The sequence below is a fragment of the Lactuca sativa genome, chromosome 6, assembly GCF_002870075.4.
Source record: "Lactuca sativa cultivar Salinas chromosome 6, Lsat_Salinas_v11, whole genome shotgun sequence".
In the NCBI taxonomy this organism is placed as follows: domain Eukaryota; kingdom Viridiplantae; phylum Streptophyta; class Magnoliopsida; order Asterales; family Asteraceae; genus Lactuca; species Lactuca sativa.
The window spans coordinates 158,442,993-158,515,081 of NC_056628.2; the positions used below are offsets into that span (position 1 = coordinate 158,442,993).

The following is a 72,089-nucleotide window of genomic DNA, read 5'->3' on the forward strand; positions in this document are numbered from 1 at the left end:
TGATAAAAATGAATTTATTGTTGAAGGTAGCAGAGCAATTGCTTACTCCTTGCCCTAAATCCATCTATTTACTGTTGAAGGTAGCTGATTGACTCCGGTTACACCTTATATATTTTTTAATTCCGATAATACCCTCGGGTAAATAGATGGATTGGCAAGGACAGAAGGTACCAGAGCAATTGATGCAGATATTACTGGTGGTATTTGCAGTTGCAACATTTATAACAGGGTATGTTGTGGGTTCATTTCAACTGATGTTGATAATGTATGCTGGGGGGTGATTTTGACAACTTTGATTAAAATTCCTAATTGGCCGTTTTTTAACAAACATCCTCTCAAGTGGTTGGATCCAAGTGAAGCTGAAAAGCATCCAAAACCACAGGTGGATGTGACTTCGATTTCAAAGAAGAACCCCAGCAAGAAATAGGCTATGGCTATTATATCATAATTGAGTCATATTGAAATGAGAATTGTGTTTTTTCGGAATTTATTTTGTTTTTAATGTTTATCTTGATAAATGATATAAGGCAAGAAGATTGAAGAAAAATATTTTAAATGAGTAGAGCATTTGAATTTGATTATCTTTAGTACATCTTTATAATTTTTCAACAACTTCATCCATTGTTGTATAGAGTATAAGGGTAAAATGGTCATTTTTCATCAGTCAGAACATTAAGTCAGATGTACAATCAAGCAGCATGGTTTCTTACTCATTCAGGATTTCTTACCCATACAGATATTTCCCAGTCAACTCTCTCAGTCAGGAACTATCAAACGGGACCTTAGACAACTAATCCAACAGTCTCCCACTTAGATAAGTCTAACAACTATTATTGCAAGTACATCTCTACAACCCGACTAGCAATCGTAACTCTTAAAAAGCCGTTGTCGAACTCTGATCTAGTCAATGACTCATGCATTAGATAAGGGATCATATATTCCTCCATTCTAGATATCATATGGACTGAAAAATGGATTATAATCATTCTCTCTGTCCATCTGTTGTTTCCCGTTTTCCGATTTATAACGACCGACTAATTGAACAAATCAAATCATTCCAGGCTTGGCCAATCACTTAGGTGTGTCATCACTAATTCATCGAGGTGCCCACATATATGGCTTTTATCCACATGGGGTAAAAGGAACGGATAAACTTTGACCTAAATGCTCACTTGTACTTACTCATCAAATTACAAACAACAATATGTTTTATAACACCAAGTTACTGCTGTGTTTACATATGTCAATGTGCAACCGACTCGCAACTACCACTCACATGTCTCCGTTTCAAGAATATAAGATATTATCGTCTCACAATCACTCATGATAAAATCCATGAAGTAATTCAGATGAGCGTGGGTTGAATCCAATACTCGAATCTTATTCCAGGAGCACTCATGAACATTGTAGCAAACTTGTGCTATGACTAAAACACCTCTACAGACTCATTCATGACAGTCTTGCCTCAATGCCTACTTCCAAAGTATGTATGATCGATTGTGGATGGTCTTGAATAACCTAGTTATTCGGGAAGTCAAAACATGCAAAGTGAAACAAAAGAATAACCAAACCCAATATGGTCTCAGAACTTATGAATATAAATAAAACACCTTTTATTTAATCACCACATTGAGTACACATTGTATAATGTTTCTAATAATCAACTTAATACTTGAATTAAAACAATAGTTGTCCCATGCTCCAAGCATGCACACTATGTTTGTCTATGGTCCTTACTTTGTGAAATAGACCAATTAACAACATTTCAATGATGCTCATTTCATAATTCCAAATCTTTATTGAAAGTGTAAGAATTCCAAATTCTTGCCACTATTAGAAAGTGTTAGTATCTAAACTATCATGCAATGATTCTTCTGTAATGTCTAGGTACCAAAGTCACAGAGACTTGACCAATGATATTACAAAATATTCCTTTGGAGATTGTTGCAAGACAATTCCATGGAAATGAAGTCTCAAATTCAAAGTACATTCCTTTGAACATCCTTCTTGCATAAAAGTTTCTAACTTTCTCATCTATTCTTCAACTTCCAATATGGAAATATTCCATATTTGCTATACGACAACTCATTATTAATAGACTCTTATCTATTCATAATAATGTCAATATGGTCCATCCATTACTATACTTCCCACTGTCCTTAAGCGACCAATCTTTGGCGAACCTTAGATTGTCCTTAACAATTGTTTAACCACTTTAGTCATATCCAATTCTATTCATTTTTCCCTCTTAATGCCCTAGGCTTTTGGAAAATTAGAACACGATAATATTATAGCATATGGAATCGATCCTATACCCGAAGCATATGGGACACGATTCATAATGTCTAACATAAAGACATGATACATGATAAGTCTTTTGCTATAATATTTCTATTTGCCATGTTCTCATAATTTGAATTATGAAGAGGGATGTCGTAATCATAATCAAATTTTGAGAACGCAATTATCATTTCCATATATAGAATTTCCTTATGTTGAACCATTCCAACATAACATTCATATATATTTGACAAAATTTGATTAAAAACTCAATCTAGGCTTTTAGATTTTGAAATGAAGTATGAATTCCTCTCCCTTAATTATAAAAAAAACAACATTTTCAAACCCTGCAACTTTGCGATTTGAAACTTTTGTTTTCTATAATTAACATTGCTAACTTGCAACATTTACCATAATAATTATGTTCCAACTAGCATTATAATTATCATCTTACTAGCATAACACTAATGCTCCCACTAGCTTTGACATATACCCAGAAATCAGCTGGACTTCAAGAAATCAATACTTATTGACTTCCTTACCAAAGTTCAGATTTCTGATACGAGATGCTTCGATAAGACTTTATCTAGGATTCTCAAATTCGTACACCTTTTCTATGATAGCTCACATGTGTGTCAAAACAATTTAAGAACTTACAGCAATAAGTCTCAAATGGTTAGACCTTTGACATTTCTCACAATTCGAACTATGAAGAGGGATGCCGTAATCATAATCAAATTTGAGAATGCAAATATCACAAATGCTATCTCCTTAAAATCTACATAGTGAAAGTGTTTCCTCACAATCATTTTCATGAATTGGAGATAAACCTTATGACACTTAGATTTTATGGTGCATGTGTTCCTATACATGTGAATTTTTCATAACCATAATCACAAGACAAGGAAAGTGACAAATCCAAACTTATATGGACTGAACTTGTTCAATCTTAATTTCTTGCCACCTGGCAGCACAAGGGCCTGTCATTTCTTCCAAGTTTTTATGCAAACAATTGAGAACTCATAGAACTCACATGCATAGTCAGCCAACTGGATTGGGCACAAAAACAAGAATATGTCAACACGATAGGTTACAAACCTCAAGTCGTATGCTAGTGTTTAACAATAGGTTTACTCTTGATTAGATCTTGAAACTTTCAAGATCCTTAAGACTCCCACTAACCTCTTTACATATAAGATTATGTTTTCATGAACCATTCCTTGACAAGAAAATATTCAAGAGTTAGTGCGGGATCTTATCAAGATAAACACTTCACACAATTGGTCTTAGTTGGTCTTTGTCCTTACCAAGACATCACAACTTACCTATTTCAAATGTACAAGAGTAAGAAAAAATTTGCTGTACATTTGATGAGTGTTCTAAACCTTTCTTAAGATTATGTCACTCAAGTTACAATCTTGGAGTACAAATCTAAGACTTGTTTTTGGAACTAAGTATGACTCATCTTCTCAATTTAAGCATTTCTACAATTCATGATTCCTCTTCTTAGCCATACAAACGCACTAAGATATCCTTAGAGGATCAATTGTGATATGGTTTTCCATAATCATTAAGATGATCATAAAACACGATACTAAAGTACTCTCCCATCTCTTCAGATTGGAGAACCTTTTATCTTTCTGCCTAATTTGATTCTTCTTATTCGTCCTACCATACATTGAAACTTTTCCAACGTTCAGAATTATAATTAAACTTATAAGCATAAATATATTTACTAAACTTTAGTAAATCATGGCGAATGGTCTTATCGTTCTTTGTGGTGGACCTGACCAACGCACACCCAGTGTACCCGATCCCCTAGTCCTTCACTTGACTCACATATACATATGAACAAGGAATTAGTCTCAATTTCTCAAAGATGAAGGTTCTCAATCGTCACACAATACAAGTCGCATGATTCCAAGTTTCTATCCAGCTGAAACTTGGGTTATGAGAATCTTTCCTTCTTTGGTAAAATTTGATACTACCACAAACGAAAGAATCAGATTCATATTGCTAACATAGAAACATACAAACATCAATTTTCACAAATGTCGATGCTAGGAGATATAATAAAATAAAATAAAAATATTTATTTATAAAATGCATAAAAACGTTTCCCTACAACGCAATTACAAACGAAAACTATGTTACTACATATTTCTAAGCAATCTATCATAACTCTTAAGCAACAGCTCAAAAATCCGATCATCGCACCATGCTATTGAAATCCATCTTCGCGACTAGATTCAGTATACTCGTCCTTTAAGCATCCTTCCTTTTGCATGATCCTACAAAACATCAAAATGCAACTCTGTCACATCATGTATTAAGAATCAACAATTAGGAACTTAATAGAGTTAGATAGTGGACCTACCTGAAGCAGAACCATACAATCTGACTAAACTTCTTAGGTAGTCAAGGAAGCTTCGATTCCAATGTCCCTTTCCTTGGCAATAGAAACAAACAGGCTCATTGGGAATGGCATATGGAACAATCTCAGATTTGCCCTTTCCCTTATGATCAAAACTTTTGATCATGGCCAATTCCTTTCCTTTAGGAGAAGGAATCATTTTTGGGATATCCACGTCATTGCCCAAGTCATCTTGATAGGTAGATCTTCCAGTCAAATTTGCTTGACCATTGCGCCAAATCATTGTTGATTCAGCAACAATCATCAAATAAGTAAGATCAATAAGGGTCATGTCATGATCTGTCACACAATAGTCTTTACCAAACTCACTATTTGACTCGGGAAGTGACTGAAGAACCCAGTTAATAGCCAACTTCCTTGGGAACATGACACCCAACATTCTCAGCCTGTCAATGTGTGACTTCATATCCAATACATGTACACACACAAACTTTCCATCCTTGTGTTTGCTATCCAATAGGGCTTGATTGATCTTGAAATTTTTAAGTCTTCGAACTTGTGGGTTAGGGACAATAATTGGAGGAGGTGGAGGAAGTGAAGTATGATTTCCATTTCCACTAATGCACGAAAAAGGGATCAATCTTTCACCTTGATTGCCACGTGGGATATCATCTTCAAGAGGAAAGCTTATTCCAAAAGATTTGGCAAGACCATAGATGTCTGAACTAGACATCTACAATGGGAGAAAAGTTAGTTGATTTAAGTCCTTAATATATCACCCAAATGAAATATTATGGCTCGGACCCATCACAATATTTTACAATTCGGAAGAGGGATGTTGTAATCCAATTGTAAAATATTTGAAGGCAGTTAAATGACGATTTACCAATTTCCACCATGAAAAAGGAAATTAGAGATTTAGGTTTTAAATGAATTCAAATTCCTAGATTCTTTTGAGATTTATTGAACTTTTCAATGGCATGTTTGAATCTCGATTATGCCCTTCAAGTTTGTGACTGGGATACCGAGGATCACAAACAAGGTGTGAATAACCATGAAAATTATCTTGGTACTCTCGATGTTACAAATCACCCAATCAATGTGTCGGTTAACCACAAACGCTCCATTGATCCATGATTAACATCACGCCACCCTTTTCCACACATTGTCGGTCCCAAATTAGTGTGTCGGTTAACCCACACGTTCCACTAACGAATTAACAAGGTGCAAAGTGCAATTTCATGGGATAACACCATATTCACATTTTTACTAAAGTAACTAAGCTTGGGAATTTAATAAAAGTTTAGTTACTTTATAATTATTATTATTATACTTATAATGAGAATTAATGTCTATCATACCCGTTTGGCTAACGACCCTCCACCAGTCAAGGAAGCAGTGGGTGAGAGTGGACACCTATTAAACTGTCATTTTACAGGCAGTAACCTTATACCCCCTTATAAACTGGCTTCGTGAATGACGCCTACTTATAATAATATAATAGTATAAGGGTTGAATATTAACTTTGAAAATTCAAGGGTTTGATTTGGAACTAAAGTATTCATAAGTGAGACTTTACAAATTCCAAAACTTGAGGGCAAGTTTTGAAACTTGTCAAAACTTTTCATTTCTCTAACTTATGAGTTTAATGAGGTTTTTATGAAAACTTTTCAATTTTCCGTAACTTGAGGACAAGTTATGGAATTCATAAAAGGCATCTAGATCAAATATTTCAATTAACACAATAATCAAATAATTTTTTTATGATCTAGATTAAACTCATAAGTCAAGATAATTCACATCAACTATTTACAAGAAATTAGTCTATCATATAAACTAATACAAATCTTGAAACTATGACAATTCTCTTTTAATTAGACAAGCATGATCATTGCCTTATGAAAAAACACATTTCATGGTTCAAAAAACAGTTTCGTGTAATGATTCTAATCCAATTTTTGGCCTAAAGTCGAAAATCTGCCCACTGGAGCACCAACTCGACGAGTACATGAACTGGACTTGTCGAGTTGGTCATTTTCTGAGGGGACTCGGCAAGTTCATTGGGCAAAAAGTAGAAAATTCGATTTTTTTCACTTTGAAAACCAATAAAACATAATTTATAATAGAAAACAATCCTAGGCTATGATACCACTGATGGGTTTTGGTATAATACAACATCCTATGGTGCACATCAACCCTAAATGCTTTGGATATATGTTTTCTCTAATTATACATACAATATTGTTTCCAAAGCGTTAAGCCTACAACTAACATGCAATTGACATACGCAACATAAAATGAGTTATAGAATTACCTCTTTGTTGTAGCTTGCAGTTTTTCTCGAGTTTGGCCTTTAAGAACTTAGTGCCCCAAGTGTTGCACACACAACACCACCAACAATGGAGGACTTGGGAGAGAATACTTGAACTCAAAAATCGGCTATGACGCTTCCAAGAACACTAGGGTGCGAATTTTAGGAGCTAATGGGTTTCTTATATAGTGTGGCAAAACTAGGGTTATCATGTAAACCCTAACGTGCATAACCTTCCATATTCCTTAGGCTCCATGGGTTTAAACCTCCATGGATCATCCATGTGTTGTCACATGGGTTTAGCCCAACCTAAGGAATCATGGATCATTGGCCCATACCATAAGAATAAATGATTTTACCAAATCAACCCCTTATATTTAATTAGTCTCTTTTGATCACAAAATTAATCCCAAATTAATTCTTGATCAAAACTAATAAAATAATATGATTTCATATTAGTCTATTAGAACTTATAATATATTAATAAACCATGAATATCCTCTCATCAAAAGTGTATCCTTACAAATTAAATTATAGTTATGGGCTTAGACACCTAATCCAACAGAGAGTCCATCACGGTCCACTTGCAAAAGATGCAAAGGTTTGTGGACCGCTTGCTAAAATTGAATGTCAATTTCGATGAAGAATTGGCAATTGACATTATCCTACACTCTTTACCTCCTTGTTATGATCAGTTTCGTATGACTTATCATATGAACAAGGAGGAGATGACTCTAAGTAAGCTTCAAGGTATCTTGAGAACTGTTGAAAGCAGTTTGAAAGGATAATCTATTGTACCTACTCCTGCTGCAACTGCCCTTGTCTTGGCAATTGGACATGGAAAGAGAAAGAAGAGGAAGACTCCTTCCAAGAGTCATAAGGGAAAGTCCCATGTTGGATTTCCATGAAAAAGGTCACTGGAGACGAAGATGCATGAAATACTTGCAGGACATAAAGGATGGGAAGATCAAACTCTCTTTTGCAGGTATTTATACTATTCTATCTAATAACTCATCACTTGCTAATTCTTGGGTCCTTGATACAGGATGTGGCTTACACATTTGTTCTGATTTGCATGGACTAAAAAGAAGTAGGGATGTGGAGCACGGGAAGATGAACTTAATCATGGGGAATAGGGGAAAATCACATGTCACCAAGATTGGAGTTTATTCTTTATTTCTTATTAATGGTTTAAAATTTGATTTGAATAATTGTTGCTACTCGTTTGATATGACGAGACATATTATTTCCTTTCACAGTTTGTATGAAAAAGGTTTTATCGTTTCTTTTAATAATGAAATTTTTGAAGCATTACCTTGCAATGTCATATATGAAATTGTGATGGTTGTAGATAACTTTGGAAATAATGCATTGCATATCCATTCATCAAATGATTTGGATAAAGCATGCTTATGGCATTGTCGTCTTGGACATGTTAACAAGAAATGCATAGCCCGACTTCAAAAGGATGGAGTTTGGAGTCATTTGACTTAAATTCAGATGACACTTGTGAATCTTGCTTACTTGGAAAGATGACAAAGTCACCCTTCACTGGCACTTATACAAGGGGTGAGGGTGTGTTGGATCTCATACACACAGATGTGTGTGGAACCTTTAGAACCGCTACAAGGGATGCTAGCCGCTTCTATGTGGCTTTTACCGATGACTACATCAGATATGGATATATCTACTTAATCAAGCATAAGTCAGAAACCTTTGAAAAGTTCAAAGAGTTTAAGCAGGAAATGGAGAATCAATTGGGCAGGAAGATAAAGATGCATTGATCCGATCGAGGATGAGAGTATCTTAGTATCGAGTTCCACGAATATTTTAAGGAATGTGGAATTGTTTCACAATTGACGCCACCTAGGACACCACAACTTAGTGGTGTAGCTAAGAGGCGCAACTGTACCTTGCTAGACATGGTTCGTTCTATGATAAGTCGAGCTTTGTTACCTATCTCATTCTGGGGGTATGCCTTAGAGATTTTCGCCCATATCCTTAATATAGTCCCAACTAAAAAGGTTTCCAAAACACCTCACGAGACGTGGACATGGAAGGTTCCCTTGTTAGACCAAATCAAGGTTTGTAGTTGCGAGGCTTTTGTAAGACGAGAGACTCGCGACAAGCTTGAACCTCGTAGTGAGCGATGTATTTTCATCGGCTACCCATAGAAATCCTTTGGATATCTATTCTATAGACCGAGTGACAATGTTGTATTCATTGCAAGGAGAGGAGTCTTTCGCGAGAAAGAACTCATATGTCAAGGCGACATTGGGAGGCAAATTGACCTTGAAGAGCTTCAAGAGTTAAGTAATGAAGGAACCTCAAACACTAGCAGTCAACTCGAGGAATAAACTCTTGTTGAACCAATTGACGAGTCCTTTCCTCTAAGGCTTTCCGGTAGAGTTAGGCAGGCACCTGAGTTTTATGGTTTCCATATTACTTCTTAAGGTGGTACATTTATCAGTGATAGCACACTGGTAAATTTGGATGAGCCTAACAACTACATGGAATCCATGGTAGGCCCTGAGTCTACTAAATGGAAAGAGGCAACGGATAGTGAGATTCAGTCCATGTATGCTCAAGTTTGGAACTTGGTTGACAATGTACCGGGCTGTAAGACAGTCAGGTGCAAATGGATCTTCAAGAAGAAGACCGACATGGGTGGGAAAGTACACACTTATAAGGCGTGATTGATTGCGAAGGGCTTTACTCAAACTCCTGGAGTTGACTATGATGAGACCTTTTCACCAGTGGCCAAAATTAATTCTATAAGGGTTATGCTAGCCATAGCTGCATTTCATGATTCTGAAATATGGCAAATGGATATCAAAACCACTTTCCTTAATGGGAAGTTGGCTGAGGATGTTTACATAAATCAGCCAGAGGGTTTTGTGAATGCAGAGTACCCTAATAGAGTGTGTAAGCTTGAGAAATCCATTTATGGATTAAAACAAGCATCTCGCAGATGGAATCTTTGTTTTGATGAGAAAGTCAAAGAGTTTGGTTTTTCAAGAAGTGAGGATGAGTCCTGCGTGTATGTCAAAGCTAGTGGGAGTATAGTTAGTTTTCTCGTGTTGTATGTGGATGACATACTGCTTATAGGAAATGAAATCCCAACCTTACATGAAGTTAAGTCCTAACTTGGGAAGTGTTTCGCTATGAAGGACATCGGAGAACCTGCTTATATTCTAGGGATAAGGATATTGAAAAACAGGAGTAAAAGATTGATAGGACTTAGTCAAACTACCTACTTGGACAAGGTGTTGAAACGTTTTAGCATGGAGGAATCCAAGAAGGGAGAATTACCTATCCAGAGCTATACCAAACTGAGTAAGACCCAAAGTTCGAGTACAGAGGTTGAGATAGCATAAATGAGGTAAGTACCATATGCTTCTGTTGTTGGTTCGATCGTGTATGCTATGACTTGTACTCGCCCTGATGTAGCCTTTGCTTTGAGCATGGTTAGCAGATATCAAGGGAATCCTGGTAAAGCACACTGGATTGCGGTAAATAACATTCTTAAGTACTTACGGAGGACTATGGACTGGGTCCTTACCCTCGGTGGGAGTGATGACTTAAGAGTGACAGGGTATAGTGACGCCAGCTTTCAAACCGACAGAGATAATTTCCGCTCTTAGTCAGGCTGGATATTTACCCTAAATGGTGGAGCAGTTACTTGGAAAAGTTCCAAACAGTAGACTGTAGTTGATTCTATGTGCGATTTAGAATATATAGCAGCAAGTGAAGCATCGAAGGAGGCGATATGGATAAAGAACTTCATCGGAGACCTTGGAGTTGTATCAGCTATAAAGAAGCCTATGGAGATTTTCTGTGACAACGAGGGTGTGGTTGCCTTAGCAAAGTATCACTTCATAAGACATCAAGTAGAAGGACTCCTCGTAATGAAAGGGGTATCGTTAGCGGAGAACCCAACAGATCCCCTGACGAAGGGACTGAGTAGGGTCAAGCACTTGCAGCATGCTAAAAGAATCGGGCTGAAGGACGATACTAGTTTTAATGATTAGATAGAATTTTAGAAACTTGTAATAGTTGAAATGTAATTGACATTTGATGATTGAATAAAGGTGTTTGTCATTTATAAGTAATGTTACTATCTTGTGTCAATCATTTACTAATTTTTCATTTTCCATGTTTTTACTTCCAGAATAATAACATTATTCAAACTATCCACAGTCAATCATACTTTGGAAGTAGGTTATGAATGAAGACTGTCATGAATGGGTTTTTGTATGATTTTCTAAGGTGTTATACATAGCAAAAGATTGCTACAAACATTCATGAGTACTCTTGAAATAAGATTTGAATATTGGACTAAACCCACACTCACATATCACTTCATGGAATTTATCACGAGTGATTGTGAGACGATAATATCGTATAATCTTCAAACCAAAATATATGAGTTGGCAATTATTTGTTGGTTGTACATTGACAGTACGAAAACGCATCGGTAACTCGGTGTTATAAAAAGTCTTGTTGTGTATGATTCAACGAATAGTTAGTACAAGCATATAAGTCGAAGTGTACATGTTCCTTTTATCCTAAGGGGATTAAAAGCGATATCTTGGGCCCCTGGATGATTTTGTTTTGAGTTATGTGTCGGGCCCAGTCAGAACTCTATTGATGTGTTCAATTAAGTTCTATGTCAGAAAAATTGGAAATCGGGAAAAAAAATTCCAGGACAATAAGTATGACGATCTTCCATGTGTTTGTGCGCAGATATCTTGTAGAACAGAGGATTAGATGATCACTTATCTAATGGACGCATCAGAGTATGACAGCGGCTTTTTGAGAGCTATGATTGCTAATAGGATTTTAAGTTGCATTGGTAATTATAGTTATTAGACTTATCCAAGTGGGAGACTGTTGGATTAGGTTTCTAAGCCCACAACTATAATTGGCATATACTTGACCGGATAGTAGCAAGGTCCATTTCAGGTTGTCTTCACCAGAACAATTTGATAGATGGATATTTGAATAAGAGGTTATTATGATTTATTAATATGATATAAGTATAATATATTAATTGAGAAACCATATTATTTAATTAGTATTGATCAAGAATTAATTTAGTGATCAAAAGAGACCAATTAAATTGATATATATGAGTTGGGCTAATGATCCATGGTTAGGTTCTGATTGGGCTTATGGATTAATCTATGTAGCATTTATCTAAATCAAATGGATGGATCATGGGCTAATGTGTATGGATTAGCGTTACACATGACCCTTGATATTCTACACACACACAGATATATATATATATATATATATATATATATATATATATATATATATATATATATATATATGTTATGCTAAGCCCTAAAATTGACCACTACTTGCATTCCAAGAGAGAAATTGGTTTTAGAGTCTCCTTAGCCTCTCTGATATCCATCTAATTGTTACTTGGTGTTTGTGACTTGTTTGAGGCATAAAACTTGGTGTGCTAAGTTCTCACAAGTCCAAAGTCTTAGTAGAAACATCAACAACATCAAGAGGTAACTCTACAACCTATTTTATGATTCATATGCAAATTTTTGTATGCTAGTTTAGGCTTCATGCTTTGGAACCAATGTTATATATATAATTAGAGAAAACTTAGTTCCAAAGCATTAGGGTTGTATGTGCACCATAAGAATGTTAGAGTACATTAAATCCAACAAAAGTATAGTGAGGAAAACTCATCTCGCAAATCTGAAAAGACAGTAGAAAAAAATATCGCTCCACGAGTCAACTCTACAGATCACGTATACACTGGGAAAAACCCGACCTTAGGCTTCATAACAAATACCCAAGGTTCAAACTAGATCAAAAATCAACAGAAAGTCAACGGTAAATGAAAAGTCAACCCAGCTGAGTATGCCCAGCATACTCAGCCTCTACACCCCACATACTCCACCATGACCAAAAACGGGCAGTTGACCACCTACGCCCACCGTACTCCATGGTATGCCCAACGTACGCAGTGGCCATGCACAACCTCCATTAAGTGCTTAATTCAACAAGTCCAAACCTCCAAATCCAGATCCAAGTCTAAAAAGGTGCTCCTAACCATAAAGTTTCCAAATTTATGGTCATTCATGACCTAATAAGTCCCAAAACCAAAACCCTAGTTTTTCTTAACTACTTAAGACCTCTATATCTTGAATGCAAGCACTAAATGAGTCAAGATAGCATTTTTACGACTTAATGCACCTCAAATCTTCTGAAAGGACAACGTGAAAGGACAGCTCCTTTGGTCTTAGAGTAGCATTTACTCATTAAGTCCAAAAAAAGGGACTAAAAACTCATAAAAATTCATGTGGCTAGATCTTTAGGAAATATAAGTCAAGATCAAAGCTTTATACGTTATGGAGCTTCCCAAAGACGCAAAGATCTCATATCTACAAGCTTGCTTCTACACCAAGGCTCCTCAATGAATCCTCTTTCTTCCTTCAACACACCAAGAACATACACTTAAGCTTAAAAAACACACTCAAGGGTTAGGGTTTGCAAAATCATCTCAAGGAGAGTGGAGGCTGAAAAGGTGAGGGAAATGAGGCTATAAGGATGATTATATAGAAGCTTAACCCTAAAATTTAGGGTTTCCACACCTGGCGAGTACGCCCCGCATACGTTGATGTACGCCCAGTGAAATGTGGTGCGCCCTATTACGCTAAGCATAACGTACACATGGCGTACTCCCATTTCTCCAAAAATACTATTTTGCCACTAGGGCTTCCAAAGGACACTTCCTTCCATTTAGGGACCAAAACGCGATATAAAAAATTATACGGTTGAATTTAGAAGTACGTAAACACCGGGATGATAGATTCTTTGAGGTTTATAATTTAATTTTGGGGTCTCCTTACCTATGAAGTTTGTATTGAGGTGAAGTTCGAAAGATTTCACACAAGGTGTTCGATAAACATCCTCACTAGCGTTACATTGTCCTTGATGGGTTTTCTTGGATAGATTATGGTTCTTCAATTAGTAATTTGTGTGTTAAAGAGGAAGAATGATCTATGGCGGGCCAACATGTTAAAGTTGAACACAATGAAGAAAAAGAGAAACCTTCAACTTGATTTCAAAAAGTATGATAGAAGTTTATAGATGTAGTTCCCTGTTCTACTTTTTCTTAATTTTCATTCTCATCATAATGTGTTCCTTTTGTTGTTAGAATCCTCACATTCTCACCAGAATTTTAGAATTTATTTTGTAATCTTTGGATTTTCTCTTCCAATTCTTTATTTCTTAAAAGAATCTTAGTTTTGTATTTGTATTTTATACATTTTAATAAGAATTGCATATTTTGAATTATCAATTATTTTCCTTCTTACCAGAATATCTCTTATTTCTTCTAAGAATGTTATATATATATATATATATATATATATATATATATATATATATATATATATATATATATATATATATATATATATATATATATATATATATATATATATATATTCTTACCAAAATGATTCGCAAAGAATAAAATATACTTTCATGTAAAAATAACAAAAAATAAACTTGTTTCCTAAAAATCCAAACTTAGGAAAATGTATTTTACGAAGAAAATTTTGCATTCTTTGAAGAATGAAACGTATTCTATCGAGTAGAGTTTTAGAATTAAATAGATTTTATTTTCTATAATTTTGAAATCAATTAAAGTTATTTAAATAAATCATTTTATAATAGAATTTAATTTAAAAAATAGTAAAAAACTCATCCCATAATTATCACACATTTTATAAATAAATTAACATGAAATGTCCATATTACATCTTTAGATGGTTTTAGTGTTATTACGTGCTACATGTTAGTCCATATTTCTTACCATGTACCCTATAATCATAATCTTTCATTCTTTTTATCTAATGTTCAAAAGTTGGTTTTACAGTAACATACTATTTACTAGAAACAATGGCTCCTAGCCTTATATTATACAGTTTAAGAATTATCTGTGGAATGAAAAAAATGTTTAAATTATAGTTTTGATATCTATGAAATGAATCTTTGTGTATGTTTTGTCTTAGTTTTGAAAATTTGACACCACCGATCCTCATGATTGGCAAATCCATCAAATCTGGTTTATATCATAGTTACAAACTTTGAATTATGTATTAGTCTTGGGGCTGCTTGAATTTAAAGTGATTTTGACAGTCAGTTTTTAACATATGACTTCCTAACATTTATAAAGCTATCATCCTTATCTAGTTATGGATAATGGTTAATTAAACCGGTAACTAACAAAATTTAGTGATTAGAAGATCGCTCTCTCTCTCTCTCTCTCTCTCTCTCTCTCTAATCATTTAGTTTTCGTGATCTTTCTTCATTGCCTACATTTGAAATTGTTCTTCATAGGATTATCTACGTAATTTGAATTTTGTGATAAGCAAGACATAGGAAATAAACATCAAATTCATAAGGTATTTACGTAATCTAATAACAAAATCCAAGATGAATTCGTGATTCTGGAAACCACTCTGATTTCATATACACCAACATACTCTACCCTTCACCTTCATCTCTGACGACCACTCCATTCCCTCTCTTTGTAAATTACATCTCCAGTGGCCACCCCTCTTGTGTCTTTCTAACATGTAACTTGATCCTATTCTTTGATGAGAACCACGTCCTTTTCATTTACAGACCTACCCCACATCACATTCTTCCTCCCACCACCATTTACAATTTATATCAACGTCTGAGACGAAGAGGGTGAACGATGGGGTTTGGTTTGAAAATTGAATTAGGTCTCATCGTCACCATCACCTTTTTCTCCCACCACCGCTTACCTTCTTCTTCGGCCCCTTCCTTCTTTCTTTAATTGTCACCATGATTATCGGCAACTTTGAGATGGACGGATGCATGTACTTCACTAGATGCAAATGAGGTTGAACAACCATGGTTACTAAAATAGGAAAGGTGGGTGGTTGGCAACTTAATCAAATTTTGAGGTGTAGGTGGTATACGGTGGTGGTGAAAAATGATCTTGATGGTGGTGGTATAGTCTAATTTGTTCCAATAAGAGAAATCCAATATCATCCTATTTTTTCATATCATCTTCGTATACATTTCACATTATGGTATTTATTATATTTAATAAAATTAATAAATTTTTATTACATTTATCATCATTTGAAAGTGACATGACTGATGTATACGAAAAATATGAAGGAGGCTCTTCTAATATCAAGAAAAAATAAAATCAAAAAATTGATAAACATGTGCATTTTAGTTATTTAATAGGCATTTAAAAATAATCATTTACAGTCACTGTAATAGGAACCAAAGATTACAGATTTACCAAATATAAGGATCAGTAATCGCAAAACTTCAAAACTATAACAAAAACTACATATTGGTATACAACATAGGGACCAAAATTGTAATTTACTAAAAGAACAAGTTGTAGGAAACTTAGGGTACAAGTAAAATTTGTACACACGTGTGACGAACAGATCCGAAGATACGCTCAGTGTGTCACATGGAACTAAATCATACGCGTTGTTTATATATGTCAACAAGCTTTGCTGATACCTGCCACGTAATTCTTTTAATTCTATTTTTTATTTTTATTTTGTATTTGTAAGAGATTGAGTACAAACTACAACTTACTGACTTACTGTATCAGTCAGTTTTAAAATATGAATGTACTCAAAATATTTAATTAACATACGAATCGAACACTATTTTTTCTGTATTTCTTTTCGATTCCTTTAATTTTATTCTCAAAAATAACTAGAAAACACAGTCGCATATTAACATTTCTTCTTGAGGTGGATGTGTTTCGGATATTAAGAGTCGTTTAGGAAAAACAAATTTTAAAATTGATCAAACACGTTCGGTTTTTTCTTCTACATCTTATTATCTATTCAAGGGCCTTCATTTTTTTTTAGCTTTACCAAATTCATACTTACAAAATACGTAATTAATCTTCATTTCATTTAAATATAAGAAAAAATATACATTCAAAAATCTAATTCATTGTTTCATTTGTTTGTTTGAGATTTGATTTTGTATTCTCCTTTTCATGCTATTATTTCTCTTTGTCGATATCGGTTCCGAGCAAATTTCAATTTAGTATTATTCTTTTTTTAACATCTTGCTAATATTTCAAATAATTTTGATCGTATAAAACCATTGATTCCTGTAGAATTCCAAGTCACTCTTTTACGGTTAATATTCTCTTGGACAGAAAACTAATTTAAGAATCTTATTCATCATCGACAAGGGAAGTTGATCTGATCTCATGATAAAAATCTAGCCGTTGAAATACCGAATCACATACATTAAATCTAAGGTTCAAAGCCCTTGCATGCCAAAACTGCTATCTAAGGTTCAAAGCCCTTACATCCCAAAATTGCTAATCTTTTATGATTGTTCTCTCATATGGATCCTATAACTAGTTAACATGGACGTTCGGATGATACGTTTTATAGTTTATTTTATGAGGAAAGCAAGATGAATACAAATCTGACATAATAACAGAAACTCAAATAAAGAAAGCTTTTTAAAAAGGATAATATCATCAAATAGCCACTGATAATTTTGAATTTTTCATTTAAATCATTTACCTTTTCATTATATTAAATATGTCAATAAAGTTTTTACAATGTTTTATTACACTATTTTGATGGAGGTAGGAACTTGTTGAGATATCGTTTCGTTATTCCATAAGTTTTCTTGTTCCCTAAGTATTTTAGTTTTTCATTATCTAGATTTACATTCTATTTAGGATTCTTGTTCACCCTATAAATATAATTCATTGTTTTCTTAATTAATATAATCAATTTTCATTCTAAAAATATATTATGGTATTAGAGCAAACCTGGGAATAAAATCTAGTTTGTTCTAAACATTGACCGGTGAAAATTTCAGAAAGAGACGTCGATCATAGACATCTCATCTCCATACTTTCTTGCTCCTATCGATCATCCAGGACAAAACTTTGTTGGCAATAATCTACTGTGAGATGGAAACTACAACGATTGGAAAAGCGAGACGACGAACGTGTTATTCGCAAAGAACAAGATAGGGTTCGTAGATGGATCTATGACAATGCCTGCTAATGATTCTCTACATCTGATGCGTCGGAAGCGTTGTAATGCCATGGTACGTGGATGGCTCATCAGTTCCATTGATTAAAAAAAAATCAAAGGTAACGTTAAATACGTCATCACTGCCTTCGACATATGGATCGATCTTCACGAAAGGTTCGATAAAGAAAACACACCAAGGGCTTATGAGCTCAGAGGCACCATTACCACCATTCGCCAGGAAGCGATGATTGTCTCTATGTATTACACCAAATTAAGGAGCGTTTCGGATGAAATCCAGTCGATAACTCAATTACCAATGTGGCAAGGCTGCAAATGTGATATCTCCAAAGATTTCACAAAATTACGTGATAAAGAACGACTTTATGAATTCTTGACGGGCCTCAATGACGATTTCAACACATTTAAGACACAAATTTTGAGCATTGATTTGCTTCCTACTCTTGGAGCAGCCTATCATCTTGTGAGTCAAGATGAACAAGAACGCCTCATCGGGACTGCTCGACACACCACATGAGAAGTTGTGTAACACTTGGAAAATGGTAAGTTTCATATTTAAGCCATAATCGAAAAAGTTTGCAAAATGGTCCTTAAGACTAGTACGCAGGGCGTATAGGGTGGTACGCTTAGCGTACTAGCCCAATGCATGATTGTGCCTTCGGACACGTACACGGAGTGTATGCTTGTGTACATGGGGCGTATGTGTGGATAAGTGAAACCCTAATTTTAGGGTGTTGCACCCTATTTAAACCTTGTGATAGCCTCACTATGTTATGTTTAGACAACCTCCATCCCTTCTTTCCAGAAAATCGAACCCTAAGTGAAATCTTGAGAGTTTGATCCTTAAAGTGTGATTTATGAAGGAGAAGAAGAAACGAACCATTTGGGAGTTGTGCTTGGAGACTGGAGATCTGAGATTAGCTCTTCATTTGCTTTCCTTTTGAGGTAAAAAGCTTTCATCTTTCTAATCCATGTTGTTTGATCTAGTTTGGTGCCATTTTGTGCTATTTGAGTCCATGGTATGATTGTTGAGCCTCTTGCTTCGTTCCGAAAGTGATTGTTGGTACATCTACGATTTTTTTGGTTCCTATGTCCATAAAAATGCAAGCTTTAGGGCATTTGTGGTCTCATGCATGTGTTAAGACATTTGTTAAGATCTTTGGAGTTCTAAGAGCCTCATTAAGGCATGAATGCATGTAAAGTTAGCAACTTTACGTGATACACGACCTTAAGAAAGTCATATCTAAGTTGGGGTTGAAGTCTTAATCGATTAAGAGCTAAAAAGTGAAGCTTGGCCAAAAGGGTGGAGTATGTTGGACGTACAAGAAAGTACGTTGTGCGTACAAGCCCTTAAGCGAGTATGTTGAGCGTACAAGCTGAGTACGCCCTGCGTACTCAGCAGTGGGCTTCGGTTTCATGGGCTCTTTGGTTTTGGGGTATGGAGGACTTTCGTTGTCTTGGGCCTTATTGGGCCATCAAGATTCTATTAATAGGTTATTAATATTTTATTGGACTCTTGGTTGTAGGCCCATGAAAGGGATTTGGGCCCATATTTGGAAATTAGGCCATATTGGGCTTTGAGTGATTATTATGGAAATTGGGCCTTTAGACAATTGGATTGGGCCTTAGCCATGGGATAAGTTAGGGAAAGGGTTTACTCTAGTTTGGACTCTTAGTGTGGGTCGGGATCCGATTATTGATTGGATGATTATTTTGTGATTAATAGCGCGGGGATTTTAGTGGGCCAACTGCCAGAGATTTATTTGTGAGATTCAGCGGTGTGAGGTGAGTTTCCTCACTATACTTAGCGGGTCGAAGGCACCAATGCCGACCCATAATTATTTATGATAGGATGCTAGATGTTTGCATGAAGCTTGCATGTGTTTATATGCTGATATGTATACCGAGCGAGGCTCGATGTCGGGCGAGGCCCGATGACTGTATTGTCTGATATTGGTTGTGGTTATGGCATGTGTTTGCAAGATTATATGATATGTTTACATGGTTATATGTTTGTTATGTTTATTGGGTGGGGCCAGATGATAGGTGGGACCTAATGAGTGACAGATTTGTAATCCGAGTGGTGCTCGATGTGGGTCGGGGCCCGAGGCCGAGTGGGACTCAATGTCGGGCGAGGCCCGATGTGGGGCGGTGGCCTAGTATGTGTTTATTTATGTATGGTGTGTGGTATTTTGGTAACTCACTAATATTTAGGCTTTCAATTTTCGGTTTATGTTTCAGGTACCTTAGGATCGAAAGGGATGAGCCCGGGATGATTGTAGAGCACATACCTCCGCATTTTGAGATTACTCTGATATGTTTTGGATGTACTGACACACTTTGATCTTTTGGGGGTTGTATGACAATGTTTGGATAAATGTTTTTATTAAATCAAAAATGAAATTTTTGGGTCTTATTTTTGGGACGATACAAGTTGGTATCAAATCCTTGGTTTGAGGGATTCAAACGTACTCTCGGGTGTGTTTGAACACAAACTAGGGATTCGGTTAAGTTTTTCAAAAAAAAGAACTGTATTTTTAAGAAAACGGTTTTCTAAGACAAGAAAGGGTGTGGTTCATGCAATCGATGGAGCTTAAGTAAGTTTTCCCAAAACACCCATACATGTTATCTGATTTGATTTGATCTGTGAATTTGTGAATTGTATGCTAGTTGGGGCTAAGGATCTGCTCAATTTTACATGATAAAATGCTAGGAGAGATGCCATTTGTATGCCTATTTTACGAGTTGTAGACTTGCATTCTAGTATTGATCAGTCAGTGATAGGGTGGCCTGATTAGGTGATGCTTGGTTCTGATTACTTGATGCTCGAATGCTACTTGCTTTGTGCTTTTCAGGAGTTCTCACTGGCTTCAGGTAACTAGTAAACGAATATGCTAAGTGATGTGACCTTCGACAGGGGTCCGATGAGCAACAACACCGGCTGTTGGGTTGTTCCTGCAAGTTCAGAACGAAAACAAGGTCGTCAGCTGTTTCCCGGGAGGAGCTCCCAGAAAAACGCTTCGACGGTCAAGTCAGTTGGGTGGACTTAGGGTTTTTAGGAGTGTAACTTGGAGGAGGCTACTTACCTGTTGGGGCTATGTTCGTAGCCTTTTATAGTAGGCGCTCCTGACAGTTCGTACGGGACAGGATCGCCAGAGGCGACAGGATCAGGGGCGATGATTGGAGGATCGTGCTCCTCTATCTGTCAGAGCGCTGCTATTGGATCAGGCAATAGTTCCTTGATCGTATGCTTTGTCGCTTGACCGTACTATTTGTCTTGGAGCAGAAAGCGTCCTTAGCGGGCATGGGTCTTTTTGGAGGAGCGCCTTGCACTTCGAGGCGCTAGCCAACTCGAGCCTTTCCAAAGGAGCGTCTTACGCTTAGAGGTGCTAGCAAGCTCGAGGTTTTGTTGGGTCTGCCCTGCCAGGTGCGATGAGCTTCTGGACATCCCGGCGTAGGCAGCATGGTCCTTTCCGTGCTTGCTAGGGCACGTTATTACTAAGTTACATATTATGGAAACTAAATAATTTTAGAAGGTTAGGTTTTAACTCTATTGCGCAGCTCTTGTCTAAATCCACTGTTGTAGTGTGAGACCTCTCATGCAAAGAATTATCTGGTTTCGGTGATATGTAAATGTATTCATGAGCTAGTTAAGGAGAGTTCCTTCTGCAGCTGATGGCGGAGAGTGGTGTGGAGTTTTCCCAAGGAAAACCTAGGATGAGATCTAGTGTTGGGAGCCTTATCTCGGTGAAGGTTAATTGTATGGATAAGGTGACTATGCAGATTCAAGGCAGTCCTTGAGGAAAGTATAGCTAGATGTGGAAGGTAGTATGGGCCCGTACTACTAGAAGCAAAGGATCCGTACTCGAGTCAAAGAGAGTTGCGATGAAACCAGGAATCTTGTAGAGTTTGTGATCCCTCGATATATTCTGATGCTTATTCTGATGGTTTATATGGTCTATTTTTAGTATGGTGACTCTACGGGCATATCTGTTGACAGTTTTTGAGAGGGATCGGGCTCAGGTTTTGGAGTCGCGCAGTTGAATGATCAGAAGTAGGAGTTCATTTCTTCTAAGAGTTGTAACAACTCAAATTTTTCAAACAAATTTTTCATTTTTAAAACATAATATTTTCCATTAAAACAAGGCATAAATAGTTTAATTATTCGGTCAATACAATTATTCAAACTCCCAAGATCCTAAAACAATCTTCAGTGTGTATCGATCATGCCGGCGCCTTCCCACGGTCCTCGCTAGTACCTGAAACACATACATACACAACAACTGTAAGCATAAATGCTTAGTGAGTTCCCCAATATACACTTACACACATACGCCTTTCCAGGCCCTGACCTTCTGGTCCTCATTACAACGCCTTCCGGCCCATCACATAATCGCCTTCCGGCCCATAACATATTGCCTTCCGGCCCACATATCATACATAGCACATATAACACTTAACTTACCACCTATAGCATACCTATCCATATAACACTTAACTTACCACTTATAGCATACATATCCATATAACACTTAACTTCCCACTTATAGCATATAAACATAACACATACATACTTGACCTTCCGGTCACACAGTTAAACCCTTCCGGGTATAGTATAGTGGGAAGACTCACCTCGTAAGTGCTGAAAGCTAGCAACTCCTGAAATCACTTGCGCACAAACCGACGAGCTACAACCCTCCTATCACATTACATAACTCATTAACACTCATATCAGCTAAATGTGACTATCCCTAAGAAGTCAGACTTAGGTCAACTCTGGTCAACGGTCAACCCGACTGGACTCGGCGAGTCCCATGGCGACTCGGCGAGTCTAGTCGTCCTCACAGATTCCTGAATATTCCCTTTCTACTCGTCGAGTATACCTCTTGACTCGACGAGGTCCTCGTGGAAGAATCGCGGGGCCACCCCGACTCCACTCGCCGAGTCTGATGAACAACTCGGCGAGTCCCAGCACATCTTCAAGCTACTCGCCGAGTCTGAAGAACAACTCGGCGAGTCCATGCCATGCAGACGAGTAACTGCTTCCTGGGGTAGGTCTCGTCCCGAAGTACACATGCATGGGACCTTCTGGACCTCTAAAGGTCCTAATACAAGACTATAATCGTGGGGTAACAAGGCATTTCTTCATCAAAATCACTAAATGGGTTCTATAAACCCTAATTTCATAATTACATCAAAATAACAGAGCAAACACGAATTCTTACCTGGATGATGTGTTCTCTGTATTCCCAACCTCAGAATGTGACCCCCTTGCTGCTCTTTTAGCCAATCCTCCCTCTTCCTTGCACACCCACTCTTCTCTAACCAATAATGGCCTAAGATCCTTGCTCCTGCTGCACTTAATCGATTTAGGGTTCCTCTCAGAAGGCAAAAACGAACAATGACGGCCAATGGACCCCTTTTATACGTCCCAACCTTGAACGGTTAGGGTTTCTGCTGCACAGCGTCGACTCGCCGAGTCCATATCTGGACTCGTCGAGTCCAGTCGCGGACCCGCGACCAAGTCCGCGATCCTACTCGGCGAGTCTAGGCACCAACTCGCCGAGTCCCCTCTTAAATCACCCCAAAAACATAATTTTAATAATACCTGAGGTTCCGGGCTGTTACAATTCTCCCCCACTTGGATTAGACTTCGCCCTCGAAGTCTCATTCTGCAAATAGTTCCGGATGCTGCTCCCGCATTTCACGCTCCGGTTCCCAAGTCATTTCTGATCCCTTACGGTGTTGCCATTGAACCAACACCAGAGGTACTTCCTTATTCCTCAGGACCTTGATCTTCCGATCCCTGATAGCCACTGGTCTTTCCGCGTAATTCAGGCTCGCATCCACCTGAATATCCTCCAATGGAACCACTGCCGACTCATCGGCTATGCACTTCCTCAACTGCGATACATGAAAAGTGTCATGGATCTGACCCAACTCCGCTGGCAACTCCAACCGATAGGCTACCCGGCCTACTCTTGCAATCACACGAAATGGCCCAATATACCGGGGCCCCAATTTGCCCCTCTTCCTGAATCGAATCACTCCTTTCCAAGGAGAGACCTTCAGGAGAACGAAGTCGCCGACTTGAAATTCAAGCTCGGATCGGCGCCTGTCTGCGTAACTCTTCTGTCGGCTCTGGGCAGTCAATAATCTTTGTCTCACTTGTTGAATCTGCTCTGTCGTCTGGAGTATGATCTCCGTGCTGCCCATCACTCTCTGTCCCACCTCTCCCCAGCAAATGGGGGTCCGACACCTCCTACCATACAACAGCTCGAAAGGTGGCATACCAATGCTCGAATGATGGCTGTTGTTGTAGGAGAACTCTGCCAATGATAAGTACGCATCCCAACTACCCCCGAAGTCTAACACACACGCTCGGAGCATGTCTTCCAGCGTCTGAATTGTCCGTTCGCTCTGACCGTCTGTCTGGGGATGGTATGCGGTACTAAAATGCAATTTAGTACCCAGCTCCTCATGGAATTTCTTCCAGAATCTGGAAGTAAAGCGCACATCACGGTCTGACACAATCGAGATCGGCACCCCGTGCCGAGACACCACCTCTCTAACGTATATCTCCGCCAATTTCTCCGCCGAAGAACTCTCACTGATGGCAAGGAAGTGTGCACTCTTTGTCAACCTATCCACGATCACCCAAATTGCGTCAACTCCCCTAGCAGTCCTCAGCAATTTGGTGATAAAATCCATAGTAATCTGCTCCCACTTCCACTCGGGGATCTCCAATGGTTGTAACTTGCCATGCGGTCTCTGGTGCTCAGCCTTAACCCTACGGCAGGTCAAGCACCTCTCAACGAACCATGCCACGTCCCTCTTCATACAGGGCCACCAATATTCCTTCCTTAGATCCAGATACATCTTTGTAGCACCGGGATGGATCGAGAATTTCGATTTATGAGCCTCTTCCATCAACGTAACACGCGTACCGCCCACGAACGGCACCCAAATCCGACCCCGAAACGTCATAAGGCCTCGACCATCCTTGACAAACTCTGAGACTAACCCCACAACCCGCTCCTTCTTCTGCATTTCTGGTCGCACAGCCTCAGCCTGTGCCCTACGAATATCGTCCAATACAGGAGTCATCACGGTCAGTCTCAAGCACACATCTCGCAATGGAGTGCTCTCCGCCCTGCGGCTCAATGCATCGGCTACCACATTAGCCTTGCTTGGGTGGTACAGGATCTCACAATCATAATCCTTGACCACATCCAACCACCTCCTCTGACGCATATTTAGGTTGGGTTGATCCATCAAATACTTCAAACTCTTATGGTCCGTGTATATCGTACATCGAACCCCATACAAGTAGTGGCGCCAAATCTTGAGAGCGAACACTACTGCCCCCAGCTCTAAATCATGCGTGGGATATCTCGCCTCATGAGGCTTCAGCTGCCTCGATGCATAAGCTATCACATGACCCCTCTGCATCAACACTGCACCCAATCCCGAAATCGATGCGTCGCAATATACCACGAAATCTTCCATCCCTTCTGGGAGAGCTAATACCGGGGCTTCGCACAATCTCTGGCAAAGTGTCTCAAAGGAGGTCTGCTGCTCGGGCCCCCATGAGAACGTAACACCCTTACGGGTCAATCTGGTGAGTGGCACTGCAATCTTGGAGAAATCCTTGATAAATCTCCGATAATACCCTGCCAACCCAAGGAAACTTCTGATCTCAGAGGGTGACTTCGGCACCTCCCAACTCATCACCGCCTCAACCTTGGCCGGGTCGACCAATATCCCTTTCTGATTAACCACATGTCCTAGAAACTGGACCTCCCGCAACCAGAATTCACATTTGGAGAACTTTGCATAAAGCTTCTCCGACCTCAATACCTCAAGGACCTCCCTCAAATGTTCCTCATGCTGCTCTCTCGATCTCGAATACACCAGAATGTCGTCGATAAATACGATCACTGACCGATCCAACATCGGCCTGCATACCCTGTTCATGAGATCCATGAACACAGCCGGGGCATTGGTGAGTCCAAAAGGCATCACCACAAACTCATAATGCCCGTATCGCGTCCTAAACGCTGTCTTCTGGACATCTTCATCCCGTACTCTCACCTGATGGTAACCCGACCTCAGATCGATCTTGGAAAACCAAGATGCTCCCTGCAACTGATCGAATAGATCATCGATCCTCGGCAACGGGTAACGGTTCTTGACCGTTAGCTTGTTCAACTCCCGGTAATCAATGCACATCCGGTGTGAACCATCCTTCTTCTTGACGAACAAAATAGGTGCTCCCCATGGCGAGCTGCTCGGCCGAATGAATCCCTTCCCCAGCAACTCTTGGAGTTGCGAGGACAACTCTTGCATCTCTGGAGGTGCAAGACGATAGGGCACTTTAGCAATAGGTGCTGCCCCCGGAACCAGATCAATACTAAACTCTACCTGCCTCACAGGCGGTACTCCCGGCAACTCCTCGGGAAAGACATCTGAAAATTCGCGCACCACCGGAACTTCCTCAACTGACTTCGGTTTCTCGGAAACCTTCCGCGTATCCATCACATACGCCACAAAACCTTTACAGCCCTGCCGTAGACACTGCCTCGCCCTAGCGGCCGAACAAAAAGCTGATCCCGAACGGGTACCCTCGCCGTACACCGAAAGAACTCCCCCTCTAGGGTCTCGTATAGTCACCAACTGACGCTCACAGTCGATAACAGCGCCGAACCGGCTCAGCCAGTCCATGCCCACGATGACACAGACATCCCCCATCGCGATAGGAATCAGGTCAATCGGGAATCCAACCCCGAAAATCTCTAGTACACATCCCCGAAGAACCTCCGCAGCACAAATCACCTTCTCGTCAGCTATAGAGACTCTCAAAGGTCGACTCAACGACTCACGACCAACACCAATATGCTGACTAAAGGCTAAGGACACAAAGGACCTACTCGCACCCGAGTCAAATAACACTAAGGCAGGCACAGAGTTCACAAGAAAAGTACCTACGTATATAATAACATAAGCATAACATCTTGGCATTAAAATAAGTACACGAATTAAAACATACCTGCCACAACGTCGGGCGCAGCGCGGACCTCCTCCGCAGTCAGCTGAAAAGCTCTCCCACGAGCCCTCGGGGCCTCGACCTTCACCGGTCGAGTCTCAGTAGTCCTGGCAACAGGTGCAGATCCCTGACGAAGCTGAGGGCACTCGGCCTTCCGATGGCCGGTCTGGTTGCAATGAAAGCAAACCATAAATCTCTTGGGACACTCCCTAGCAATGTGTCCCTCCTTGCCACACTTGTAGCAAGCACCGGCTCGACACGCCCCATCATGAACCTTACCGCACTTTACGCAAGTGCGGTTCTTCGAACCTCCCGTCCTCGAATCGGCGGACTTGATCCGCTTAGCTGCCGGCTGAGACTGAGCCGGTCGCCGGTCTGCCTGCTGAGACTCGGCCTCCTCCCTGGCCTGAGTCTCTAACTCGATCTCACGCTTCCTGGCATTCGCCTGAAGCTCAGCAAAAGTATGGTAAGTGGAGTTTGACACAAACTCCCGGATCTCCCTCCTCAGAACACCCAAGTACCGGCTCATCCGAGCCTGCTCTGTGGCCACTAGCTCAGGGCAAAACATCGCCCTCTCGTGGAACTTCCGCGTGATCGCCGCCACCGAATCAGTACCCTGCTTGAGGGCTAAGAACTCCTGAACCAATCGTTCCCGCTCCACCGGGGGAACGTACTCGTCCCTGAACATGGTAGTGAACCCCTCCCATGTCACTGCCGCAGTCTCTGCTAAAGTGAAGTTCGCCGTCACGAACTTCCACCAGTCCTTGGCTCCCAGACGGAGCTGGTTCAAATCGAACCGTACCCTCAGGTGCTCCGGGCATGAACAAGTGTAGAAGCACCCCTCTATATCTGCGATCCACCTCATCGCAGCAATCGGATCCTGCGTCCCGTCGAACTCTGGTGGCTTCGTGTTGCTGAACTCTCGGAACAGCAATGAATCACCCCCCTGTGGCCTAGCAGCGGCCACAGCTGCGGTAGCTGCAGCGGTTGCAGCCTCAGTCAATGCGGCGTACCGCTCGTCGAACGTCTCCATAAGGGTGGTCTTGATAGACCCAAACATCTCCGGGATCTCGGCCCGGATCGCCGCCGCCACCTCCTCGTGGATCATCTGACGAATATCCTCGTCACTCACACCGCTCGTACTCGCCCCGTGTCGCGGTCTAACCATGGTATCTCTGAAATACAACATAAAATTATCAGAGATTCTATCAAGTGTAATTGCACTCGATAACGCGACCCTACCCCGTCCCCGACATCCAGGGATTCTTACTTGGGTCTCCCACTGACCCGGTGTCCTCGGTAGTACGGGCCCAATACTACCGACCACACCGCATCAGTGTTCATCCCAAGTCCTCCTCCCCAAACTTCGGATAGTGAGTACTCTACTTCTGATACGCTCAAGCTACCCGCATACTAGCAAAGCATCACATATAGGCAACTTCCCTAGACTAAGGCATCACAAATCAGGCCACTCTAGTCCTATCATGAATACCTAGTCTTCTAGCATGCATGACAATTCATATCATATAATATTGTAAGGTATTTTGGGGATCTTTTACCGTTCGGGCGCTGACTGATCGTACACACTGCTTCTTTCTTGCTTACCACAAAACCATTTACAAAAGTTTATGCCTTTATTTGAAAATTTTCCTCAAATCCTCAGTTTGAGTTCAGTTACCCCCGAAGGTGCACCCGAATCCCTCAAACCAAGGCTCTGATACCAATTGTAACAACTCAAATTTTTCAAACAAATTTTTCATTTTTAAAACATAATATTTTCCATTAAAACAAGGCATAAATAGTTTAATTATTCGGTCAATACAATTATTCAAACTCCCAAGATCCTAAAACAATCTTCAGTGTGTATCGATCATGCCGGCGCCTTCCCACGGTCCTCGCTAGTACCTGAAATACATACATACACAACAACTGTGAGCATAAATGCTTAGTGAGTTCCCCAATATACACTTACACACATACGCCTTTCCAGGCCCTGACCTTCTGGTCCTCATTACAACGCCTTCCGGCCCATCACATAATCGCCTTCCGGCCCATAACATATTGCCTTCCGGCCCACATATCATACATAGCACATATAACACTTAACTTACCACCTATAGCATACCTATCCATATAACACTTAACTTACCACTTATAGCATACATATCCATATAACACTTAACTTCCCACTTATAGCATATAAACATAACACATACATACTTGACCTTCCGGTCACACAGTTAAACCCTTCCGGGTATAGTATAGTGGGAAGACTCACCTCGTAAGTGCTGAAAGCTAGCAACTCCTGAAATCACTTGCGCACAAACCGACGAGCTACAACCCTCCTATCACATTACATAACTCATTAACACTCATATCAGCTAAATGTGACTATCCCTAAGAAGTCAGACTTAGGTCAACTCTGGTCAACGGTCAACCCGACTGGACTCGGCGAGTCCCATGGCGACTCGGCGAGTCTAGTCGTCCTCACAGATTCCTGAATATTCCCTTTCTACTCGTCGAGTATACCTCTTGACTCGACGAGGTCCTCGTGGAAGAATCGCGGGGCCACCCCGACTCCACTCGCCGAGTCTGATGAACAACTCGGCGAGTCCCAGCACATCTTCAAGCTACTCGCCGAGTCTGAAGAACAACTCGGCGAGTCCATGCCATGCAGACGAGTAACTGCTTCCTGGGGTAGGTCTCGTCCCGAAGTACACATGCATGGGACCTTCTGGACCTCTAAAGGTCCTAATACAAGACTATAATCGTGGGGTAACAAGGCATTTCTTCATCAAATCACTAAATGGGTTCTATAAACCCTAATTTCATAATTACATCAAAATAACAGAGCAAACACGAATTCTTACCTGGATGATGTGTTCTCTGTATTCCCAACCTCAGAATGTGACCCCCTTGCTGCTCTTTTAGCCAATCCTCCCTCTTCCTTGCACACCCACTCTTCTCTAACCAATAATGGCCTAAGATCCTTGCTCCTGCTGCACTTAATCGATTTAGGGTTCCTCTCAGAAGGCAAAAACGAACAATGACGACCAATGGACCCCTTTTATACGTCCCAACCTTGAACGGTTAGGGTTTCTGCTGCACAGCGTCGACTCGCCGAGTCCATATCTGGACTCGTCGAGTCCAGTCGCGGACCCGCGACCAAGTCCGCGATCCTACTCGGCGAGTCTAGGCACCAACTCGCCGAGTCCCCTCTTAAATCACCCCAAAAACATAATTTTAATAATACCTGAGGTTCCGGGCTGTTACAAGAGTACATGTTGCATTCTTGAGCAGACTCGTGTGGTCTTTGGTATGGTTAAGGAGGGGATTCTGGAGATTTTGGATGAGCGGTTGAGCTCGCTTTGTTTTGAGATAGTGGCCTTGTTAGGGGCGCGTCTTTGACCTTCAGGGAGTTCTGTGCATGTGGGGCTTTGGACTACTCTGGGGAGAAGGACGCGATATTAAGCAGGCGGAGGTTAGCAGATGTTGTTAACGCTTTCCGCACTAGCAATTGTCCTGAGGGGGAAAAGGTCATAATTGCATCCTGTCTTCTGAAGGACAGGGAACGGGATTGGTGGGAGGAAGGTGGGCGTTGTGTTGGTGATAAGGTTGTTGGTTCCATGTATTGGGATGATTTTGTGGCCAGGTTCAAGGTTGAGTTTGCACCAGTGATCGAGGTGCACCAGTTGGTGTGAGAGTTTTAGGATCTCCGCCAGACTACTGAGACGGTGGCTGAGATCACTGTGATGTTCGGGAGAGGGCACTTTTGGTTCTGTAGTATGTGGCAGATGAGGAGATGAAGAAGGTGTGGTATCACGATATGTTGAGAAGCGATATTTTACAGTTTGTGAGCTGATCCAGTTGCAAGATACTGGAGCATATGATAGCTAGAGCCCGAGAAAGGGACATTGATATAAAAATGGAGGGGAAGAGGAAGCCGAATCAGGCTTAGGTTTCATGGGGATCAGGAAAGAGGCCTAAGGTTCAGGATTTGAGATTAAGAGGCCAGCAGGGCCGAAGCCGTTATGGGAAGAGTGACAAGGTGCATGAGGGAACGTGTAGGATGGGTGGTTTGGGCTGCTTCAAGTGCGGTCGGATGGGTCATTATAGCAGATAATTTATTGCTACCACCACCACCCGAGGATCTGATATTATTTTCTTTCATTGCAATCAAAGGGGCCACAAGAAGGATAAATGTCTAAGTTTGCCTACACCAGGGCCGATATCAGCACCCGTTCCTGCAACACTTCGGGTCACCTTTGGCCTCCAGGACAAGTCGGATGCACCTATGGTGAGGAGTAGGGCTTTCCAGTTGTCGGCCGAGGAGGCTCGCGCAACACCAAATGTGGTGATAGGTATGTATATTCGCCTTATCTCTTTATTTATATTGAATTGTTTCTTATATTTATGTATTTTATTTTAGGATCGTTCCTCGTGAACAATATTTTTGTTGTGGTATTGTGTGATTCGGGGGCTACCCAATCCTTTGTATCGCTTGTGCTTAGCAAGAGGTTTTTTGGAGCTCTAGCGTAGCTGGATTCTCCATTAGATGTCGAGATCGTAGATGATAGATCAGTTCGGGTTGTGAGGGTTCATCGGGGTTGTACTCTTTAGTTGTTTAGTGAGGAGTATTCGATTGATTTGGTTCCCATTCCTTTGTGTGGGAACAAGGTTATTGTGGGTATGGATTGGCTGAGCCCTAATGGGGCGGTGATCAATTATGAACAACAGTTGGTCCGGATTCGAACCCCAAATGGGGGAGAGTTAGTCATTCAGGGGAGAGAGCTCACAGTGGGCCGATGTTGTGTTCAGCAGCGAGGGCCAGGCGCTATATCCAACAGGTTTGTTCAGGATTTGTCTCCTATGTTATGGATACCCGGGTTAAGGGTATGGTGGCCATGGATGATGTGTCAATTATGCGGGATTATCCCGATGTGTTTCTAGAGGATTTTCCTGGAGTGCCTCCAGAGATGCAGGTTGAGTTCAGGATGGTTCCAGGTGTGGCTCCGATAAGTAAAGCACCATATCGATTAGCTCCTCCCGAGATGCAAGAGTTGTCTACACAACTGTAGGAGCTGTTAGACAAGGGATTCATTCGACCGAGCACTTCGCCTTGGGGAGCATCGATCTTGTTTGTGAAGAAGAAGGATGGGTCTCATCGTATGTGCATTAACTAGTGGGAGCTGAATAAGGTAATGGTGAAGAACCGTTATCTACTCCCGAAGATTGATGAACTTTTTCTCCAGCTTCAGGGTGCATCTGTTGGGTTTTGAGCATTCTAACACTCCTAAGTGTCCATGCAACCCTAAATACCTTGGATCTATGTTTTCTCTATTATACATGCAAATATGATCATCCAAGGTATTATCCTAATCTGACATATACAACAATGAATATAACAAGATAGAATACATACCTCTTTGATGTAGAAAGTCTTCATGAAGCTTGAGTGCCTAGTGCCCCAAGTGTGACACCTCAAATGGTTCACACAACACCAAATACACTTGGAATAACTTGAGAGAATTCTACACTTCATGAAAATCGGCTATCCCTCTCTAAAATGATCCTAGTGTCGATTTTGGTCAAGAATAAGATGAATATATAGTTAGGGTTACACCATGTAAACCCTAATTGACATGGCCTTTCATTGCCATGATCCATGGGTACAAATACACCATGGAGCATCATATGGGTTTTAGCCCAACTAGATAATCCATGGAGCATTAGCCCACTATATAAGTATGGATGATTTGCATAATCAACCCATATATTTAATTAGTCTTCTTTTGATCACTTAATTAATCCTAGATTAATTCTTGATCAGTACTAATTAAATAATCTTATTATTCTTATTATTAATATACTAGAACTTATAATGTATTAATAACCATAAGTGTCTTATTTCTCTCATTATAGTCTATCCAAATGCATAATGCCATGCAACCCAAATGGACCATGTCGGGTCGGGTCAAGTCTTACCAATTATAGTTATGGAATTAGACATTAATCCAACAGTCTTCCAATTGGATAAGTCTATAACTATTATTGCGTATGACTTCAAGAACCGACCGGCAATCGTAGCTCTCAAAATCTTCTGTCGAACTCTGACCTTGTAGATAAACTCTGACCTTTGTCAATGACTTGTCCATTAGATAAGGGATCATATATTCTTCAATTCTAAATATCATATAGACTGAGACATGGATTATAATCATTCTCTCAGTCCATTTGTTGTTTCCCGATTTTCGATTTATGACGACTGACTAATTGGAAAAATCAAATCAGTCCTGGCCCGGCCGAGCACTTCCATTTGTCATCATCAAATCATCGAGGGGCCCACAGATATTGCTTTTATCCCGAAGGTAAAAGGAATGGATAAACTTTGACTCATATGGCTAGTTCTACTACTTGTTGAATCATACACAAAGGCACGTTTTATATCACTGAGTTACCGAATGTGTTTTCGTGCAATCAATGTACAATCAACTCATAGTAACAACTCATATCTCTAGGTTTGAAGAATATAAGATATTATCGTCTCATGATCACTCGTGATAAAATCCATGAAGTGATTCCAATGAGCGCGGTGAATCCAATACTCAGAACTTATCTACACTCATGAGCGTTGTAGCCCTTTGTCCAACACCTTAGACCTCTACAAGCCAACCCATGACAGTCTTAATTCATATCTACTTCCAACATATGACCGACTGTGGATGGTTTGAATAACTTAGTCATTCCGGAAGAATAACCTAGTTTATTCTGGAAGTCAAAACATGCAAAATGAAACACAAGAATAATTGAATCCAATATGGTATCAAAACCTATGAACATAAATAAAACACCTTTTATTTATCACCATATGATTACACATTATTCATTGTATACTGTTTCAGCTATCAACTTTATTCTTGAATTTAAAACAATAGTTGTCCCATGCTCCAAGCATGTACACTATGTTTTCTAAACACTAGTCATGCCACACACCAAGTATGCATACTATGTTTGTCTATGATCTTTACTTTGTGAACTAAATCAATTGAACATAACTTCAATGATTCTCTTTTCACACTCCTAAATCTTTACTACAAATGCAAGAATTCCAAACTCATGCCATTTACTGAATTCTAAACTTATATGCATTGATCCTCTTGTAATGATTATGCACAAAGTCAAAAAGACTTGACAACAACCATTACAGAGCATTCCAAAGGAGATCGGCTCCTTGGAAACATCCTTCTTGCATTAAGTCTCCTAATCTCACATAAAGACTAAACCAGTCTTTTGCTATAACATTTCCATTTCTATTTGCCAAGTTCTCATAATTCAGATTATGAAAAGGGATGTCGTAATCATAATCGAATTTTAGAACGCAAATAATGAATTTCCTTATGTTGATCCATTCCACCATGAAATTCATATATATCCTTGACTAAATACGATTAAAACCTCAATCTAAGCTTTTAGATTTGAGATGAAGTATAATTTACTCTCCCTTAATTATAGCAAAACAACTCTTTCCCAATTGAAACTTTTGTTATCTATAATTAACATTGCTAACTTGAAATATTTATCATAATTATCATGCTCCCACTAACATGATGATTATTAGCATAACACTTATGCTCCCACTAGCTTCGACATGTACTCAGAAATCAGCTGACTTTTTTTACCAAAGTTCAGATTTCTGATACTAGATTGTTTTGATAAAACTTTATCAAAATCGTACACCTCTTTTAGATAGCTCACAGGTGTGTCTAAACAATTTTAGAACTATGAAAAGGGATTCTGTAATCATAGTCTTAATTGTTTATACCTTTTCCACTTCTCACAAGTCCATGTTAGTGTGCCGGTTAACCACACAGCTCCACTAACGACTTTGAGAATGCAAATATCACAATTGCTATCTATTTTAAATCTACTTGGTGGAAGTGTTTCCTCACTATCATTTTCATGAATCGGAGATAAACCTTATGACACTTAGATTTAATGGTGTATGTGTTCTTATCCATGTGAATTGTCAAAACCATAGTCACAAGACAAGGATAATGACAAATCCAAACTCATATGGACTGAACTCAATCTTAATTTCTTGCCACCTGGCAGCTCAAGGGCCTGCCATTGCATCCAAGTTGTTGTGCAACCAATTGAGAACTCTAAGAACTCATATGCAAAGCCAACTTTAATTAGAATGGGCACAGAATATGTCAACACGATAGGTTATGAGCCTCAAGTCGTGTGCTAGTGAAGAACTTTAGGTTTTATTCTTGATTAGTTCTTGAGACTTTCAAGACTTTTAAGACTCCCACTGTCCTCTTGACATATAAGACTTTCTTGTCAGTTATTTAAGAGATAGTGTGGAATCTAATCAAGACAAACACTTCACAAAATTGGCCTAAGTTGGTCTTTGTTTTATCTAAAACATCACAACTTACCAATTTCAAATGTACAAGAGTAGAAAACTTTTACTCTTACATTTGAAAAGTGTTTTAAACCTTCTTTAAGACATGTCACTCAAGTTACAATCTTGGAGTATGACTCTAAGAATTGTTTTTGGAACGAAGTATGAATCATCTTCTTGATTTAACCACTTCAACAATTCATAGCTCTTCTTCTTAGCTATAAGAAGGCACTTAGAGGATGAATTCTGATAAGGTCTCTAAATCATTAAGATGATCATAAAAACTGATACTAAAGTACTCTCCCATCTTTTCAGATTTGAGAAACTTTTATCCTTCTGCCTAATTTGATTCTTCTTATTCGCTCTGTCATACATTGGAACCTTTTCCAATGTCTCAGAATTACACTTAAGCTTGTAAGTATAACCATATTTATTGAGCTTTAGTAAATTATGACGAATAGTCTTATTGATCTTTTGTGGTGGACTTAATCACTGCACAAGAATGTGTACTCGAGCCCTTAGTCCGTTACTTGACTCACATATCCATGTGAACAAGTAGTTAGTCTTAATTTTTCCAATGCTTGAAAGTTCTCATTCATCATGCTATACAACTTGCATGATTCCATGTTTCTATTCAACTGAAACTTGGGTGACGAGAATCTTTCCGTATTTAGACATTACCACAAATGAAAGAATCAAATTCATATTTCCACTCTTGCTTTTAATGGAATCATATAAGCAACAATTTTCCACAACCGCCATTGTAAGGATACATAAAATAAATAAAATCAAAAATTTCCTTTTATTTTAAAACTTTGCGAAAAAACTTATCCTTACAATCCATATGAAAACTTGTTGTTATCTATTCCTAAGCAATATCTCATAACTCCTAAGAAGTTGCTCAAGAATCCGATCTTCAAACTATGCGATAGAAATCCATCTACGCAATCAGATTCAACATATTCTTTCTTTAAGTTTCTTCACTTTTCTTTGATTCTTAAAACATCACCATGTGACCCAGTCACATCATGTATCAAGAATCTCATAATAGAAACTTAGCAGAGTTAGATAGTGGACTTTACCTGAAGTAGAGTCAAACTTATTGACTTTAACACCCTTAGGTAAATTTCCAGTTTCGCAATCAATGTCCCTTCCTTTGGCAATATAAACGTATGGACCCTTTGGTAATGGTACACGGGACTATCACAGACTTAGCTTTTCTCTTTACCATTTGGTCAACCGATTTGACTATGGCCAATCCCTTTCCATTGGGAAGAGAATACTTTTCTGGATTTCCTGTGTCTCTATTGTCAATGTCCATCAAGTTTTTAGGAAGTTGATCTTAGCAAATAGATAAGGTCATTAAGGGTCTTGTCATAGTTTGTTTCATAGGAGTCCCAAAGTAGCTCACTATGTGACTCAGAAAGTGATTGAACCACCAACTTTCTCAAGACTTTGACACCCAACTCTCTCGGCTTGTCAATATGTGACTACATCTCCAAGATGTGATCACACCTAGACCTTGCCTTGCCAATAGGGCTTGAGTGACCTTGAACTTGTGGGTTAGGGAGAATAATTGGAGGATGTGAAAGAAGTATGATTTCCATGGGACATCATCTTCATTTAGGAAAGCTTGTTTCAAAAGATTTGGGAAGATCATAAATGTCTAAACCAGACATCTTTTGGGAGATATTCAAGATAGTTGATCTAAAGTCCTTAATATGACACCCAATATGAAATATTAAGGCTAGGACCCAACAAACTATTTTATAACTTAGAAGAGGGATGTCGTAATCCAAGCTATAAAATATTTGAAGGTATGTGAATGACGATTCACCAATTTCCACCAAGATAAACGAAATGTATTATTAGGTTTTAATTGGTTTTGAAACTCCTAGATCTTTTAGATTCATTGAACTGTTCAATGGCATGTTTCAATCTCAAGTGTGCCCTTCAGGTTTTGTGACTGGGATGCCGAGGATCACAAAACAAGGTGTGAAGTAACCATGCAAATTACTTGGTACCCTTAAGTGTTTACCCCTCAATCGATGTGCCGGTTAACCACACACGCTCCATCGATACTATGATAAACATTAAGTTACCCTTTTCCTACCTTTTTAAATACGAGTTAGTGTGCCGGTTAACCACACACGCTCCACTAACTGACTTAACCAAAGTGCAAAGTTTAATTTCATGGATTAGCACCTTATTCACATTTTCCTAAGTAACTAAGATTGGGTATTATTAAAAGTTTAGTTACTTAGTATTTATCATTAATACTTTTAATGAAGGGAGAATCATAGTCCTATCAAACTCGTTCGGCTAACGACCCTCCACCGGTCAAGGAAGCGGTGGGTGAGAGTAGACACCCATTAAACTGCCATTTTTAGGCAATAATCTTATACCCCCTTCTAGACCGGCTTCGTGAATGAGGCCTAATAACGGTAAGACTGACTTTACTCTTATACATATATATATATATATATATATATATATATATATATATATATATATATATATATATATATATATATATATATATATATATTAACTTATAATATTATAAAGTATAAGGGTTGAATTATAACTTTTAAAATTCTTAGGGCTAACTTGGAATTAAAGTATTCATAAGTGAAAACTTTTCAAATTCCAAAACTTGAGGGAAAGTTTTGAAACTATTCAAAACTAATTAATTCCATAACTTATGTGTTTAAAGTAGTTTTAATCCAAAAACTCTTCAAGTTCCATAACTTGAGGACAAGTTATGGAAGACTTTAAACCAATAAAAGAATTAACTTTTCTTTATTTTATAACTTATGGAATTAATTAAGGTTACATTTTTTTTATTATTTAATGAAGAGACTCTTGGTCCTCCATAACTTGAGGACAAGTTATGGAGTCATAAAACCATTTAATTAGAACTAGACTCTTCATTTTGTAACCTTTGCCAACTTTTATGAGTTTTATGAAACCTAAATATGACTTTTCATATAACTTGAGGACAAGTTACAAAAACACATTTTAGAATCAACTCTTAGATTAATTTGGATTGAAAACAATAATTTCACATAACTTTCTATTAATCTAAGCAACTCATAAGAACAAGATAATTCAAATCAAACTTTTTCATGTAATTAGTCTAAACTTTAAAGTAGTACAAAACATGAATCTATTGACAATTATCTTTGAAATTGGATTAGCATGAACATTACCACATCAAAAACAAGTTTATAAGTCCAAAATCATCTTAGGGTAATGTTCATAGTCCAATTCCAGCCAAAAAAGTCGAATTTATGATGTCTGGGGGTCCAACTCGTCGAGTGCACGAACCAACTCGATGAGTTGGATGCATTTTGCCTTGGACTCGGCGAGTCCATTCATGGACTCGGCGAGTCTGCTGGGCAGACAGCATCAAAACTCGATTTTTCAGCTCCTTTTGCAAGTATAACAAGAAAACAAGCCTAGGCTCTGATACCACTGTTGGGTTTTCAGCATTCTAACACTCCTAAGTGTACATGCAACCCTAAATACCTTGGATCTATGTTTTCTCTATTATACATGCAAATATGATCATCCAAGGTATTATCCTAATCTAGCATACACAACAATGAATATAACAAGATAGAATACATACCTCTTTGATGTAGAAAGTCTTCATGAAGCTTGAGTGCCTAGTGCCCCAAGTGTGACACCTCAAATGGTTCACACAACACCAAATACACTTGGAAAAACTTGAGAGAATTCTACACTTCATGAAAATCGCCTAGCCCTCTCTAGAATGATCCTAGTGCCGATTTTGGTCAAGAATAAGATGCATATATAACTAGGTTTACACCATGTTAACCCTAATTGACATGGCCTTTCATTTCCATGATCCATGGGTACAAAAACACCATGGAGCATCCATGGAGCATCATATGGGTTTTAGCCCAACTAGATAATCCATGGAGCATTAGCCCACTATATAAGTATGGATGATTTGCACAATCAACCCATATATTTAATAAGTCTTCTTTTGATCACTTAATTAATCCTAGATTAATTCTTGATGAATACTAATTAAATAATCTTATTATTCTTATTATTAATATACTAGAACTTATAATATATTAATAACCATAAGTGTCTTATTTCTCTTATTATAGTCTATCCAAATGCATGATGCCATGCAACCCAAATGGACCATGCCGAATCGGGTCAAGTCTTACTAATTATAGTTATCGACTTAGACATTAATCCAACAGCATCTTGGTTTTCAAAGATTGATTTGTGATCGGGTTATCATCAGATGAGGGTTGTAGAGGTGGATGTGTAGAAGATAGCTTTCTGGACTCGTTATGGTCATTACGAGTTCGTGGTGATGCCTTTTGGGCTCACCAATGCTCCAGCCGTGATCATGGATCTCATGAATTGCATGTACAGGCCGATGTTGGATCGGTTTGTGATTGTATTTATCGATGAGATCTTGATCTATTCCAAGACCCAGGGGCAGCATGAGGAGCACATGAGGGAAGTGTTGGAGACGTTGAGGAGGGAGAGACTTTTCACAAAGTTCTCAAAGTATGAGTTCTACTTCTGCGAGGTGCAGTTTCTGGGGCATCTTGTCAACCATAATGGTATTTTGGTCGATCCGGCCAAGGTCAAGGTGGTGATGCAGTGGGAGGTTCCGAGGTCTCTATCTGAGATTCGGAGTTTCCTTGGTCAAGAAGGTTATTATCGGAGGTTTATCCAGGATTTCTCCAAGATAGATGTTTCATTGACTCGGTTAACAAAGAAGACGGTTACATTTCGTTGGGGGGATGAGTAGTTGGCAGCTTTTAAGACCAAAATACAACGGTTGTCTGAGACACCCATTTTGACCCTGCTGAAGGGTTTTGAGGATTTTGTGGTTTATTTTGATGTGTCTATCATGGGTTTGGGAGCACTATTGATTCAGAGGGATCGCGTGATCGCTTACGCTTCGAGGCAGCTGAAGTCTTATGAGGCGAATTATCCGACACATGACTTGGAGCTGGGGGCTATGGTTTTCACCCTCAAGATTTGGTGGCATAACCTCTATAGGGTCCGTTGTACTATTTACACAGATCACAAGAGCCTGAGGTATCTGATGGATCAGCCGAATCTGAATACGAGGCAGCGTTGGTGGTTGGATATGGGGAAGTATTATGATTATGAGATCCTTTATCACCCAGGGAAGGCTAATGTGGTGGGCGATGTTCTCAGCTACAAGGCAGTCGTGGCTTCAATCAGGGATATATATTTGAGGATGACGGTGATTACTCCATTGTTGAAGCGGATTCTGGAGCCTCAGGTTGAGGCTATGAAGGAAGAGCACCAGAAGAGTGAGCATATTGTGGGACAGGTGGCTTCCTTCGATTATGATAGTTGTGGGTTGTTAACTCTGCATCGGCGGGTTTGGGTTCTATATTGGGGTGGAATGTGTCAGGTTCTAATGCAGGAGGCGCACATGTCTAGGTTATCCATTCATCCCGAGGTGACGAAGATGTATATGGATCTTTGTCCTGACTATTAGTGGCCTTACATGAAGCGGGATGTGGCTTGGTATGTGGAGCGGTGCTTGACTTGAAGGAAAGTCATGGTCGAGCATCAGCGACCTCACGAAAAGATGCAGCCATTGGAGATTCTCGTATGGAAATGGGAGGATATTACAATAGATTTCATTACGAAGTTACCCTAGACTGCACGCGGAGTGGATTCGAATTGGGTCATCATGGATCAGTTGACCAAGATCACGCATTTCATTCCGATTCAGGAGAGTATTTATGCGGAGAAATTGGCTGAGATTTATATCAAGGAGGTTGTGGCACGTCATGGGGTGATAGTTTTGGTGGTTTCTGATAGAGATGTCCGGTTTACTTCCAGGTTTTGGAAGAGGTTCCATGACGATTTTGGGTACTCGTCTCCATTTCAGCATAGTATTCCATCTACAGACCGATGGTTAAATCGAGTGCATGATTCAGACATTAGAGGATATGCTCTGAGCGTGTGTTTTGGAGTTTGGCAGGAGTTGGGATACGTATCTTCCGTTAACATAATTTTCGTATAACAACAATTATCATGCCAATAATGATCGACCTCCTTTCAAGATACTCTATGGGAGGAAATGAAGGACCCCAATTTGTTGGGGTGAGGTCGGTTAGCGAGTTATGGGTAGTACTAAGGTGGTACTCAAGACTACTGAGCTAATTCAATAGGCTCGTAGTAGGATCCAGATAGCTCAAAGTCAGTAGAAGAGTTATGCCGCTAAAATCCGATCAGATTTAGAGTTCTAGGTGGGGGAGATGGTCCTTCTGAAGGTGTCACCTTGGAAAGGTGTCATCCGATTCAAGAAGAGGGGCAAGCTGGGCCCAAGGTATATTAGTCCTTCCAGGGTTTTGGTTCGGGTGAGCCGGGTCGCTTATTGCTTGGATCTTCTTGACGAGCTCAGTCAAATTCATAGCATGTCCCATGTCTCTCAGCTATGGAAGTGCTTAGTGCTTAGTGGATGGAAGTTATGATTTTTCTAAGTTTCAGCTTAGCGGTATGCTGCCCAAAGTTCGATTATGAGATCGAGTGATTTTTAGTCGAAACAATCTAAACGAAAATCGAAGATCTCGTCAATAGTAGTGCAATGGAAGAAAGACAGACGAAAACGGACATCGGATGAAGAAGTTATGTATTTTTAACAGGATTTTCTAGTCCCAACCTGTTAAAAAATAATATAATAAAAATAAAGTCAAAATTTGTCGACGAAGTCTAAATGATAGTTGTAGAGCATAATCTCACCTACGCGTGGATATAAAGAACGTCAAAAACAGAGCTTGTACGCAAAAGTTACGGAAGTTCAAAGATTGGGGCACAAACTTCGAGGCTGAGCTCGAGGGGAACGCTATGCGTTCCTCCAGGGAACGTACCGCATTCGGAGCACCAGACCCTGTCCCATCACCTGTCGAGTCTGGATATGAAGTCTTCATCCTTGATTCCTCGCATTGTCATTTGCTTCGTCAAGGATCATTTGAAATGCTCTTGCCTGTGGCTGTGGCAGCACATTCGGCCTTGTAGCCCCTTCTCTTCTTGGGCAGTTTTGCTTGAAGTGTCCTTCGTCACCACACTTAAAGCAGGCTTCTCTTTTAGTTGTGCATTCACTGGCATAATGACCAGTCTTCCCGCATTTGAAGCAGGTCATCTCTTTAGAGCATCTCCCAATCTACGTTTAAAGGAGTGCGGTACGTCTGAAGTACACCTTCGATTGGCTGGATGATGGAATGATTGGTGTAATTCTTGAAGTTGTCCCATCGTCTGGAATTTCCATCACCAACCGAGTTAAAGTAGAATTGATGAGTGAAGATACGCATGGAAGAAGTCCTAGTAAAGTCTAGGAAAATTTGTATGATTAATTGGACACATTCGTATGTGTTCAATTGTTTTGTGATTTTAGAACTTGGTCGACTGCGGGAAAATACTTGGGACGAGTATGAGTAGGTGTGAATAGCAGTAGAGATCTATACTACTGGAAGCACAGGACTCACGCTTGGATCAGGGAAGCTCACAAGGTTACCAAGAAGCTAGTAATTGATTCTGTTTTATTCAAGTATGTCATTACCATTGTTTCGGTAATGACTAGCAAGATGGTTGTTATTCCAACCCTAGTGGTCATATAGAATTGAGTCCGACTACGATGAGTTTGTTACGTGGTTCATAGAACCAAGTTCGATGTAACATCTGACCTAAGTCAGAAGATTGAAATCAATGCGATCGATAACATCGCGCTCGTTGTTAAGCAAGCTTGTAGCTAGAAATGCTACATGAAAAAATGTGATTATATCACATTAGAATATGAAGGAAGGTATATTCCATTTTGGGATTTGACTCTAAGAGACCTGAGCCTAAGCGTTGCATCATACGATGCGAGGTCATTAGAACATGACCCATCGATCTGTTACAATAGATAAAGGAAAGTACTTATCCTAAGAAGAAGAAAGAGTCCACAATAAGGACTTATTTTGTAACTTGAAGGTTATGATTGAAATTCCAACATAGTACGAAAAGAAGATGCAAGATTGAGCATTGCCTGCAGTCAAGAAGCCCTAGAGTTAGATTCTCTTTCGAAGAAACATTGAAGTTACAGTTATTACTTAGGATGGAAAGATAACGTATGCCATAATTATACAAGCCCTATTTTTCGTTGATGATTCCGGGACGTAATCATGCTAAAGGGGAGATAATTGTAACGTCGTAGATCCAGGCTAGTTATTTTATAGACAATAAGCATCAAAAATGAATTTCTGATAGAAGAGTTTTTAGAATAAATAATCTTAAGCAAGTTGTAGTATCTATCACAAGGTTTCCATGCATAGAAAGAACGCCGAAATCCGAGTTATAACAAAGAAGTTATGGCCTGTCGAAGTTTCGCGACAGAACCGGCACGACACAGCGCGACGTAAATAGTGAATTTACGATGGAGCGATATTTGGCCTTAGTGATCTAAACGAAAGTTGTAAAATACGTTAAACCGGGAGCGTGCATAAAAAGAATGTCCAAATCTGACTTCATATGAGGAAGTTATGATTTTTCTAAGTTTTAGCTTAGTGGTAAGCAGCCCAAAGTTTGATTATGAGATCGAGTGACTTTTAGTCGAAACAATCTAAAAGAGAATCGAAGAGCTCGTCAATAGTATTGCAATGGAAGAAAGACAGACGCAAACGGACGTCGGATGAATAAGTTATGGATTTTTAACAGACTTTTCCAGTCCCGGTCTGTTAAAAATAATATATCCACGCGGAGGTGAGATTACGCAATCTAAACGATAGTTGTTGAGCATAATCTCACCTCCGCGTGGATATAAAGAACGTCGAAAACGGAGCTAGTACACGAAAGTTATGGTAGTTCAAAGATTGGGGCACGAACTTCGAGGCTGAGCTGGAAGGGAACGCACCACGTTCGGAGCACCAGACGCTGTCCCATCACCTGTCAAATCCGAAGATCGTAAGCCATGACGTATGTGGGAACGCCCTGCGTTCCTCTAGGGAACACCCAACGTTCGGGCCTCTTCCCAGCCCTATAAAAGGAAAGCAAGGCCTTCGGGTTTTGTTGCTCAATTCCTTTCCTCTCCTCCGTATTACCTCGTTTTTCGTGCAAGCTATACTCCCGAAGCCTCGGTATCATCCCGAGACCCGAAGCAAGTCCCGAATCCCCCGAAGATCCCGATAAAAATAGTTTTCGAGCCGAAACTCTGCCCGTGTGAAGCCCGATTTTGGATAAAACATCCCGGTTTCACCGAAGAATACTACATTTAGAGCCGTAGTGCTGTCCGATCATCGTATTATCAAGTGAGTGTATATTCCCTTTCATAAACATGATTTTAATACAAGTATTGGTTGAATGTATTACAGCTATGTTATGAGTGAGAGTGTAGTCACTTTCCTCTAACACATAAATATGAAGTATTTGCTATGAAATACGTGCTATGCGTTTATATATTGTTTGTTTATTTGAGATGAGTGTGGAATTGATGTTTTATATAGTTTTTAAACGAGTTAAACTATATATGTATTTTTATATCTACAAATATGTTGGGTAGAATATGGGTAGATGAGATAGTTGGTGTGTGATAAAACATGAGTTGGATAATGAGATAAAAGGTGATATAGATCTTGAGATGAGGCTGACAGGTGAAAAATGAGTGAAACCTTTATCCAAACGATGGCCCCATCATTCAGCAGAGTAGGGATGACAACTAAAGACTATTCTAGACAGTCCAGTGGAACACTAGCAGGTTCGCAACTTGTTGGTGTTGTGAACTTGATGTTCACCGATGTACTCTAAAAACCCATTGACACGTATTGCGAGAGGGATCTCGAAAACGATACTGTCAATAAACAAGATAAACTTGCTATTAACCCGAGATTATGGATTAAGACATAGTTAATTGTCCCTAGTCTGGGAGTATGGATTAGGCACAATTTTATATTCGGGGGTATGTATCAGATCAGGAGATTAGTTTTAGATCCAAGAGTATGGATCAGATCAAGAGGTTAGTTTTAGATCCGTGAGTAGGGATCAGGTAAAGAGGAAAATTTTGTTGCGAGAGTTTAGATCGTGTCATTGTGAGGATCGATGGGGTGGGATAAGAGTTGTTTTATATGGTGAAATTGTATAAGTTTGTGAGTTCTAATATATATACATATATGATATAACATTGTGGGTTGAAAACCATATATGCTCACCAGGCTCCCTATAACACTGTAAGTTTTCAAGACAATTTTTCTTTTGAAAAACATATGATTCTCAATACACATATCATAAAACATCATTTGTTTAGTTTAAAAAACACAATCCCTTCTTAATTACTTAATAATCCAGGATCCTCGAAACATAATTCTTTCACTGGTGTATACAATCAAGCTGGTGCCATCCCGAGATACCGAGAAAAGCTGAAACACATAACACATAACACGGTAAGCACGAAGCTTAGTGAGTTCCCCAAAATACCACAAACAACACATAGTATCCACTTGAGGCTATAACTCTGTGGACCCTCTGGTCCTAACTCTATGGACCCTCTGGTCCTAAGCTCGTTGGACCCTCTGGTCCGGTCTGCTTGAGCCTTCCGGCCTCATAAATCGTTGGACCCTTCGGTCCGGTCTATAACTCTGTATAGCGTAAATCACAAATACATAATGCATAGCATGCCACATAAAACATGATAACATATTACTCAATGTAAGCACATAAGACCTTCCGGTAACACATAACTACCGCTCAAGGTTAAGTATAGTGAGAAGACTCGCCTCGCATGATGACGGATACCATTTTGTGCTTGATAACCCGACCTAGCCTCATCTTATCAAAATGATAACATCTCTAATCAAAATCCTCTCATGTTCTCATCCCTAATAATTGGTAGAAGACCATTCTACCCGTCTCTAACCTCTCTTGAATCAGCTTGACCAAAACCCCAAGGTCAACTAAAGTCAACTCTAGTCAACGGTCAAACTTTGACCAGACTCGTCGAGTGTACATGGGTGACTCGGCGAGTCCAAGCGCGTCCTCTGAATCCTCCTATGGCCTCTCTTGGCTCGTCGAGTTAACCCTTCACTCGACGGGTTACCACGGGTCATGAATCGCGGGACAACCCGACTCGACTTGTTGAGTCCCCTTATGGACTCGGCGAGTTCCCTCCATGGCAACACTCAAATGACATTCTGAGGTCAGATCTGATTCTCCAACCTGTAGATCTGACCTTCTAACACCCAATCATCACGTAAAGGTCCAATCTTTAGGCCCATGCAACACTCATATGGCCTTATTTGAAGAAATGGCTCTTAAAATAGCAACCTAGGTTCACAACTCCAATGGAACAGAATAAAGCTAAAAGGCTGGGGCTCTCTGGACCTCTCAAGGTCTAGATCCAATGTCTATTTCTCAGTGGGACCTCATAGGCATCACATTCTAACCAAGAAAGGGGTAAAGAAACGTAAATTCAAGGATTCTACACAAAATAGAAGAAAGAGTCGAATCACTACCTCAAAATGGAGATCCCTGCTTGAATGTCTCAGAATCACAACCTCCTTTGGTCCTTCCTGCTGAATCCCTTCTCTTCCTTTGCAAAATCACACCAAAAAGGCTCAAGATGGCTCCTCCTCTCACACTATACTCTCAAGCTCACTTGGGTTCTTTTCTCTGGAATGGTAGCCGCAACTAAGAGCTATAAGGACACTTAAATAGGGCACATGCCCAAATATTTAGGGTTTTCTGTCCACAGCTCGGACTCGTCGAGTCACCTTACCGAATCGTCGAGTCCATTCATTAATCCAGTCAGCAAAATGCGATCCTACTCGACGAGTTTAAGCGCCAACTCGTCAAGTCCCTCTTCTGCAGCCAAAATAAATAATTAAATTATGATATCTGGAATTCCGGATGTTACACTCCTAAGCCCGACCCACTCAGTTTTCTTTGCATTACAGGTAATGACACAATAGCATAAGTTGGTTGACATCACGAGAGATTTTGGATTATAAATCAGTAGTTATAAATAATTGTTGAAAGGTCTATTTTATAATGTTTATGCTTCTGGTCTGTATCGGAACATGACATCCCGAGATTTTGATATTTAATGAAAATAAATTTCTTTAAATAAATTCTTTGATAAATTCTTATCACATTTTGTTTTGGGAACAAATTCCGCACCAGTTTTCTTTAAACGATTACCCTGATTTTAAAACAAAGCATAAGCAAACCGGTCTTTTCTGGCCGTGAAAATGGGGATGTCACATATTCCCATTAGCTTTGCAAAAACTACAAATTGTTTTGATTTAATTAATGTTGACATTTAGGGTCATTATCATCATGCTTCTCTCAGTGGTGCACACGATTTTCTATCTATTGTTGACGATTATAGTTTTGGTCTTTGGGTGTATCTCATAAAAAAACTGAGGCGTCATACTATTTAACAAGATTTTATAATATGGTTGGAACACAATTTGAAAAGCAGATAAAAAGGATTCAAAAATAAAATGGGTCTGAGTTCACGTCCGGATTCATACTAGAACTTTATAAAAATTATGATATTCTACTTGAAACTTCATGCCCTTATACGCCTCAACAGAAAGCAGTTGTCGAAAGGAAACATCGAAATTTGTTGGAAGTAGCTAGAGCACTCAGGTTTCAAGCTTCTCTTCTGATTGATTTTTGGGGAGAATGTGTGCAGACGGCTGCATACATTATAAATAAATTACCAACATCGGTACTTGAAAATAAAACCCCCTATGAAATCCTATACGGAAAGAAGCCAACATATTGGCATTTTAGAACCTTTGGTTGTTTAGCATATGCTCATGACAAGATTGGCAAAACCGACAAGTTTAGAGAAAGAGGGAGAGCGTGCATTTTTCTTCACTACCCGATGGGACTAAAGGGATACAATAATAATGATTTGAAGACTCTTAAAATACACACCACTCGTGATGTGACTTTTGTTGAAAATGTTTTTCCTTTCGGTAATGACTATAAAGGATACAAAAAGAGAGGTTGAAAGTCAAGACCAACTTGACAAAACAGTAGGAGATACTCCTGATGAGGCTGCCACACAACATCCTGATACCAACATAATCTTGCCAACCGAAGTGCCTCAACAAAGCACGCATGTTAGAGCGAGACCAAAACATCTCGACAACTTCATCATAGATTTGCCTCCTTCCGTCAATTTGTCAAAAACTATCGATGACTCAAGTACATCTAAACCTTGTCCTATATCTCAATATGTTAATTATAACAAATTTTCTAAGTCTCATCTTGCATATCTTGCAGCCACTACTTCCACCACTAAACCTAAACTTCTCCCAAGCATCTAAAGATCTGAATTGGCAAGAAGCTATGTGAAACGAAATTTTGGATATGGAAGCTACTGACACTTGGATCTTAACTAGTCTTCCCCCCAGGAAAGACAACGATTTACTCGAAATAGGTTTATAAGATTAAATTCAAACCAAATGGAGAAGTCGAACGACATAAATCTTGCCTTGTAGCAAAGGATTATACTCAGATTGAAGATCTTGACTTTCATGAGACCTTTGCTCCATTTGCGAAACTTGTCACTATCGGATGTTCTCTTGCTATTGCTGATAAAAACAATGGGAAGTACATCAATTTGATGTAAATAATTCATTTTTGCATTGGGATTTATATGAAGAGGTGTATATGAATGTTCCTCAAGGATTTCCTAATCAGAACCTTGTTTGTAAGCTTCAAAAGTCGATTTATAGATTAAAGCAAGCCTCCAGAAATTGGTACTAGAAATTAACTAAAACACTCATCCATGATCACTTTCAACAATCAAGAGTTGATCATTTATGTTTATTTTTAGACTAAAAAGACACATGCTATTACTCTTATTTATGTCGATGATGTTCTTCTCATGGGTAACGATGCTTGAAAAATTAAAGAAGTTAAAGACAGTCTACAAAAACAATTCAGTATCAAAGATTTCATGCATCTCAAATACTTCTTGGGAATCAAAGTTGCTAGGTCTCAAGAAGGATTCATGATTAGTCAAAGGACATTCTTATGATTTTCATGTTCAAGATTGTCATCCTAGTGCTTTTCCCATGGAACACAATATTAAGATTGAAAAGGAATATGCTAGTCCAGAGGTTGATGCTTTTAAATAAAGGCGTCTCGTTGGTACGTTGCTTTACCTTATTGTGACATGTCCTAACATTTCTTTTAGTGTGAATTAGTTGCGTCGGTTCCTAAGCAAGCCATGACAGTCGCATATGGATGCCGCTTTTCGAGTACTTCGTTATTTAAAGACTACTCCAGGTCAAGGTTTATTCTTGTCTAGTACAGTTCGTTTCGATCTTGTTTCAACATCCCCAAAAATAAGGTCCAAAAAATTCATTTTTAAATCATTAATTAAAAACTAGAATTACTAAAAATCATTTATCAAAACATGAACAATAATATCTCAAGTATCAAAACGGTGTATCCATATTAATCAAATGTCAAGTAAATAAGAGTAAAACATCTCAGGCTAAACATAAACGGTGTGTGCCATGTAGTCATCCCGACCTCTTTCCCTTGCTACCAAAAGTACCTGAAACCAAAACTGAAAACTGTAAGCACCAAGCTTAGTGAGTCTCCCCAAACTACCACATACCATACACGTACCACATAATCACATAACAACATATCTTGGGCCTCACCCTGCTACATCGGGCCTCGCCCAGCATCGGACAAGTTCGGCATCAAGCCCCGCCTGACATTGGACTGAAGTCTGGCGGGCCCGCCCAACATCAGACCGAAATCCGGTATACATATACACATATCAACAATACATATAACATAAACATATAAACATTCCTCGGGCCTTGCCCGACATCGGACTGAAATCCGAAAACATATAACATAACATATAAGCATTCCTCGGGCTTACCCCGGCATCGGACCGAAGCCCGAAACATATAAACAAGCACATGAAAGAATCATGATGACATTAAGCATACAAACATTTAACGGCTTTCCCCGGCATCGGATCGTAACCCGGAAAACATATAAACCTACACAGGGCCTTCCTGACATTGGGCCTTAGTCTGGAACATACTAACATACATAAACGGGCCAACATTGGTGCCTTCGACCTGTTCCTACTGGAGGAAAACTCACCTCGCACTGTTGAAGTCCCGCGAATAAATCTCTGGCTGGTGGCTGACAAATCCCCAAACTGTCAACATCAAAACAAAACCCAATTAACCATTTAGGTTTCTAATGCATAACCATAAATCCATACTTGGGTTAAAAGGACCATTTTACCCCTAACCTAGCTTGGTCCAAGATTAAGGCCCAAACTCATACTCTGAAGGCCCAAAAGCCAAACAATAATCCAAGGCCCAATATATGGCCTAATTTTCCAAATTGGGCCCAAACCTCTACATGGTCTTACCTTAAGGCCCAACCATTTATTCTTGATCCAACACTTGGCATTCTGATGGTCCAATATCTCATAATCATCAAGGCCCAATTATGCCCAATCTACGGCCTAATTTTCCAAATTGGGCCCGAGCCTATCCAATGGGCCTTATCCTAATGCCCAAGTCAATATTCTAGTTCATACACTTGTTCTTGGATGGTCCATCAATAGTCCAAACATCTAGGCCCAACAGAAAAGGCCCAACTCAAAACCCAACACAATTACAGTTTTCACATGAAATGATGATTAGGGTTAATTAAAAACACTTAACCCATTAAGGACTTAATCCATTAAGTCCATCAACCTACTAGGTCAATCATACAGTGTAATTGGGCATAAGTCATACTTCAATCCACTGGTCCAAACACGGGTCCCGGCAATCCAAAACTAACATGTTCCAATATTAGGGTTTTCTAAACCCTAATTAGGGTTTTCTAAACCCTAATTAGGGTTTCTAACCCAAGCACATGTCGATTAGTCCAATGATTAGATTATTACGTCAATTATGGTTTCATTAGGTCAACTAGGGTTTCATTAGGTCGGGCACTACCCACTACCACCTCGGGTAGTGGTGGTCAACAGCGGCTCCCGACGGTAGCCACCCCCTTGCGGTGGTGGTTATGATTCTAGTCCAATAATGTTCAAGCATCTCAAAAAGCAATCCAACCATACACAATTGCACATCGCCACCCAACACGGAAGCTGGTGGCGGCAGAAAGCGGCAACCACCACCTCACGGTGGTAGAGATGGGTTTTTCCTTGACGAATCTAGCCAAACATGAATCATTCTACATAGCCCCATCAAACCCACACTTAAACACAATAAAACACATACACACACATCCACCGCCATACGGTGGCTGGTGGTGGTAGAGCGGTAGTACAAGGTGGCAGCCACTATGGTTGGCAGCCATGGTGTTTTTTCTCATTCTCCGGCTAACTACACTCGCCAAAGGTATTGAAACACACACACCCCCATGGACAGAACACCCACCTTGCAGCAGCACATCAGACATGGAGGAGGAGGAGGGCGGCGCGGAGGAACTAGCTACAACGGCGACGTCGGCGTCAGCTGGATAGGAGATGCCGAAGGGCGATTGGAGTAGCGTCGGTGACTGGCATGGCACATCTGAAGATGACGACAGAAGACAGAAGAAGAAGAAAACATCGTAGAAATGGCGGTCACTCGATTTCGCCGGAAGGGAAAGGCAGCCGCATTGCTCGGCGGCTCGGTGCAGCATGGAACGGAGACGGCTGCATATGTGGTTCACAACAGCAAATCGGCGGCAGTCGGGGAGGTTACACACGACGATGGCTGAAGAGCATTTCCAAGGTGGTGGCAGCTGATTCACCATTAGGGTTAGGGTTTGGGACGTATGGTGACAGGTTTAAGTACTGTGGCTCCATACAAACTGATAAACGAAAATGGCAGAACCGGTCCCTCCCATTCACAATCTCTTCCATTTAAATCCAAAATTTACCTTTTAGGCCTTGCTTCCATAATTCCTTTCATAATAAGTCCTAATAATTACCAAGCAGCCCCTGTCTTCAAAAATCCTTTCAAATTAAACCCAAAATTTAATAAACAGCCCTCAACCTTCGAAATTCTTTACAAATTAATCCGGAAATTACATTTTTGCTCCCAAACTCTCAATTATGAATTTCTATCCCCCAAAACCAACGCCTTGCTAAATTATTCCGCATTTAGGGCTACTATTCATTTATAAATTTTTATCTATTTATTTATTTAATAAACATAATGTTACATTGTTGCCTAGTGTAATGTAAGATGGTTAAGTTGACAATCCACGCGAAGGTCTTATATGGGTTATTTTATAACACTTGGTGGTCTTCTCATTTCTTGGAGAACGAAAAAGCAAAATGTTGTTGCTAGATTTCTGTTGAAGTTGAATATCGAGCCATGGCAAGCACAATGGGTGAGGTTTTGTGGCTTCGTTGGCTATTATGTGATCTTGATACTATTTAGAAAGGAGCTACTCCATAATACGTGCCAGAGGGGGATGTTACATTAATGTATGATAAGAAGCAGCTCTTCATATTGTTGCCAATCATGTTCACCATGAGCGCACAAAACACGTTCAGATGGACTGATATTTCGTTCGTGAAAGAGTATCTAGTGGGGAAATACAAAATTTTGTTATTCAGTCTACACATCAAGCAACTAACATTTTTACTAAGGCGCTTGGTGCGTATCGTTTTTAGTATTTTTGTGGCAAGTTGGATGTTCGTAACCTTCACAGTGCAACTTGAGATGGAGTGTTGAAGTTATCTTTAATTGTCTCGTATTTATCTTTATTCTAGATAGAAGTTTATCTTATTTTCATTTCCTAGTTTATCTAGGTTTCTTATTTTTACAGTATATATACTTGTATCGCTCCTCCAGGTTTTCTTAATGAATCTGAGTTTATTCACTTATTAAATTTGATTAAATTTCTCAACCACGAAGCTCAACATCATAAATAAGATCATTAAAGTCTTTTGCAACATATAGACGAAACTTTGAACCAAATCTTTAATTAACATCCCTAACCACATTGAAGTCCTCAATATAGTCACTCAGATTTTGATGTATGAAGGAAAATATGTAATTCTAAACCCCTTTCTTTTTGTGTCTGTCCTGTAGGGCATAAATATTTATAACATAACACCTCGAATTCAAAGAAACCTAGTCCCCCTCGACAATAAGTATTCGAGGAAATGACTAAACTAGCCATTTTCCCTAATTACCTATCCAAAAATAGCCAAAAAATACATTAGGTAAAAATAGCCTATGAAAGACTAGTTCGGTCAGATTTGACTACGGTCAAAGGGGGAAATCTATGGTTTTAGGGCATTGGGCTACTGTTTCGTCAAATCGTCTATTGGTTCAGGTTAACTATATTTTTTTTTTCATTTCCAAAATCTAAAACCATAAATTATTCTATAACCTATGGTTTTCTCTCGACGAACTACGGTTTCCGAAACCGCAGTCTACAGTTCTGGGTAAAAAGTCTACGGTTTTAATTATTTTTAAATAAATGGAGAGTAGTTTTTGAGAATTATTTTGATAAAAAATATTGTTTGTAAAATGTAGAGTAGTTTTTTGACCGTTATTTTGTTGAAAAATATTTTTTTTGTAAAACTATGCTCCATTTTTTTTAAAAAATGTTAATTAAAACCGTAGATTTTTTACCCAGAACTGAAGACTATGGTTTGGGAAACCGTAGTTCATCGAGTGGAAACTGTAGATTATAAAATAACCTATGGTTTTAGATTTTCGAAATGAAAAAAAAAAAATTTATAGTTAACATGAAACAGTATACGATTTGGCGAAACAGTAGTTCATTCTAATTACCTACGATTTCGTGGGCTATTTTTGGACAATTACTAATTTTTGGCAATTTTTGGATAGGCAATTAAGAAAAATAGTTATATTAATAATTTTCTCTGAGTAATAGTTGTGCATAGGGCTGTTAATCGGGTCAATCCGATCGGATTTCGGGTTAAACGGGTCGGCTTAGTCTGGTTTTTTAAAAAAATAATTTCACCCGAAACCCGACCCTGTTATGGTACGGGTTATCCTGGTTCAGGTATTCGGGTTTCGGGTTTATAGGGTCGGGTCAGTCGGGTTAATCGGGTTACAATCTAAGACGGAAATATTGTATCATATTTATAATATGGTTTATTTTCAGATGGTTAAATTCGGATATGTTAAATCCAAATGACTTTGAGTGCATATGATTTATTTTTCTTGTTTGTACTATACAAGTAAAAAAACATTATGCATTTGATTTGAGGCTATGTATTTTTTATTTTAGGCCATGTAAACTACCATTGCATATTATTTTACTATGCTACATATTAATTTCCAATTGTACAAAGCAATATTTTGTTCTACAATTGTGTTACATCTTATTTTCCTCTTTTTTAGGTCACATAGTATACAAAAATAGAAGATGTGAGGTGGAATAAAATACATAAATATTGTAGTATATCTTTATTCGGGTTAATCAGGTTAACCCGAAAGCCGACATTTATAAAAAAAATCAACCCTAAACCCGACCTTAACTATAGTTCGGGTTTGTCGGGTTAACCCGATTAAGATTTTTGACCCTATAAAACCCGACCTTAAATGCCCTAATCGGGTTAGGGTCGGGTCGGGTTAATCGGGTTCAGGTTTTTTTGACACCCCTATTTGTGCACAGCGTTCTATTTATTTGAAAAACAAGCGGGTTTTAAATAAACAATATACCTCCAAATCTATGAGCACATCACTCTTCTTATTTCCAATGCTTCAGCACTTGTGCAGTGCAATACCATTAAACATGAGGGAGGAGATTAGACTATTTCATAGGTGAAAGGGATATGTGGTGAAAATGAGAGGCGATGTTGCCTAACGTTGATAAGAGAAAAAATAGGAAATATGGTGAAACTTTACCCTTTAGTCTTCGGAAAATGTATAACTTTCGGTAATTTTAAAATGCCAGGCTTTATGTTATTTTTTTATGACCATATACTTATTTATATACGATTAATCATTATAAAGCATAATAAAAATTGATGATTAACCAATCTCTTTGTTATTTCTCTTATTATTAAATATTTAATTGCTAATAAATATGTGTCATTTTTGGGCAATAAATTTTTTGATATAAATATGATGCCGAAGCAGATATTATTTGATGGAAATATGTTCACAACATCATTGTTTTTGTCGAAAATTAATGTCAATAAACAAAAAGATGATTAAAACAAATAAAATAACAATAATAAACATTTATAGTTATGGAAACGGTATTCAGCTCAACAATACATATACTGAAATAAATCATAATATATACACTACATAAATATCTATCATTTCAACAATACATATACCGAAATAAATCATAATACATAAATATCTATTGTCATCAAAAAAGCGTAATATTTATTCACAATCAGTTATTTGCAATATAATGCACAAAAAAGAAACCAACACATTTTAATTACTTTAAAAAAAAATCATGTACTAGAATTAACCATTCAGAAAACAAGATTTCCATCTCTCTTTTTCTCTCTCTTTCTATATATATATATATATATATATATATATATATATATATATATATATATATATATATATATATATATATATATTTGGAAATGAGATATAACATGCCAAAAATTAGAAAAGCTACGATACCATTTGTCAAGCTCAAATACCAGTTTGTTGAAAATACAAAAAACACAAGCTAATCACTTCAAACAAATTTTAGTGAAACTTGCGGAATGAAACTTGTGAAAAACTACAAATGAAAAAACTATAAAATCAGAACATGATATTTTACGTTGTTCGGTCAAAGTGACCAACGTCCATTGACGAATTAGATAGATGATTTTAATCATTTTATTAAACTTCCAAGAACAATTACAATCATTCAAATATGTGGTATCTCACTTGAGCTCTCAAAATAAAAGAATATTTCTTACTTACAAACTGTTCTAAAAGATGTGTGCTCAATCTCACAACGATTTGCTCTCTTGAAATTTTTGTGCACAAAATATTGATGAAGATATGTGCCTATTTATAGGAAAGCATGAAACACCGTAATTCTGATGGACAAGCCTATCCATAATTAGCCCATGAAGGGATACCCTAATTATAAACCAATTACAAAATGTCATGCATCAGTTTCTTTCTTCCTTACAGAGCTTTCAACCACTAAACAGAGCTTTCTCCCACAACAGAGGTTTCAGCTACCAAACAGAGCTTTCTCTTACCAACAGAACTTTCAACCGCCAAACATAACTTTCTCTCACTAGCATAACTTTCAGCCGCCCAACAGAGCTTTCTTTCACCAACAAAGCTTTATGCCACTTAATAGAGCTTTCTCTCACCAATAGAGCTTTCAGCCGCCAAACATAGCTTTCTCTCATCAACAGAGCTTTCTGCCACCAATACTTCAAACCCCAAAAATCTCCCACTTGAAGGCTTGAAAAACTTAGTATTCTCTTCCATTCAACTGTCAATATTCCTTAGTTATACACTTTCTCTATCACAATCTTTATCTCTCTCTCCCTCTCTCTCTCTCTCTCTTTCTCTCTCTCTCTCTCTCTCTTTCTCTTTCTCTCTACACCAACCCCCATTCCTCAAAATATTAAAAAGGCAATTAACGTCATGCCCAATTTCAAATTTTCAGTGGTATACACCTTATTACCTTCATCTACTGAGTTTACCATACTAAGGACTTTCTTTAGTTTAGCATCCCCTTGGTTCATTATCTTGAACTCTCTAGTCAGCCACATCTTAGGCTCATTGATCTTCTGGATGTTGGAACCAACAATCAACGCCACATCAATATTTAATACAAGGATGATATAGGATGATCTTAACTTCTTCAGGTAACAATTGTGATCAACCTCACGTATTCTAAACCCACTCCTCTTCATGAAGTTATCAAACTTTAAGTACCACTACTTAGAAGTTTGCTTCATGCCATACATATTGTCCTTCCTCTTAAACGCCAGTTTTTTCTTACCATTTGTAAGTGCACTTTCTAATTATGCCTTCCATATTTCTCCTTGCAGGTTATCATCAAGGATATCAGTTCTTTTCACATCTAGTTGCTTTAGATAGAGATTAACATATGCTATTGAATTTAAGATGGAACTGATTATAGTCATCTTCACAACTGGAGAATCATCCTCTATCTTCTGTTGGATTCTTTTAACCACCAAGCTTCCTATGTAAAATTTTCACTCATCTATCTCATCCTTAACCTGAAACATCTTACTATTTTGTGGTCCGCTTAAGTCATCATCCAAAGCCTTCTACCATGACATGGAGTTCATCCTCAATAACTCTGGTTTTGACTTATTCTCACACATTTATAAGTCGTTCGTTGATGGAGAATACCCTACTAGAGTAATTTGCTTAGTGGTCCTTTAGATAATAGGAGGTATGATCTTTGTCTATCCTTTGATCAGTGATAGGTCTTGCATGATTCCAGGATCTTCCCACTAAATAAACGAACTTCCTAAACTTAAGCAGATTGTCTATCTTTGACAAACTGACTTTCTTCTCTCTGTCAATAGAACATGGCTAATAAACATCTATCCCAATCTTCAGATCTGTCATTCTCCCTTTGTATACAAGCTTCTTCATTCCTTCCTCACTTATATAAACAAATCTTTCGTGACATAGAGTGGTTGTCCCAACTCATTCAACAGTGTATGATTCATCTTCTGAAACTTCCACCATATACAATGTACCTTGTTTCTGTCCCTTAGAAACGATCAAGTTTCCCTTCTTTATTTTGCACTTTTATCACCAAATGTAACATGATGACCTTCATTATCAAGTTGTGTAACTAATATAAACATCCTCTTTAAGTCTAGAATGAACTTGGCATTCTTCACGGTCCAATCCGTACCTAGAGTCATCTTGAGAACCACATCTCCAATACCCACGATATCCAGACACTTATTATTTGCCTGTCTGAAAATTTCCTTGGTAATGAGTGAAGTTCTCAATTACATCTCTGGAGTGACTAGCGTGAAATGACGCACCAGAATCCAAGATCCATGTATCAATTGAGTTTTAAACTAAAAAAATGAGTCTGTCACCTTCAAAATTTGTTGCAATATTAATCTCCTTTTGACATTTACCTGCCACGAACTTTGGGTATTGACTTTTGAAATTACCACTCTCTTTGTAGTTCCAATAAGTAATGTCCCTTATTTTGTTCTTTCCACCTCTCCTTCTCGACTTCGATTTTCCATTACCCCACCTCCCATGTTGGACTCCATTCCTTTGTCTTAACTACTTAGAAGACTACTAGAAGCTTCTCTGGTACTCCATCTGCACACATCCTCGCCAACGATTAAATCATGAATGCCTTCAAATGTCAACTTAGCACCTCCAACTGAGCTACTGACTGTTGTCATTGTACTGAACCAACTATCAGACAAAGATGATAATTGTAGCAATTTCATGACTTCATCTTCAAATTTAGCCTCAATGACATCAACCTTCATAGGATTGAATTAAATTCAGCATGATCAATCACCAAGCCACCATCCTTCATCTTTAAATTTACTAATTGTCGAATCAAATGAACTTTATTATCTGTTGAGGGTTTTTCGTACGTGTTAAATAGCACCTTGATCAATCCATTAATAGTCTTCACATTGACAATGTTGTAAGCTACATTCTTTGCCTATGATAATCTCACCACACCAAGTGTCTGCCGATCTAATAGCTCCCAATACTCCTAATTCATTTCTTTAGGTTTACTTTCGGACAATGGTTCATGTAAGTTCTTTTGGTAGAGGTAGTATTTGATTTGCGTTTTCCATAAACTGTAACCTTGACCATTGAATTTGTCGATCTTAAATCTCCCAGCTTCAGCCATAGCTCTGATACTAGTTGTTGGGAATCAAATATAACTTGACAAGAATCAGAAGAGCTCTAGTACCACTTGCCAAGCTCTTATACCCGTTTGTTGAAACTACAACAAACATAAGTTAAGCACTTCAAACAAATATAAAAAAAAAAGCTTCGGTGAAACTTGCAGAATAAAACTTTTGAAAAAAACTACAAAGGAAAAATATGTAAAATCAGAACACGATAATTAACGTGGTTCAGTCAAAGTAACCCACATCAGCGGGTGAACGAGAGGGAGAGGATTTTTTTAAACTTCCAAGAAGAATTACAATCACTCAAAAAGGTGGTACCTCACTTGAGCTCTCAAATCTCTATTGCTTATAAACTATTCAAAACGATGTGCGCTCAACCTCACAATGATTTGCTCTCCTGAAATTTTTATGCATATAATATTGATGAAAATGTGTGCTTATTTAATTGAAATCATAGGAAACCCTAATTCTTATGGGCCAGACCCATCCATAATAATCCCATGAAGGGGATGACCTAATTGTTAGCCAATCATAGAATGTCATGCATCAGCTACTTCATTCCTGACAGAGCTTTTAGCCACCAAAAAGAGCTTTTAGCTACCAAACAAAGCTTTCTACTACTAGCAGAGCTTTCAACCACCAAACATATATTTATGAGTAAATTACACGAATGGTCCCTATGGTTTAGGGTAATTTGCACGTTTGGTCCCTAACTTATTTTTTTAACTTGGAAGGTCCTTACTGTTTGTTTTTGTTACACGCTTGGTCTCTGTCTTACCTAAAATGACTATTTTGCCATTGATATTTTTAATTTATTTAAATAAACACACCCCCAACCTTATTCCATCACCTTACCTTACTTACCCCACCATTTTTTCCTATTTAAATAATAGTCTTTTTAAGTAAGACAAGGACCAAGCGCGTAACAAAAACAAACAGTGGCGACCAAGCGCGTAACAAAAAGAAATAGTAAGGACCTTTCGAGTTAAAAAATAAGTTAAGGACCAAACGTGAAAATTACCACAAACCATAGGGACCATTCATGTAATTTACTCTATATTTATCATACCAATAGAGATTTCTTTTACCAGTGGAGCTTTCAGCTGCCCAATAAAGCTTTCTCTCACCAGCAGAGCTTTCAGTCACCAAACATATATTTCTCTCACCAACTGGGAATTTGTTGGGTCGAATGTATATAGTGAGAAGTCGAAAGTAGTTAGAGTCTGTAAAGCGTCGAAAGCAATATGGTTGCGACACTCTATCTATTAACTAGGCAGTTCAGTTTCGATACTTAAATGTCTAGTCGTATTTTTTTGTTAATTTGTTGTACCTTATAAGTAGGGTAAGCACATAGATTAGATTGTAACGAACTTAGCATCATTTTATCATGTACTCAAAATTCTATCTTGTACTCTTTAGATTATAATTGAGCCAGGCAAATCTTATTTAGATCTCGTGTCCTTTATAACTTTTATTGAATCTACTCTATTCTAAATCAATTTCTAACACACTTCAATTGCTATCAGAGAAGGATTCACTTAATCAATTGAACATTTTTCGTGATTTTTCATTTTTTTAATCATTCTTTTCCATTCAAAATATTCCGCAATTTGAATCAGGAAATTGGTGTAAATTGATTGTATTGAATTGATTATGCACTCTGTGTGTTAGATCAATTGATTTCTGATTAATCTCTGGTTGATTTCTTTTTTAGATTTCTATTTGAATAAAAAATCCCTTTCTTCAAAATTCATACAACAATGGCGAATTTCAGTATGAACACAATGACTAATTTTTCTCACTTGCTCGGATCATCAACAAAGATTCTGATGTTGATTCCAGAGTATTATGAGCAATGTGTTGACAGGATGGAGGATTATCCGAATGGGATTGATGAAGATCTAATGAGATCCAACAAAAGTGGACAACTTTGTCATAATATGTTAGTCATTTTTGGTATGTCTGCAACTTCTGAGGACATGATCACAAGAGGAAACTGGATGAAGGAAAATGATAAGAAATGTATGCGTGAATTAAGTGATGCTCTTCCACCAGTAGCTTAAAATTATGTTCGAGGATGTGAAGCTACAAAGAAAATTTGGGATATTCTGAAGGAGAAATATTAAGGTAATGAGAAGCCAAAGAAGAGTTCAGTTCAACAATGCTTGATAGAATTGGGAGAATTCAAGCAGAAGGAAATAGAATCAATCGAATTATACTATTTTCAATTAAATAAATTGATCTTCAAGTGTTCTCGTTATGGAGTAAAACGTTCATCACTAGATTTCAAATTCACCTTTCTCATGGGTTTAAGAAAGGAATGGAGAAATATCAGTTTGATGATCAGACACAAGAAATATTTGTTGGACTTGGTGTCTAAGCCCATAACTATAACTGGAATGTACTTGACCCGATTGTAGCATGGTCCTTTTGGGTTGCCTTCACCAATGCAATTTGATAAGATAGACTTTTGAGAATAAGGTTTTTTGTGATTTATTAAATATATGGGGATTGATTATGTAATTCAATGATTCTTATAGTGTGGGCCAATGATCCATGATTATGTAGATGGGCTAAACCAATGAAATAATCCATGGAGAGTAAACCCATGGAGCATAAGAATGTGAAAGGTCATTAGGGTTTGCAAAGATGTAACCCTATGTCACACCCCCGAACCAGACGGCGGAAACGTTCGGGGGCTGTCGTGACTCAATTGAATACCATAACATTGAATATATATGAAACGTAACAACATTTGTCACCATGCATTAATATAGTACAACCAATAAAGTTTACATGAAGTACATTGTTTAAACATTTCATTCCCAAAAATAAATTGTTCGTTTGGTTAATAAGTAAACTGCAAGACATCACTAAGTACATTTTCCTTTGATTCACTGGTTACCTGAGAATACAAGTATTTTGAAAAACGTCAACATGTGAAATGTTGGTGAGTTCATAAGCGGTATTTGAAAAACAATGTTTCGTGTCGTTTGAAAACCACCAGAAAATCCGATATTTTCTGAAAAGAAGAGCTTTTGAAAACGTTTGTGAAGATCCATAGGTATGCTTGTTTGTTTCTATACTTGTAAAAATTGTTCACTAAACTTGTATTCATTTCGAATCCGTATGTATTGAAAAACCCTAGGAAAACCCGATGTTTTCCTAATTCTTTGAATTTCATGAAGTTAAAATGAAACCATTGCAACGCGTGAAGTTATCAATCCCAGGCGACGTTGGATTATTTTTTAGCATGATTATTTACTACAAACACGCGTTACACAAACGACCAGTTTATAGCTATACTAACGATCTCGTAGGCGTCGTTCGTACTAATCACGTTATCCAACCGCCCTGACTACGTGTAGTCCTACATCCGAAGAGAAAGAGGACACGAAGGCCCCGATGACTCCATTAACCGGTTGGGGATAAAAAAAAGGTACGAGGGGTCCCTGACCCGCCTCGCATGAAATACCGACTTTACTAGCAATACCAAAGGACCCTTGGGGACCAATAATATACAAGCCATTGAAAGTCCTTTTACGTTGTGTTAGATCGGTAAAACCCAACACTTCGTAAGGTAGAAGTCTTCGGGCCTTAAGATCAGGTCATTAGGCTAGCTAGGCCCAACAAACAAGATTTTACACTTTTGGGGCCCAAAGATGGTGCGTAGACGTATGTGCACACTCGCATGTATATTGAATTCCCAAATGTTACTTGTATGAATCGAGATATCGTCGCGTTAGTAGTTTCGGGTTTTTATTGGTTCGAGACCGAACCAATTCGTTTAGCAACGACTTTTGGTATTGTTGTGTATTGTATTTCGTCGATAGTCGCAGTGCCATTATTTGATCAATTTGCGTGTATTGAATTAGCCTTGGAAGTTTTCTGTTTTCAGCCCCTCATTGTTTGTAAAATTTACTTTTTCAACCCTTTTATTAGATAACTTTCCGGTTTGGTCCTTAAATCATTTTTCTTGACATTTTAACACCAAAAATTATTGAAATTAATATTTTTCAGCATATTTTTCATTGAAAACAGTTTAAGTCCCTGAAAATGCAGTTTTCTCGGTTATAACCCCTCTTTTTTGCAATTTTGACAATTTTGGCCCAAATTGGAAATTTTTTGCAACTTTGGTCCTTTTTAAATTTAAAAAGCATTTTAAACCTTTGAAAAGGACTTGGAACACTAATAGTCCAGTGTTTTACAGAAAAACACAATTTTGGCCCTCCAAAACAGAAAATTTCGCATAATGGGCCTTATTGGGCCGAAAATGTCATTTTTAGCCCATTAAGCTTGAAATTTATGTTTTTAATCCTCCAACAAGTATATTTCCAGAAAATACATTATGGGAACTGTTTTGGCTCATCTCCCCCATCAGATTTCGAAATATTTCAATTTGGGCCCTTTAACTTTATATTTTTAGCATTTTATATCCAAAAATTGAGTTTTTATCCCAAAGAAAATGTTACTAAGCCATTTAGCTATTTTTTTGGAACAATTTGTATTTAGGAATATACTTGATGCTAGTATCATTTAACATAAGGTATATCTCGGTTTTGAGGGGTTTTATGGCTAGATCCAACATTATAACACACAAAAACACACATATAAGCATGGAAATCATACAAGGCATACAAAACACATATAGATCTACACTTTCACTTGTATTCCCCCCCCCCCACAAAACTCATAAAAACAGAAAATAGGGGGTATGAAGCTCACCTTGTTTGAAGTTTTCGGTTTTGGAGAGAAGATGGAAGAGAAATGAAGTGATTTTCGGCCCTAGCACCTTTCCTTGGTAGATCTCGAGTTTGGTGACTTCTAAGGTGCATGATCACAAGTTGGAATAGATTTAGAAGAGATTTTTGATGGAATGAAGTAGCTAGATCATGGATATAAGTAAAAACTTACCTAAGATGATGATTATCTTGAAAGATCCACTTGAAAGCTTCCTAAATTTCGAGATTTTTGAGTGGAGAGGGAGGAGTGTTCTTGAGGGAGTTTGAGAGATTTTTGTGAATGTGTGTGTGTTTAAGTATGGCCGAGAGCAAGAGAGAGAGAGAGAGAGAGAGAGAGAGAGAGAGAGAGAGAAGAAGAGACCTTGAGGTGATGTTTGCATGGAAGAATGAGATATAATGCATGGATAACCATGAGGTAATAGTGAGGTGTCACTTGAAAGTCAACTCTCTTCATCTCCTCTTGGGTTTGGGCCTTGGGCCAAGAATCTTGAAGGAAAAGGAAAATTTGGGCTTTTTGCCCCTAAGCCCAATATTAGAGTTAGTTTGGGTATGTTTTAAGCCTAAAAGAATGTGGTAGGATTTTTACATTTTTGTTGGACTAGTTTAGGTTATTCATGGATCAAAGCTTTTAATTCATTTCATTCTAGGCCCAACATGGCCCAAAATGTTGAAATAAATTAGTGTGGGTCCAATTAGAGCCCAATTAGGGTTCTAAGCCCATGATAGTCAAATTGAAAGCTTATTGGTCCATTTGGATCCAATAAGGAAGTTCTAGTCCAAGGTGGACCTAAGTAAGAACTTCTATAGTTTCCAATTGTTTGATGACTATTTGTAGTACTTGTATGATGTATTCGATTGAAGTTTTTGATGTCATAATCATAGGTGTCACACATGTTCTTAAGTTTTTGATTCACATTAACTTGAGTGTATAGATTACATGACACAAAATTTCCAGTTGTGACACCCTAGCACTATAAATAGAACCCTCATGAACCAAAATTGATTGCACCTTCTTATTGAGCTATGCAACTTATTCTCTTAAGCCACCTCTTGCATATTTGTGTTTGTGAACCATTAGAGGCATCACACTTGGGGTGCTCAAGCTTCAAAGGCCAAGAACTACAAGTCCTTCATAAAGGTATGTCACCTAACTAGTTGTATCATTTAATTGTTCAAATGTATGCTAGTTAGGACAATGCTTTGGAACATTGTAAATATGCATGTATAATTAGAGAAAACATAGATACAAAGCATTTAGGGTTGCATGTGCACCATATGAGTGTTATAGTTCTCAAAACCCAACAAGATTTGATGGTTACTCTCTTGCAAATCTATACAATATCTTGAAAGCACATGAAATCAAGATTATTGATATTCCTAAAGAAAGTAAATTGAGTCCGGGAGGATGCATTTGCACCATAGGAGTGTTATAGTGCTCAAAACCCAACAAGATTTGATGGTTACTCTCTTGCAAATCTATACAATATCTTGAAAGCACATGAAAGCAAGATTAATGATAATTATAAAGAAGGTAAATTGAGTCTGGGAGGAAAATTGGCATTGGTGTCGAAAGTTGTTGCAAAGGAATCTAAATCCAAAGAAGAAGCTAAGGATACCGAAGAAGGATTATTATTCAACTCCGATGGTGAAGCAGTTGCATACTACGCAAACAATAAGGCCAAGAAAATATTTAAGACGCCACTCAATGAAAGTTCAGGATTAATTCTGACGGCAAGGGTGTATCATCGATTAGGAAATCTGTGAAGGAAGCAGTAAAGGTAGAAAAGAAAGAGGTGGAGAGTTCGAATGAGAAGAAGAAGGAATTCAAGTTGAAGGGTGATTCTGGCTATAATTGTACCTACTGCAATGGTTACAATCACTTAGCGAAAGATTGTATTCTAAGAAAGAAAGAAGAGAAAAAGGAAAGAGTTAAGAACGAGGGTTATTATGTTGAGAAACTTGAGGAGATTCGCTCTTGAACAAAGGGTGTTTCACTGATTGCTAGAGGAGATGATGAAGAAGAGGGCACAAATCAAATATGGTCTTCAGGATCAGATGATAAGGAAATGTGTCATCCCACACACGGTACATTGTATACGAAACTGAAGGAGATTGATGATGAGAGTGAGGATGATGATGAAGAAAGAATTACAGGGAGATGCTTTATGTCGAAGGACGAGATCAAATCACCAATGACTGTGAAGGTACATGATATTCTAACCTCATTTAAAATTCCTTCATCTTCTTTTAATTATGTTTCATCCGAGTTTGATAATACGTGTTCTTATCATAATGACATGTTAATCTCCATGAGTAGTGAAGTAGAAAAGTCTAAAACCTTCTATTATGAAGCTAAGAATAAACTAAAAGAAAAGAAGGGTTTAGTAGAATCTCTAGACTTAAGGATTAGTAATCTTTTGATAGATAGAGACTCTATTTGAATGGACAATATTATGCTTGTAAAACAATGAAAGATTTATTGTAATACTGCAAAAAGGTTGTATGCGAAATTAACTGAATTTTATCATTCTGCTGAGCTTTGTGATGAACAACATCAAAACCTACTTCATATTCTTGCTTTTAAAAGAGAACAAATAGATCAAAGAGTAAATTACATGAATGGTCCCTATGGTTTGGGGTAATATGCGTGCTTGGTCCCTAACTTATTTTTTTAATTCCGAAGGTCCCTACTGTTTGTTTTTATTACGCATTTGGTCCCTATCTTACTTAAAAAGACTATTTTGACCTTAATTTTTTAATTTATTTAAATAAACACACTCCCAACCCCACCCCCTCACCTCACCTTACCTACCCCACCATTTTTTTCTATTTAAATAATACTATTTTTAAGTAAAACATGGACCAAACGCGTAACAAAGGCAAACAGTAGGGACCAAGTGTGTAACAAAAACAAATAGTAGGGACATTCCGAGTTAAAAAAAATAAGTTAGGGACCAAACACGCAAATTAACCCAAAACATAGGGACCATTTGTGTAATTTACTCTAGATGAAACCATATATGATTGTGAAAACAAGATAGCAGATTATGATAAAATTCCAAATGATTCATATGCATATGGTATTCTAGATACTAATGAATGTCTGAATGCTAATGATCTTGTGAAAATTGTGAATGAGACCTTACCTAAAAGTGAACTGTCAAAATTTTGAACATGATTGAGAAGTCGACACTTGGTTCTATACAAAATTTTGTTGATATCGAAGATAATTATGAGAATATCAGTGAAATTAAGGAATAGGAATGTGTCGATTGCTCACGTTTGTCTATCATTAATGTCAATTCAATAGATAAAGGCAAATAATGTAATGATTCAATGTCGAAATTAAACATTGAACAATCTTCGACATCCAAAACCTGTGATTCTCATGATTTTGTTATGGTTGAGGATTATGTGAGTGGTGAGGAAGAAGTTTTGAATGAGAAACCAATTCCAAAAGTTGTGATAGATCAAGTCTTCGAAGATTCAAAGGAGTATTCGAAAGTGTTAAAAGACAAAAGAAAACATTATCTTGAATAAAATGCAGTTGTTTATCCTAGGTTCAAGGCTTTAGAAGATATTGTGTTTCCAAATCAAGTCTTTGTTACCAAAGGAAACGGTGATAATGTAGCTCCTAAATTGAACAAGATGCTAAATGAAGACAATGTGAGTGTGACGAAAGAAGGATTTTATTCGAATCAAAACACAGTCGAAAATGGTTTGAACAAAAACTTGAAAAACATTCAACAACAAAATAAAAAAAGTGTGTTTGGGCTGTTAAAATAGATAAATTTGTTGTTGATAATAAAAAAAGGGAAATATGTTGATTCTTTACCTCTTACTCCAAAACATCAAAAGGCGAAAACATAAACTTTCAAAAGAGGAGTAGAGAATTTGGCTTCTAATAAAGGAATTTCGAAATTAAAAGAACAAAATAAAGCTTGTTGGAAAAATGAAAAAGCTTTTCACAAACAAAAGGGTTTTAAACAAATATCTTCTGAAATAGTGAAGAAGTTTTCACATAATGCAAAGAATTTGCAAAATAAACAATTTCAAAAACAAAATGATTTTCAAAGGAGTCTAAACTTTGTCCAAAATAACTTTCAACAAAATGGTTTATAAAGAAATGTTCAAAATCATGGACAAAGGAGTTTTGCTCGAACTCATGGAGAAATGAGTTTTGATCAAAATCATGGAAAAATGAGTATTGGTCAACGTCATGGACAAAGGAGTTTTGGTCAAAATCAAAAAGTTTTTCAACAAAATGGTGTTGGTTATCAAAACCAATATCAAAATAGTTTTCTAAATCATTCACAAAGGTCATTTCCCAAAATACAATTTGAGAAATTATAACTTAAAGGAAGGAAGAGTGAGCCTTTAAAACCAAAAAACCCAAAATTTCCAAATCCTGATTCAAAACATAAGATGAAAGCTTCATTCACAAAAGGCGGAAGTGATGTAAAGAACATCAATCATTGACTTGAAGGAAAAGGAAAAATATATTAATCACGAAAGTATTCTCAAGAGAAAATACAAACTGCTTACGAGAAGTACTTGAATGATTCAATGAATGACACTACCTCATCTCGAGAGTATACACCAACAGTGCAAAAGTGGAAACAAATTCCAACGAAAAAAATTGATGCTTCTTAGAAAAAGGATGAAAAACATAAAATCAAAATTGAACCTTCCCCATTGTAGGATTATATTTTGATGCCTAAAGCAAATGAAGTTAACTTAATTGACAATTTCAAATCGAATGTTCAAAATTGGGTTTTAGGTTCTTCATTGCACAATGTGTTTCAAACTAATGTCCAAAGACCAAAAGGTCTTGGGCACCTAAACTTTTCTAACTAATTGCAAGTACTATGTGACGAGCAATATGATGAAAATAGGTATATCAATAGTGGATGCTAGCGTCACACGACTGGGAGGAAAGAAAATTTGAGAGATTTTCAAAAGTTGGAAAATGATGGAGATTTCAAGCTTGGAAACAACCAAAAGTGTAAAGTCAAAGGTTACGGAAAAGTGACGAATGGGAAATTTACAATGAATCGAGTCACTTATGTTGAAAGTTTAAAGCACAATTTGATTATTATTTTGCAACTAGTTGTTGGAATAGGAAATCATGTTCTTTTTTATGAGGAAGGAATTATAATCTCAAACGAGGAAATGAAGGAGATTTTGATAAGTTGAAATGAAAGGGAGACATGTTCACTCTTGACATGAAACCAATTGTGGGAATTCCTTCAGTTTGTTTGTTGTCGAAAGCATCTTCAGATATCAATTGGTTATAGCATAGACGTCTTTCTCATCTCAACTTCAAAAATCTAAATAAAATTGTTCTTAATGATCTTGTTCGAGGTTTACCTATTTTGAAATTTGAAAATGATTCGTTGTGTGTTGCATGTGAACAGGGTAAACAACATCATCAAGGTCATCCGATCATAATTGATTCAAAAATCATTGAGCCTGTGGATATTCTTTACATTGACTTGTGTGGACCTTCGAATGTTCAGTCTCTCAATAAGAAAAACTATATACTAGTTATTGTGGATGATTTTTCAAGGTTTACTTGGGTTTTCTTTATTGTGTAGACGTCTGAAACTGCTCAAGTAATGATTGATTTTATCAAGAACATTGAATTGAGCTTAAAAAGGAAAGTTCGAAAGATAAAGAGTGATAATGGAACAAAGTTCAAAAATTGAATTTTAGATTCATTTTTTACTGAACTGGGGATTTCTCATAATTTTTTTCTCCATGCACACCGCAACAAAATGGTGTTGTCGAAAGGAGAAATTGTTCCTTGTGTGAAGCGGCGAGATCGATGCTCACTTATGCGAACTTGCCACAATACTTTTAGGCAGATGAGGTTTTGACAGCTTGCTTTATGCAAAATCGTTCTTTCATTCATCATTTTTTTAACATCACACCTTATGAAATTATAAACAAAAGGAAACCTAATGTTAAATTTTTCCATGTTTTGGGATGCAGATGTTTCATCATGAATCTCATGGATAATCATTCCAAATTTCAGGTGAAAGCTGATGAGGGGATCTTGTTGGGATATTCTCAAATTTGTGTATCCTATAAGGTGTTGAACAAGTGAACCAGGAAGCTAGAAGAAACAATCAATCTCGCAGTCAATGATCATTATGTCAAGAGAGTTGAACAAACATTCATTCAAAAACCAATTATTGTTGAATTAAATGTTGAATATGAGCAAATGCATACTTTTGATATCGATCTTGATCTGATTTTTGGCCTTCCTGATAGGGCTATCAATGCAGAAAAGAATGTTGAAGATAATCAAATCCCATAAGAATCGAAACATTCTGAAGCTCTGGGCCACTCGGCACGAGGACTTCCCAGGGGGTCATCCATCCCGGTACTACTCTCGCCCGAGCATGCTTAACTACAGAGTTCTTATGGGATCTATTGCCCTCACAACTTTAAAACATGTTGTGTCAGAGAAGGTATCTACACCTCTTATAAGGAATGCTTAGTTCACATACCCAACCTATGTGGAATCAGGTGTAGCTAACTTACCTGCCTTCACCTCCATTATAAGGTTCGATATCCTCGTCGAACACATCGACCCGTGCCGTGACTCTGATACCATTTGTAACATCCCCCTATGGCACGTGTCACAATATTGTCCGCTTTGGGCTCCGGGAACGAAAATTTCCCAGGGGCACCCATCCCTGAATTGCCCTCGCCTGGGCACGTTTAACTACAAAGTTCTTATGGGATCTACTGCCCTCGTGGATTTAAAATGTGCTGTTACAGGGAAGGTATCCATACTCCTTATAAGGAATGCTTAGTTCTCCTTTCCATCCGATGTGAGATCAGGTACAACCCATCTTTACCCCCATTATAGGGTTCGAGGTCCCCTTTGAACACATTAACCTATGGCCAAGCTTTGATATCATTTGCAACATCCCCTGACATGAGAACTTCCTAGGGGGTCACCCATCCTTGAATTGCTCTCGCCCGGGCACGCTTAACTGTAGAGTTATTCAGGGATATCCGATAAAAATGCAATCAAAACTAGGGTACGTGTTGTGCAAGTTTCGCAAGGGAGAGATAGAGGAGTTAGAGGAGCTAGATCTTCAAAAGATTCTGGTAATGATAAAGGAGTCGTGGTTGGGAATGTTATTTTAACTCAAGGTCTAACAACAATCCATTTGAAGCCAATAACTGTATCTTCGACAACAACTTCTACAACATAAAATGTGTCAAGAGTTCTATTGAAAGGGATTTCGATTAAGGAAAATGAAGGAGGTTCAAGTAATTCTCTTGTCAAAACAACTTCAATAATTGATCTGCAAGACAAAGGAAATGTTATTTTAATTGAGCAATCAGAGGAAGAAAAGAAGAGGTTACAAGCAGCAGAGTTGGAACGTCAAAGGAAAATAAATAGTATTCTTCGACAAAGAGAGAATGACCCATCAGGCTTGAACAAAGGTGATCAAAAGACCGAAGAAGAGTTTTGAGACTAAAAATTCGGATTTCAATCAACTCAATTTTCCAATCAATAACATGCTTTTCACATCTTCATAGATTAAATTGGCAGAATACTTCAAAGATAAAAACGAATACACAAAGTTGATGATTTACTTTTATGCGGTCTTAGGAAACAATGAAGATGATGTATGGTCTTTGGTGAAGATTGTGAAGGTAATGAAAATCAAAAGGGATTTATTGTCAATGGCTTCTTCAAACCTATTATTCTGTTGTAAGAGAAAACAGTGTGGAGTTTGATTTCATGGTTGCAGATTTTCCCTTAATGAACTTGAATAATCTTATCTCAATTTCGAACATATTGATCAATGTAGATGTGTTGTAGATTCCTAAGACAAACCGAAATGACTTTATTCTTGGATTTGGTAATATTTAGGCTTATCTGGATAGCTATTATGAATACTTGACTATTACTGACATTGATCTTGCCATGGATGTCAAGATGTCCGTGAAAGTGCCCC

General features: G+C 38.3%; 1 pseudogene; it reads left to right on the forward strand.

Moving 5' to 3' along the window:
- The first annotated feature begins 146 nt into the window (after positions 1-146).
- On the forward strand, positions 147-427 carry LOC111901237 (signal peptidase complex subunit 1-like; annotated as a pseudogene).
- The last annotated feature ends 71,662 nt before the right edge of the window (positions 428-72,089 follow it).